We start from the raw sequence: 72,089 nt of genomic DNA, 5'->3' as shown, positions 1-72,089 counted from the left end.
TGCATCCAAATTCAACTTCATGGTAGAAGACTGTTTGTGTGACTGGAGACCAGTGTCCCCTGGTGTACTGCAGAGATCAGTGCTGTATCCCTTATTATTTGTGGTGTTCATAAGTGATGTGAATTTGAAGTGGGTAGGGGGAGTGTGATAAGCAAGTCTGTGTTGCAAAAAAAGATTAACGGGGTGGATGGAAATGAGGAGGAAGGCCTTTTATTACAGGAAGATGCTGGTGGATTTGTCAGACGAAAATGTTCAATAGCAGATGGAATGTAACCCTGATAATTATGAGGTGATGCACTTTGGAAGAAGGAACCAGATAGGGGACAATTCAATGAATGGCTGCACACTAGGAAGTTCAGAGGGTGCTTCTCCACACATCCTTGAAAGCGAATGGATATGATCATTGATGAGTTAAGCAGAACCGTAGATATAGCCTTTGTTCGTTGTCCCAAAGATCATAAAAGATGTATAGCACTTTGGTAAGGCCAAATTAAATACTGTGTGCAGTTCTCGTAGCCATATTACAGGAAGGATGTGATTGTATTGGATGAGGTGCAGAGGAGATTCACTGAGATGTTCCCTGGGATGGGACACATGAGCTGTGGAGAAGGGGCTGGATAAGCTCGAGTTGTTTCTCTTGGAGCAGAGAAAGTTGAGTGGGTATGTAATTCAGGTTGAAGAGTACAAGAGGCATGGGCAGGGTGAATAGACAGCAGCTGTTCTTTCCAGTAAAAGTGTCAGCTTCCTTACAGTCTGAAACCAGGGAATGGAGAATGCAGAACAGACAAACATGAATCAACTACTTCACTTTTGTCTTCACAAAAAAAGGCATACACAAACCCTTCCCCGCAATAGGAGAAAACCGGAGACTGAGGAGAAAAGTATATAGCATGAAATTAGTAAATAAACTAGTTTAGAGAAATTATTGGAACTGAAAATATGGGCATAGAAAAAAACTCAACGCACATTGGTGAAATGGGAAACATATATAGAAACTGACTGGAGAATTAATTACGGAAAAGCAATAGAGGAAATAAACTTGGATTTTCAGAAAGGTTTTCACTAGTGACCCTTTTGGCTAAGATCAAGTGTCTGTTCATATCAGGACGGGTGTCGAGTTGCGAGTCATCAGAGCTCGTCGAAATCATTGCTGGATCATGGTTGGACGGTGGAGGATCGTTTGGTTGTGCTGTCCTGCTCTTGGTGGATCTTCATGCTGGCTTCGGCCAAACGCCAATTCAGGGACAAGCCAAGCTAGGAGTTATGGCCTCAGCAGCAGCCCGCAGCCATGGCCAGGACATTCGCAACACAGTCAGGGTAACTGTGAAGAAGTTGGAGAATCATACACCTGTCAATCGGAGGCTGTTCATGGAGAAGATTTTGATCAAGTGCTGTGGGTTTGAAGCAGCTGATGTGTACTGCATGTAGCATTTTCCTGAGTCTGGCGATTTCAATGTGACCTTGAGGAGCATGAAGTAGTGCGAGCAGCTCCTGAAGGTCTTCAAGGAGAAGGAAAGGGCACCTCTCTTCTCCATCTTGTCAGCTGTTGTGTGTGCATCCTGCATAGAGCAGTCGTGTTGTTGTGATTCAAGTTTATAGCCCTCACATTCTCGCAGCTGATGTCCTCATCTTCCTGTGAAGATACATCCATGTTAAGGCAGAAACCAATGATGTGGTGCACACTTTCAGAATCTGGACCAGCAAGCGACAAATCAGGGTAACCATGGGATCATCCTCTACCCACCCTACAGCTTTGCAATCGGAGGGAGCAGAGAGTACCTGACATACGGAGTGCAGCCAAAAGTGTGCCAAACCTGCCAGAGGTCAGACCACATTGCAGCTGACTGTAAGGTCACCATCTGTTGGAACTGCAAGCAGGAAAGTCACCTGACCAAGGAATGCAAAGAGGCCAATAACTGTAATCTGTGTGGAGAGGCGGACCACGGGCACCCGGCCTGCCCAAGACGAGCGTCCGCCACCTATGCACAGACGGCCAGAGGTGGACGGCAAAAGATAAGCAAGACACCACAAACCAGCAAGGGAATGGTGTCTGGAGGCACCCAGAACGAAGGACAGGCTGGAGCGCAGCCCGAGGCAGCCAGCAGGTAGGGACAGCAGCCGATCCAAAATCCTACAGGACGGACGGAGGCAATGAAGGAGGAGGGAACAAAGGAGGCAGAGGAGTGGATTCCTATAAAAAAAGGAGGAATACGGACCAGGCCACCAAAAGCTCCTAGCAAAGGGGGAAACGGCAGCAGCACAGTGAGGATACAGGCAGCTCTTTGGATGGTAAAGATGGGCGGCACGATGGCACAATGGTTAGCGCTGTTGCCTCACAGCCCGGGTTCAATTCCCATCTCAGGTGAGTCCCTGTGTGGAGTTTGCACATTCTCCCCGTTTCTGCTGGGTTTCCTCAGGGTGCTCCGGTTTCCTCCCACAACCCAAAAATGTGCAGGTTAGATGAATTTGCCATGCTAGATTGCACATGGTGAAGGGGTAAAATGTCGGGGGATGGGTCTGGGTGGGTTGCGCTTTGGCGGGTCGTTGTGGACTTGTTGGGCTGAAGGGCCTGTTTCTACACTGTAACATATCTAAACTAATCATAGATGGGCTCAAGGAGGGTCATCACCCGAAGAAGAGACAGAGCTCTGCGGGAAGAAAGGATAGCAGAACCTCCCAAACAGGAAACGACGAACCGTCTGAGGTGACTGGTATAGGCCACCCTCCACCAGGTGAAAACCAGAAGATACCCACCACTCCACAGCTCCAGTTAACTGAGAGCAGCGACCCTCTTCTGATCTAAGCTGAGGATTAAAGAAACCATTGTCTTCTTATGTTAAAGACAGATTTGAGGGAGTTACTTTGGTACTCTCTTTGCAATAACCAGTTTTTGCTTGAATTAAAGTCTACTCCCTGCCTGTATCCTGTCTTCCTCCAGAGTATTTGTCCCTAGCTGGGGAATCTCGCTCCTACGATAAGCAAGGACATACAGATCATAGGGTAAACTAAAAACAGACTGAGGCATACAGGCTGCATCACAAATGGCATGCAAGAGGCAAGATCAACGTGATTGAGATCAGCACTATTTTAAGTCAGATATTCCATTCCTTAGTTTAATAATGGGTTGGGCAGATGCTGTTCATGAGTCGCTGGATTATGTGTTTAAGCTTCTGTAATGTCTGCCTGATGGAAGAGATTGTAGGTGATCCAGAGTGCGATAGGTCTTTGGTTTCCGTGTAAATGGAGTTAAAGGACGGGAGGTCGGCTTCCTTCATGGCATGGTATGTGCACCCAACCTTCTGTCATCTCTCTTACTGTCCTGGGCTGGGCTGTTGCCACACCAGGCCATTATGCACCCGGATGGTTTGCTCTCAGTGGTGCATTTGTAGAAACTGGTGAGGATTCTTGTGGGCCTGTCAAATGTCCTGAGCTGCCGGAAAACGATGGCATTGTTGTGCCATCTCGACTGTCACATCTACATGGGAAGGCCAGGACAGGATGTCAGTTATCTTCAGTCCGAGGATCTTAATGTTGTCCACCATTTCATCTTCAGTTCCATTGATGTAGATAGCGGCATGTTCTCCTCCTTTCTTCCTGAAGTCATTGATCAGTTGGCTAGTTGTGCCAATGTTGAAAGAGAGGTTGGTCTCAGTGAAGCAAATCGCAAAGTCCTGTATTTCCATTCTGTATTTTGACTTGCCATATTACAATTCTCTCCTACTATGACGGTGTCATCAGTGAACACGTAGATGGCATTCGTTCAAAATTTGGCAATGGGTGTACAGGGAGTGTAGTAGGGAGCTGAAGAGACATCCTTTGGTATTACAGTGTTGAATGTTATCATGGAAGAGACACACTACCTATTTTCACTGATTGCGCACTGTAGGTCAGAAAGCTGAGGATCCAATTTCAGAGGGCGGAGCCAAGACTAAGGTCAGGGAGTTTGGTGATCAGTCTGAACGGAATACTGGTGTTGAAGGTGAACCTATAGTCAATGAGCAGGAATCTGACGTGTGTGTCCTTGTTGTCCAGATGTTCCACCCGCTATGGACCCATTCCACGGGTAGGAGAATTGTCGGGGATCGAGGCAGGCTGAGAGACTGGAACTGATGTGGGCCATGTCTAGCCTCTCGAAGCACTTCGTGCATCCCCTGGCTGCTGCACTCTAAAGAGAAATGTCCCAGCTTATCCAACCTCTCCGTATGACTCTGACCCTTGAGTCCTGGCAACATCTTTGTAAAGTTCCAATTTGATACCATCATTCCCATAGCAAGGTGACCAAAACTGAACACAATGTTGAACTTGGAACTATTTGCAACTGTAAGTTTTACTCTGCTGCCAATTATTATACTGCTGTGATATTATTTTATTATTTGTGTTATTCTGACATCTTGTTATTAATTAAATCCCCTGACGGCAATCCTCTCGGGTGAACGTCCTCCTGACTGCTTGAATTTGAATCAATATATTTTGTTTGGACTGATATCTTGAGGCCTCTGTATATCAGAGAACAGGAAGAGATGATGGATGATTGTGCAGTGTGTGTCCTTCACTGGACCAGCTTGTCTCTCCAGGCACCTAAAGCTTTTATTGTGGGTCAGAGTACCTCAGAAATGTTACATCCCAGAAGGAAGCTATTCAGCCCATTGTAGGTCTGTGAACATAGAACATTACAGCTCAGTACCTGCAACATCCTTCAGCACTGCCCATAGCTCCACCGAACTTACTGCGAACCGTAAATTTACTGAATCGTCCTTCCATTCCCTCATTAAGGTCATTTTCAAAGAGACAAACAACAGTCACCCCAAAACAGAGTTTTACAGTATACCACTAGCGACTGAACTCGAGGATGAAAATTCCCCATCAACTACTACCCTCTGTCTTCTTTCAGCAAGCCAATTTCTGATCCGAACCACTAAATCACCCTCAATTCCACGTCTCCGTATTTTCTAAGTAAGGACTAAATATGTTTGAGATCAGAGTCGAAAGTGTGGTGCTAGAAAAGCACAGCACGTCAGGCAGCATCAAAGGAGCTAAAAGAAAGTGAAGACTGCAGATGCTGGAGACCAGAACATTGATTCCTGATGAAGGGCTTACAAATGAACCATCGACTCTCCTACTCCTTGGACACGGCCTCATCTGTTCTGCTTTTCCAAAACCATACTCTCCATATTTTCTTCCTAACATGGGGGACTTATCAAACGTTTTACTGAAATCCATATACCCCACTTTACCCACATCTACTTGTTTGCTCACCTTCTTAATGAACTCAGTAAATTTGTGAGGCATGACATACCCTTCACAAAACCTTGTTGACTATCCCTAATCATATGATTCCTTTCTCGATGATAATAAAACCTTTCTCTTATAATCCTTTCCAACACTTTACCCATAACCAAAGTAAGCCTGGTATTTAATTACTAGGCTTGTCTCTTCTCCATATCTTGAAAGAGGGGGCATTTGCTGTCCTCCAGTCTTCTGGCTCTATTCCTGTAGACAATGGCGATGTAAAATTCGAACCAAAGTTGTGTAACCTCCACCCTAACGTCTCTGAGAATCCTAGGATTAAATGCATCTGGCCAAGGGGACTTATCTATTTTCACACTCTCCAGAATTACTAACATCTCCACCTTACGAACCTCAATCCAATCTAGTCTAATAGCCTTTACTCCATATCGGCCTCGACAGCATTGTCTTTGCATTGTGAATACTGATTCAAATATTTGTTTAGTGCCTGTCCTATCTCCTTGGACTGCTCACACAATTTCACACTACTGTCCTTGATTGGCCTTAATCTTAGTTTGGTCATTCGTGATATACTGATAGAAAGCTTGATGGTTTTGCTGGAACCTACTTGCTAAAGACTTCTCATGCTCTCTTGGTTAATCTTATCTCTTTCTTTAAGTCCTTCCAGGGTAACTTGTAACTCTCAACCATCTTAACTGAGCCTTCACGTTTCATCTATACATAAGCCTCCTTCTTCCTCTTGACAAGAGATTCAATTTCTTCAGGAAACTACAGCAACCACACTCGACCACTTCCTTCTTTCCTGACATGTACTAACTTATCAAGGACACACAGTAGCTGTTGTATGAAAAAGCTCCACATTTGACTTGTGCCCATCCCCTGCAGTTTCCTTCCCCATCCTATGCATCCTAACAAATTTCCTGATCGCATCATATTTGCTTTTCCCCCAGCTATATCTCTTGCCCTGCGGTACACTCCTGTCCCTTTCCATCGCTAAGGTAAACATAACTGATTTCTGGTCACTATCAGCCAAGTGTTCATCTACCTCCAACTCTAATACCTGATCTGGTTCAATACCCAGTACCAAATCCAATGTCTCCTTGTCCCTTATTGGTCTATCTACACACTGTGTCAGGAAACCATTCTGCACACATTGGACAAAAACTGATCCATATAAAGTACTTAAACTTTAGCGTTTCAAGTCACTATTTGGAAAGTTAAATTCTTCCATAACAACTAGACTGTTATTTCCGCTCCTATCCAGTATCATCTTTGTAAACCTTTCCTTTACATCTCTGGAAATTTTCAGAGGGCTGTAGAGAACTGTCAACAGGGTTATCTCTCCGTTTTTGTTTCTAACCTCTTCCCACACTAACGCAGTAGACAAGTCCTTATCAAACATCCTTTCGGCCACCATAATACTGCCTTTGATTAACAATGCCACCACGCCCCACCACTTTTAGTATTTTCCTTGTTCTTAATTTTTCCAAAATGGGCACAACATCAAGCTGTACAACTGCACAATTTGGAAACAGGGAGTGATTTGGAGGGATGTAAAACGAAGGTGAGTTGGATATGTCAGAAGACAGCATGAGGGGAGATAGACAGGAACAGACAAAAAAAATGGAAGTTTTATTTAGAAATTCTCACGGACTGCAAGGCCTTTATCTATTGCCATGCCGTTCGAGAACTGTGCGGATACTGGCTGTGTCCCAGAGAATTTATCTTCAATAATATCACAGAGCTGAGTTGATGACAGTTAAACAGAGTCCAAAAGGCCAAATGCTTTTTTTACAGTGAGAAGATGGTTGAATTTAAATAGAATGCGTGAACAGCAGCAGGAACTGAAAATCCTGCTCGATATTGAGATAATGCGCCAGAGAATCTCAATGAGATGGATCACTGACAGAGGGGAAATCAGCATCTCAGCTGAGGGCTAAATAATGATTGAGAACGATTGCACACCACTTCCCTGGTTTTGTAATATACATTTCAATTTATGTAGCTCAATATCATGAGTGTATCTTATCTCTTTGTACTTTCCGTAGTTTAGTATGGACAGAAAATCATTTTGTTCCTGTATTTTGTGTTCAATAATCAGATTTTACTCCTCATTCCTCACTTTAAATGTATCCTTGAATCTGTTCTTCGTATCAGTTATAAAGAGTAACATTCCAATACTGATGACTGGGGAATATTATTGTCCCTCCCTCCAGTCTGAACTGTCATGTCCCCCAATTCTCTCTGTTTTCTGTCTCCTCCACAATACCCTAATCACACTGTAATTGAAGTCCAGTAAATGACACTTCATCACAGTTCACTAACATCGATAACATCAATAGCACAGGCCTCATCTGTCTCTCTCTGAAGCTGGAAGACCAATCTGGATTGCATTTGTCACGTACAATTCTCTGTTAACATATCCATGCCATTTGTCTGTTATAACACCACGTTTCTCAGACACACACTCCCCTCAGGTCATGAACTATAAAAGTTGTCTCAATGTTTTATTGAAATTATAATGCTTGGTCAGTAGTTACAGAATGTATGTTTCCATTTATAAACAGAGAAGTATGTTTACATTCTGATAAACTTGTAGCATTACTCCTGCATCCAAGGCAGATTAAATGGGAACACTCACTTCATCTACCAGCCTCAAGATTTTTTCCATAAGTCACCCTCACATATCCCATCCAGAATGCGAAAATTTGATTCATTGTTTTGGATTTTAATAAAATATTGAATTGACAGGCGTTGGCTAAAGCTATTTGTTCAGTGACTGTGACTGATGTCCGTCTCCGTGGATCGTAAATGTGTCACTGGAGGGTTTGCCTCTTCTACTAATTAAGGACTCGGTTCAATGTGTTATCCCAGTATGGGTGGGCACATTACCGACTGGACTAACAGAGATCAGCAGCTCGAGAGAAAGGGGAGAAGAGATTAGAATCTGAGGACATTAGATTGGAATATTCCAATAGTGGATCAGAATCTGAGAACCTGAGACTGGAATATTACAATACACAGGAGTTTATCCTTGGGTCTTTACTACCTTTCTCAGCCTTGGATATCATTAGCATCACAGATCAAAGGTATCCTGTGGATTATTCAAGGTGGTTACTATCCCATTCTCGCTACAGTTGGTGTTCCTGGTAGGTCATTCCATCTGACCATTAAACTGAGTGGAACTGAATTACTGTTCACATTCAAATTTTAGAATTTGGAAGTCATCATTTTCAGATACAGTCAAAAATGTTATTCCTTACAAATTATAACTAGCAAATTACTATTCACAACTTACTCAACAATACGCGAGGAGAAACCAGACTGTTCTTAATCTCCTTAATCTTTTTATTTCATTCATATTTACATTTCTACATATTCTCCTCACTCACCAATCCTGCCCAAGGCCACTATCAGGATATTTCAGTCTACTTCTCAGCCTCAGTGCAACTGCTGAATAATTCATCATTTGTGCCTTTGGTAAATCCAGATATAACCGTTTCAAGTCCCTTTTAACTGTGCTTACATCACAAAATATTTGCATTGGGATGGTTAATTTGTCCTCTCCACAGAATCTGTCAGATGGACAGACAGTGCATGGTGGTCAAATCATTGAGTCATAATCAAACGGCACAGAATAATAATCTTTTGGTGTTTCATGAAGGAAGTTGATGGAATGCAAATGAAATCATCACCACCTGTTTGCCTCATGTCCTGGAGAGAAATCAATGGGTCATCCTTCCCTGGTCAGTTCTCTGTGTGACTGCAAACCCACAGCAATGTGTTTTACTCTCTGCTGTCCTGTGGAACGCTGAACTAGGTACTCAGTTCAGGATCAGCATAACATACTGGTCTGACCAGGGCTGCACACATCCCGTGAGGGAAGAACAAAAGGAAAGATAGCTCCCTTCCTCTGCCTGATTTCCATGTTCCTGCAAGTCATTTCCATTCAGGTAAGTGACCATCCCCTGGTTCGAGTGAAGTCCTTCTGCTTGAGTCTCCCTCCGAGAGTAATATTCATCTCCATCGGCACCTCTGGTGATGACTTTATTGATGCTGATGCACAGATGTAAGGAACATCTAAATTCCACATCATTCATTGTGAGAGAGAACTAATGGCTTTTTACAGCACATGGAACTAGCTGAGACAGCTCAGTGAGTGATCAGAATTATTGTGATCAACCCTGAGAGTGTTGTTGAGATAGCATTTGCGGTATTGTGGACAGATTTTCTCTCCTTTATAAGGAATAATCCTCTTGGCAGAAAGAGTGTAAAGGAGTTTCAGCAGACTCATTGTTGGGATGGTTGTACCATCGGCAGTGCATGAGGATTAATCTGTAACACTTTGAGGGAATAAGGGGTGATTTCATTGAACCTTAAGGGAATGTACAGTCACTCATTATTATCCAAACAGACACTGATACCATGATAAATTCCATGGTTTGTTTATTACTTGGTTTACATGATTCTCGATAGTTCAAATGTCTTTGGGAACGTCCCACTCACCCCACGCCACTCCCCATTTCGATTGAGAAAGAGGGAGAGAGAGAGAGGACCAGTGTTTGACAAACCTCCCTCCACATTATGAACCTTGTGTTATGTACAATCCCGGCAGGAGCCACAATACCTTCATGCTAAAACAGTTAACTATTTCCATCAGCTTCTGACCTCCATGGAGAACATGGGTCTGCCTTCTTGGTGATGGAAGATGCCTCTTTGAGACTTGGCACAAAACATCTGGCTTTCTTCCTCTCTGCCGGCATACCACGTTAAAGTACCATGTGTTGCACAGGCAATGGAGCCACGAGGAACATCGTGAGCCGTCTATGACTGCATTCTCTTCTCAATTGGTTATTCAGGTTGGAACACCAATGCAACCCTCCTGTTCTTGTATAAGTGTCTTGAAGGACTGAATGGCCTCCTCCTGGTTCCAAAGGTTCAAGGGTCTGATTGGACTCTGCCTGTTCCTGTTTAACAGCTCAATGTAGTGACCAGTCCACTTCTCTTCCTGGGGAATAGGCAGCAGGATTGAATGGGCTGTCATTCTTCTTGTTCAATCATTTCGATGGGCTGACTGGCTTCTACATATCAGTGTAACCAGCTTGAGATGCTGAATGAGATCCTTTTTTAACTGTGGAAATGTGCAGTGTCTGGCCGTGCTGTTACATGAATGTTACCGACACTTTCACAGCACAAACCTGACTGCTGTCCAGGTCTTGCTGCACAGGGAGACAGAGACTGGTTCAGGAGATGAGGGGTGACAAAATGTTCTGAACATAGTGTGATCTTCAGTGATCACCCCGCCTCTGATCTCATGATGGATGGGTGACAAGGGTGCGGGTGCGTAGCTGTCGACAAAGTAGCTGAAGATGTTTGTACGGAGGACATTAACCTGAGGATCTCCTGAAGAGATGATCCAGGACTGAAAGGGTTGTCAGCCACCGCCCACAAACATCTTCCTTTGTGCTCTGAAAGACCCCAACCAGTGGGAGGTTACCCGTGATTCGCATTCAGCTCAAATAAATCGTTGGTCCTTATGAAATTCTCAGTCAAATACTGCCTTGATATCAAGGCCATTCACTATTTCCTGAGCCCCTGTGTTCACATCTTGTTCATTTCAATAGGTAATAGATATTTGCAGGGAATGTTGACCTCTCACAGAGGGTAATCACTGTCAGGAATTGTCAGGGCTGGAGAGTTACGGGAGCTACATCACTGAATCTATTTAAAGAGGCGGTAGCTGGATAGTTGACCTGTCAGAGAGCTGAGTGTTGTGAAGAATTGGGCATTAAAGAGCAGTTAATGTTTACAGTAGATCCGCCATTATTGTATACAATGGCTTGACTGTACGAATTACCTTATTGTGTTCCTTATGTTCTCATTTTCTTTCACTGCAAAGTAAACGGTTGTAATTTTCCTGGACGTTCTGTTATTGTATGCTGTAATCAGAGAGAGCAAAGCATTTTTGAGTCATCTCTGAGTTAGATATGGGTCATAATTCATCATGAATCTTGGTCTAGACCAAGACCAACAAATGAAGCACAAGTTGCAGAGAGGGGGCACTCTGTAAAGAGACCCGAGACGTCTTTCGAACCCAGCCTGCATTTCCAAATAACATTTTCCAATCCATACCAATCTGTGTGTGACAGTTGCGAGGGATTGAGTGAGATTCTGTATTGCAATGGACCAGGTATTTGGAGCAAGTGGCCCCCATCTGCTCCTTGCAGGAGCTGTGAGGGGCTGAACGGAACATAGGGACATAGGACTGAGGAGCAGGAGTTGGTCATGAGACACTTTGTCACTGCTCCACCAAGCACGAATTTCTGATTATCGTCTCAACAACAGTTTTCTGTCTGTGTGCCATTTTCCTACATTCATTTGTCTGTCAAACGTTTAACATACAGAATTTAGGATAAATGGAAATATCCAGGCATCACAAACTTCTGGGGAAGGGAATTCACACTTTAACAGGCCTTTGAGAATCTCTTATTCATGTTCTGAACAATGTTCGAGGGTTTCTAATGCCTTTTCTCACACCTCCGCGTGAAAGCAAATTTCAATGTCACCCGTTTAGTCATGTGGCCAATGATATAGGTCTCAGGCTGGATAATTTCCTAGAAAAATGTGAGACACACTAAGTTGAATTCTGATCAAATGGTAAAATGATAGAGTGTCTTAAATGTTTTTCTGCCATTGAAATTATTCTGCTCCCACAAATGTCTGGTAATGGGATTTTTCCCCAGAACAGTTGGATTTGGCTGAATTCCCTTTGCTTCGTGCAGTAGAGATATTCCTTTGAATCCTCATCAGGAATCCTCCACGAGAGGTAAAGATGACGCAGGGATTTCTGCTCTCACACCTTGATTTCAGGCAGAACAAAGTCAGAGACAGACAGAGCAATTGGCTGCTGCTTCTGAGGTAAGTAATATTTTTCTCCCTCCCTGTGTGGAAAAATACAATAATGTCAACTGAACACCAAACTGGGCTATGTGTACTCTCCATGAACATGCTATGGGTTGGATGATAATGTATGCTGTATGCAGCATCATTGCTGTTGTTATGCACAGTGCCTTTCATTAGCAAAACAAAGTGCCTGCTTTATAATTTGATGACAGGTTTATATGTATCTGCGTAATTTTTAAAAATGGGTTAATATCTTCATAATATTTGTGTTAATATCAATACAGCTCATTCATAAAAAAAATATTCTACAGCTTTAGCCTCCTTAACAAGAGAAAATATGTATCCAGTTGATACACTTTTCGGAAAATCGTGGTTCAATAAGATTTCTCATCTAAGACCTAAACAGATAATCCCCTATAACAAAAGGCCTTCATTTCAGGAATGAGTAAAGGGAAGCATCTTTGAAAATCTTCGAAAGGAATTATATCCGTTTTTTAGTTTAGAGGATCAAAACTGCACCCAGTGTATCTGATGTGGTCTCAGCAATGCCCTGTACAGATGCAGTAAAACATTACTGATTAAACCCAATACCCTTGGCCACAAACAGCATCATTTCACTTGCCGTCCAAGTCACTTGCAGCATCTGCAGACAGACTTCATATGATTCATTACCAGGAATATGAAAAATACCAGCATCACAGAGTTCTGTGATCTCTCTCCAATTAAATTGTTTCCTGCTGTTCATTCCTTCCTACCACAATAGAAAGCTCATGTTATATTATTTCTGCTGAAGGTTTGCTCACTAACTTTCCCTGTGTATATCACAATGCAGATTCACAACCTCCATTCGAAGATATATCGAATGATATCCATATCATGATAGATTATTGATCATTGATGACCCCACAGTGATCTTTGAGGCCAGACTAGTTATATGTTGGTAAAATATTCATTTATCTCTACTGTCTATTTCCTGTTAGGGACAGCATCCCTGTTCCTATGCAGCAGTTAAGGTGGGTTGAAGGCCCCCTCCTGGGCTGTGTAATGTATTCAGCGAGCTGAATTACTTCATTCTATTTTCCTGTGTAACTCCTTTGATGGGCAGAATGGTCTCCTCCCATCTCATTGTAACGACCTGTGTGGCTGAACGGGGTGGTCCGCTACCCTGTAACAGACTCTAGGGGTGGATTCAGGGAACAAGACATGGGGTAGGGGTGGCAGTTGACCATTCAGCTGTACCATTCTGAATGCTCATGGCAGATCCGATTGTGTCTAACCATCCCTCTCCTGTCTGTTCCCAATAAACATTGACTCTCCTGACCAGCAAAGATCAGTCGAGCTCAGCCGAGAACATCTTCAATAACCGAGTCTTCACTGCTCTCTGAGGATGAGGACACCACAGATAGCACAACATCTGATTTCACTGTGGGACCCATTATTTTAAGTCTGCCTTGACCTCACATCAAATGAATGCCCCTTTTCTGATATAAGGATGCAATAACTCGCAATAGACAGAAACCATTTTTGCTTCATTCATATTTACATTTCTACATATTCTCCCCACTCACCAATCCTGCCCAAGGCCACTATCAAGATATTTCAGTTTTCTTCTCAGCCTCAGTGCAACTGCTGAATAATTCATCGTTTGTGCCTTTGGTAAATCCAGATATAACCGTTTCAAGTCTCTTCTAACTATGCTTCCGTCACAAAATATTTGCACTTGAGATGGTTAATTTGTCCTCTCCACAGAATCTGTCAGATGGTCAGACAGTGCATGGTGGTCAAGTCATTGACTCATAATCAAGCAGCACAGAATAATAATCTTTTGGTGTCTCATGAAGAAAGTTGATGGAATGTAAATGAAATCATCACCTCTTGTTTTGAACAAAGTCTATCTGTTTGCCTCATGTCCTGGAGAGAGGTTCATGGGTCATCCATCCCTGGTCAGGTCTCTGTGTAACTGCAAATGCACTGCGATGCGTTTTACTTTGTACTAACCTGTGGAACAGCTCAAACAGCTACTCAGTTCAAGATCAGCATAACATACTGGTCTGACCAGGGCTGCACACATCCCGTGAGAGCAATACAAAAGAAAAGATCGCTTACTTCCTCTGCCTGATTTCCATGTCCCTGCAAGTCATTTCCATTCAGGTAGGTGACCATTCCCTGTTTCGAGTGAAGACTTTATCATGGAGTCTCCCTCCGAGAGTAATATTCATCTCCATCGGCACCTCTGGCGTTGACTTTATTGATGCTGACGTACAAATCTAAGGAATGTCTAACTTCCACATCGTTCAGAGTGAGAGAGAAGTAATGGCTTTTTACAGCACAGGAAACAAGCTGAGACAGCTAAATGAGGGAACAGAATTATTCTGATCAACCCTGAGAGTGTTGTTGAGACAGTATTTGGGGTATTGTGGACAGATTTTCTCTCGTTTATAAGGAATAATCCTCTTGGCAGAAAGAGAGTAAAGGAGTTTCACCAGACACATTGTTGGGAATGATTGTACCATCGGGAGTGCATGAGGATTAATGTGTAGCGCTTTGAGGGAATAAGAGATTATTGCATTGAACCATAAGGTTATATTCCAGACAAACAATGGTACGGTTATAAATTCCATGGCTTGTTTATTACTAGGTTTACATGATTGTCGATTCTTTAAAAGCCTCTGGGAACGTTTCTCTCACCCCACGCCACTCCCCCATTTTGATTGAGAGAGAGAGAGTCAGTCTTTGACTAACCTCTCTCCACATTATGAACGTCATGTAATCCACAATCCCGACAGGAGCCTCAATACTTTCATGGTAAAACAGTTAACTATTTCCATCAGCTTCTGACCCCCACGGAGAACATGGATCTGTCTTCTCGGAAATGGAAGATGCCTCTTTGAGACTTGGTACAAAACATTTGGTTTCCTTCCTCACTGCTGGCAAAACAGTTCATGTGTCCCACAGGCAAAAGAGCCACGAGGAAAACAGTGAGCCGTCTATGAGTGCAGTCTCTGCTTCATTGGTTTTTCAGGTTGGAGCATCAATGACACCCACATGTTCCCGTATAAATATGTTAAGGGGCTGAATGGCCTCTTCCTGCTCCCATGAAACAGTATCAAGTGTCTGATTGGGCTCTGCCTGTTCCTGTTTAACGGCTCAATGTACTGACCGGAGCCCTCCTCTTCCTGGGGAACAGGCAGCACGATTGAATGGGCTGTCCCTGCTTTTGTTCAGTCGTTTAGAGGGGCAGAATGGCTTCCACATATCATGTAACCGGCTTGTGGTGCTGAATGAGCTCATGTTTTAACTGTGGACATGTGCAGTGTCTGGCCGTGCTGTTACATGAATGTTACTGACACTTTAACAGCACAAACCTGACTGCTGTCCAGGTTTTGCTGCACATGGACATAGAGACTGGTTCAGGAGCTGAGGGGGGACAAAATGTTCTGAACATTGTATGATCTTCAGTGAACACCCCGCTTCTGATCTTATGATGGATCGGGGTGGGGGGGGGGGGAATGGAGTGGAGTGGTGCCAGGGATGTGGGCGCGTAGACGTTTACGAAGGAGCTGAAGATGTTTATAGTGAGGATGTTAACCTGAGGATCACCTAAACAGATGTCCTGGAACTGGGAGTATTGTCAGCCACCGCCCACATACATCTTCCTTTGTGCTCTGAAAGACCCCAACCAGTAGGGAGGGAACACCTGATTCCCATTAAACTCAAATAAGTCGGTGATCGCGATGACACCCTCAGTCAAATACTCTCTCTGTAATCAAGGCCATTTACTCTGTCCTGAGCCCCTGTGAACTCCTCTTGTGCCTTTCAATAGTTGACGGTTTCTGTGTGGGGAGTCTTTTATTCTCACAGAGGGAAATCAATGTCTGAAATTATCTGGGCTAGAGAGTTAAAGGAGCTTAATCACTGAAAGTATTTAAAGAGGAGGTAGATGTATTTTTGACCTGTCAGAGAGCTCACGGGTGTGATCTATTATGTATTAAAGAGGAGGTAATGCTAACAGTAGATCAACCATGATCGCATACAATGGCTTACCATCCGAATTACCTGATACTGTTCCTTATGTTCATATTTTCTGTAATTAGTGTTCATGGTTGTAATGTTCCTCGACTATCTGTTATTGAATGTTGCAATCAGAAAGGGCGTAGCACTTTGAGTCATCTCTGGGTGAGGTATGGGCATTTGTTCATAATGGATCTTGGTCTAGACCATGACCAACAAATGAAGCACAAGTTGCAGAGAGGAGGCACTTTGTAAAGAGACCAGAGGCATGTTTCGAAGCGAGACTGGATTTCCAAATAACATTTTACAACACTCACCAAACCGTGTGTTAACGTCTGGAGGGATTGAATGAGATTATGTGTTACTGTGGACCTGGTATTTGGTATCTGCCCCTGTGCAGGAGCTGTGAGGGGCTGAATGCAACATGGTCACATGGGACTGTGGAGCAAGAGTGGGTCATCAGACACGGTGTCACTGTTCCACCACGCACTATGAACTGATTATGGTCTCAGCAGCACTTTTCTGTCTGTGTACCATTTTCCTACTCTCACTTGTCTGTAAGATGTTTAACATGCACAATTTTGAAAAAAATGGAAATATCCAGTCATCACAAACTTTAAACGCCCTTCGAGAATCTCTTGATTGTGTACTGACCAATGTTCGAGGGTCACTGATGCATTTTCCCTCTCCTCTACTGGTGAAAGCAAATTTTAAATGCAACGAGTGCTGTGGCCAATGAAATAGGTATCAGACTGGGTAAGTTTCTAGAAAAAATGTGGGAAACAGGAAGTTGATCTCTGAACGAATGGTAAGATGATCGAATGTCCCAAATATCTTTCTGTGTTTGAAGTTATTCTGCTCACACACATGTCTGGGGATGCGGATTTCTTAACGGAGCAGTTGGATTTGGCTGAACTCCCTTTGCCTCGGGCTGTGGAGAGATTCCTATGATACCTCATCAGAGATCCTCCACGAGTGGGTAAAGATGACTCAGGGATGTTCTGCTTTTACACCTTGTTTTCAGGCAGAGCAAAGTAAGAGAGAGAGAGAGAACAATTGGCTGCTGCTTCTGAAGCTAGTAATATTTTTGTCCCTCTCTGTGTGGAAAAATACAATAAAGTCAACTGAACACCAAACGGGGCCATGTGTACTCTCCATGACTATTCTCTGGAATGAATGATAATAGGCTGTATGCTGTATGCAGGTGCATCATTGCTGTTGTTGTGCACAGTGTCTTTCATTAGCAAAAAAAGGGGACTGCTTTATAATTTGATGACATGTTTCTATGTGTCTGCGTAATTTTTATAATTGGGTTGATATCTTCATAATATTTGTGTTTATATCAATACATCGCATTCATAAATGATATTCTCTAACTTTAGTCTCCTTAACAAGAGAAAACAGGTATACCCCGAAACACGTTATCTGAAAATTGTAGTTCAATAAGATTTCTTATCTAAGACCTAAACTGAAAATCCTCGATAGCAAAAGGCCTTCATTTCAGGAATGAGTAAATGGAAGCATCTTTGAAAATCTTCGAAAGGAATTATATATTTTTTTAGTTTAGAGGATCAAAACTGCATGCTGTGTATCTGATGTCGTCTCAGCAATGTCCTGTACAGATGCGGTGAAACATTCCTGATTAAACCCAATACCCGTGCAATGTACTCAACGAACTGAATTACTTCATTCTATATTCCTGTGTAACTCCTTCGAGGGGCAGATGGTCTCCTTCCATCTCATTGTAACGATCCTGTGTGGCTGAATGGGGTGGTCCCCTACGCTATAACAGACGCGAGGGGTGGATTGAGGGAACAACACTTCGGGTAGGAGCAACAGTATATCTCTGCAACAGCATAGAGGGCTGGATTGAAGGAATAACACATTGGATAGGGGCGGCAGTTGACCATTCGGCTGCACCATTCAGACTGCTCATGGCTGATCTGAGTGTATCTGACCATCCGACTCTTGTCTGTTCCCAATAAACATTGACTATCCTGTCCAGCAAAGATCAGTTGAGCTCAGACTTGAATACCTTCAATAACCGAGTTTTCACTGCTCCCTGAGAATGAGGATACCACAGGTAGCACAACACTAAAGGTAAAGGGACTTCCATATTTTATTGTGGGAAACATTATTTTAGAAATAAGTTAACCTCACATCAAATCACTGCCCCTTTTCGGATATAAGGATACAATAACCAAGAATAGACAGAAACCATTCCGCCCTCCAACTCTGTCCCACGCTATCACTGACTCTTTACAATCAAATATGTATCAAACCCAGCCTCTGCTGCTGTCTCAGGAAAAGAATACCTGATAACAAAGGAAGATAATTAGGCCATTCGGCCGATCAAGTCTTATATGCCATTCTGTCATTTCTTATATGTTCCTCAACGTCATTCTCCTACCTTCTCCCAAGAATCCTTGATCTTCTGTGCTTGTCGTCTGTGTATTTTTGTGACTACGTCTGTCTGTCTGTGTATCAGCCTGTGTGGTTCTATCTGCATTTCTGCCTATTTGTCTGTGACTGTATATGTCTCTGTGTGCTTCTATGTGTGTGTATGCCTATCTGCATGTATGCAGTAGGCATGTTAGTATTTTGGGTGTTTAGCAATGCTTCTGTGTATTTCACTGCCTACATCGCTGTGCAATTGGTTTCTGTACTTTTGCGATTGAGAGAGAGGAGGTTGAAACTGACAGTGGGTTTAAATTGAGAATTGCTCTTTACTGAATATTGCTCCTTACTCGGTTGGTGAGACGTGGACGTTTCAGAATTTCCACACAAGGCCCTCTGGTCCTCTCCGGCTATTTCCAAGATCTTCCCCACATGTCGGGGTAGGGGGCTGAGGGAACGGATATCTGGAACTCCACCATCCGGCTTGGCGCTTGCTGTCCAATTCTAGGCTGTTTCTCCTGGAATGCTAAAGAGGTTCTGGTGTTTGAAGATGATTCCCAAGTTTGACAAGAAAGTTTAGAAAGATAGAGAATGAAAATCTTTTAGAATTAACAAATAGATTAGACTTGGGTTGCACCAGGGATAAAAGGAAAGCTGAAATTGTAATGGAATTAATCAAGCACTTTGGTGTATCAGAGAAACAGACAACTGCAGTCGAGTGAGAAAAACTTAAGTTGCAAATATGGCAACTAGAGTTAGTAGATAAGGAAAGAGACAGAAAGTGTGAGAGTGTAAAAAAGAGTAAGAGAAAGAGACGAAAATGAAAGAGAGAGAATTTGAAATTCAGAAGTTGGGAATTAGGTAAGAAAGTTAAATTAGCAGGATGAAGATGATGGAAGGACTTAGGGATGTCTGTTAATAAATTGCCATAGTTCAGTGAGAAAAAAGTCAAAACATTTTTTTTACATTGATAATATTGGCTCGGCAGATGATGTGTCCAGTGAACTTGTGGGTAATGCTAGTTCAGACTAAGCTGGTGGGCACAACTGGTGAGATATGTGCAGCGCTATCAGATGAGGGATCAAGAGTTTATGCAGATGTCAAACAGGCCATTTTGATTGTTTATGAATTAGTACTAGAAGCCTACAGACAGAGGTTCAGAAATATAGAGACCGAACGAGGTGAGAGTTATGTTGAGTTTGAAAGAATTAAACACAGTCATTTTGATAGATGGGTGTGGGCATTAACATGGGGCTCGAAGGGAGATTATTCTACTGGAGAAGTTTAAAGACTCACTTCCAGTGATGTTAAGAATTCATGTGAATGAATAGAAAGTTCAAGAAGTGAGAAGTGTGGCAGAAATGGCAGGTAAATACGCATTGGTGCATGAGATTAAATTTAGCTACTGGGAGGATTTTCATCCTGTGAAGGATAGAAATTGGGAGGAGGAGCGATCCTACACTACAAGACATAGACTAAATCACAGTGGCAAAAGTTTATCACAAGTTGAAAAAAGAAGCCCAAAGGGGTTGAAAGGTGGTGAAAGGTCTCAGGTGTTCTCACTATAACGGAGTGGAACACATAAAATTACAGCGCCAATAGTTTAAGAAGGGAAAAGCTGTTTTCACTGCAGTAAGCTGGGACACACCGGGCTGGGGTTGAAGGAAGACACTTTGGGGAAAGATGTGGTAGAAGAAGCTAAGCCCAGTGGCATTAGTGAAACTGGTAAAGGAGACCCCAAGTGGAACCGAGGAGCTGCAGGACATTGCAAATCCTAGGCAGGCGCTGGGTATGGAGTCAGTGCCTGATCTCTCTAAAGGATTCGCCTCTGTATATAAAGTTTACGCAGAAAGGTGGGGGGGGGGGGGGGAGGTGGGGAGGAAGGCATGGATGAGAAGTTATAATTTTGTGAGATACGGGATCTGTTCAGTCTTTAATAGTTGAGAAGTGAGGTGTCGGGAAAGTACAACAGATCAGGGAGCATCCGAAGAGAAGGACAATCAACATAATGGCATAAACCCATCGTCAGGAATTTGGTGGGTGGGGATAAGGGGGCTGATAGATAAATAGGACAGTGGGAGCTGGGCTGGTCGGAGGGTCACTGGGAAGGTGATCAGATGATGTAGTTGGGAGTGATAGTGATATGTCGGAAGGGAGGGTGGAGCCGATAGGTGGGAAGGAAGATGTAAAGTTGGGACAGTTCAAGAGGGCGGGGCTACGTTGAACGATTGGATCTGGGATGAGGATGAGGAGGGGAGATTTGGAAATTGGTGAAGTCAACGTTGATGCTGTATAGTTTGAGGGTTCCAGCTGTCCTGCCACCTATCCACTTCACCCTCCTCTCCGACCTATCACCACCACACTCCAACTGTATCTACCTATCGCCTTCCAAGCTACCTCCCACCCAGCTCCACCCCACCATCCTATTTACTTCACAGCCCCCTTCCCCCTCCCTTGCCCCCCACTTTCCTGATGAAGGATTTGTGCCTTAAACGTCAACTCTCTTGCCCCTCGGATGCTGCCTGAACTGCTGTGCATTTCCACCCACACAGTTTTCAACTCTGATCTCCAGCATCTGCAGTCCTGTCAGGTGCTCCATTAAATTGCTTGCCATCAGAGATGTCCCAAATAACTCTACTCAGTTTACTTCCTTTGAGTTAATGTCCATAAAGAAGTGAGAGGTCCTTGTAAATTAATGATATATTAATTGACAGGACCGAAGTCGGAGATCTCCGACTTGCATTATGTATGTGAGGTGAGGGCGAGATTAGATGTAGCAGGTGAGTTAGCTAAACAGCAGCCGCAGAGGGCGCAGCATAGAGTGATGCAGGTGGCAGATAAAAACTCTGAAACTTTGACGATTTCCCATGGGGATGACATATTATTATCACCACCAATGGTGGTAAATCCCTTCAAAGCCAGGTTTAGGGGCGCCTTTCAAATTAAAAAAACGTTGAGTCAGTTAAAATATCTGGTAAAGATAGCGGATATGACAAAAAACGTGATCGTGTCTGCCATGTGAATGAATACCGCTCGAGCCACATTTTAGACTCATGAACAGAGCTGCGGCCAAATGAACAAATTGTGCAGTTTATCTGTATGATGTAGTGATCTTTCGCAAGTGATTGAAAGCTCACATATTACAGTTGCCAGAGCATGTTGAACGATTACAAGAAGCAAACTTGGTAATAAACTTAAAGAAAACCGAATTCGCGAAGGCAGAGGTGACGTTCTTGGGACATTACCTTGGACATGGAAGGTTGACCCCATGGAACACAAAGATGAAGGGCTTTGAGGAATTTCCAAGACCACCCTCGAAGAAAGAGGTGCTTCGATTTTTGGAACTGAGTGGATTCTATCGGAAGTTTGTTACAAGCGTCAGCAGCATATTGGCATCACCGATGGATTATTAAAGAAGAATACAGAATTGTGGTGGACAGAGCAATGCCAGGAGGCATTTGAGAATATTAAAGCAGGATTAATCACCGCACCAGTTTTAGCTGCACCATATATTTTGAATCCCTTTGAAAATTGTGTTCGATGCTCGGGATATTGGGGTCGGACACACATTGATACAGAAAGAGGATGATGGAATTGAATAGCTAATTAGCTACTTGTCGAAAAAAACTCAACACCCACCAGATATAAATACAAAATCTCTATTAATGAAAAAGAATGATTGAGTTTGGTACTGGCCTGAGAACATTCTAATGTTGGATTAGAGGTGCTGGAAGAGCACAGCAGTTCAGGCAGCATCCAACGAGCAGCGAAATCAACGTTTCGGGCAAAAGCCCTTCATCAGGAATAAAGGCAGTGAGCCTGAAGCATGGAGAGATAAGCTAGAGGAGGGTGGGGGTGGGGAGAGAGTAGCATAGAGTCACAACATGGTTGAAGAGCTTCAGAGCAGAGGAAACATTTTAATGTTTATTTGACAAACACACTGTCAGAGACGGTTGTGCACAACAATGGCAATCCTCTCGCATTTTTTTGGAATACTTAAATATCAGAATATTAGACTATTTCCCTGGAGTTTTATGTTACCAACTTTAAACTTGCAAAATGTGTATGCTGTGGGTACTAAAGGAAACAATGTGGATAAGATTTGACTTATTCCAGTGTTGTATATGTGTGCAGAATTAATATGAATGGTATAATTGAGATTAATACTTTTATATGTCATAATGATGGGTTTAAGAATTAGTGGAAAAGAAATGAAACCATTTTTTCATTCTGATGGTTCATTTTCTTTTCTGAAGGGGGGAGGTGTTATGAAGCCAAAAGCATGTCTGGTCACTTTAAGACAGAACGGGTTTTGCTGAATGGAAAGTACAGCCACAGATGCCAGCTAAAGGTCACGCTGTTCCACATGTCACAAGTAGCTGGAAAACGGATACCTGAGTTTTGGTTGCTGTTTTGACAGCAATTCAAATGCAACGAAAGAGTTTAAATAATGCTTAGGAAACCAGAAGCCAACAGAATTTGAATATAATTGCTTGGACACCTGGAAAGCAATCATATTGTGAGAATTATTGTGTCATGGAGAGTATATAATCCGAGCATTTTGAACACTAGGGGGAAAACCACTGCCATCCAACAGCAGAGTAACTGTTGTCAAGCAGGAGTGCTAACTGGCCATCTCAAACACTCTCTATCAAAGATACATGTTCATGTAAAACCTACTTGCAGTAAAAAAAATACATGACCCAGGGAGATCAGCAGCTGGAAGAGTGAACACAGAGGGGAAAGATAGAGACTGTGTGGTTTTGAGATTGTAATGATAAATATTGGGTTTTTGGAACAGCATATTTTTACAGAGTTGGAGTCAGATAGTAAGTAGCTAAGAAAAGAGGGGCTTGTGTTTGTGAATAATTTTTGTTTAGTGTTCAACATTAAAGTTAAGAAACTAACTTGCTATTTTTTAAATAGTGGAATGTAGGAGATCTGTGTTACTCATATTTTAACAGATTATGAGGTGAGGCGAGCTTTTCTGGGGGTTTGGTTTTAATTAACAGAGGGGTTCGACTCCACCTTGTAAATGTCCATTCACACTAACCCTATTTCCCTGCATTTGTCCCATATCCTTCTAGTCCTTTCCTATCCACATATTTATCCAAATGCTTTTGAAATGTTGTTAATACACCCCCCTCAGCCACATCTTCTGGCAGTTCATCCACGTACCAGCCATTTATGTAAATAAGTGGTCCCTCAGTTTCCCTTTTATTCCTTCCCCTTTAAACTTAAACTGATCACCTCTAATCCTCAATTCTCTAAACCTTGGAAACAGACTGACAACATTAACCCTATCCATGCCCCTCGTGATCTTATATAGCTCTATAAGGACTCCTTCATCTCCGACACTGTAAAGAAAAGGTCCTAGCTTGTCCAATCTCTCCCTATAATTCAGATCATTTGGTCCTGGCAACGTCCTTGTAAATTTCTTCTGCACTCTTTCTAATTTAATAATATCCTCCCTAAAACAAGGTGAAAAACCCTAACTCAATACTTCAAGTGCGGCCTTACCAAAGTCCAGTGTAACTGCAGCATAAATTCCCAACTTCTATACTCAATATCCTGCCTGATGAAGGGCAATCTGCCAAAAGCCTTCTTCAATGCCCTGTCTACCTGTGACTCCATTCTTCGAGAACCGTGTGCAACTGAACACCAAAGTCTCTCTGCCCATTTCACCCCTTAAGGTCATCCCATTCACCATGAAACTCTTACCTTAATTTGAGTTTGCAAAATGCAAGACCTCACACTTATATATTAAATTCCATTTGCCATTTCTCGGCCTACTTCCGACCCGATTAAGGTCCTGCTACAATTTCTGATAAAATTCCTCACTGATCATGCTCCCACTTACTTTAGTGTCATCTGCGAACTTACTTGTACATTCTCAATAAATCATAGATAGGAAACAGCAATGGACCCAGCCTCCAGTCTGACAAGCATCTTCCTACTAAACCCTCAGCTTCATGCCATCAAGCCAACTGTGTATCCAATTGGCCAGTTCCCCAGCATTCCACGTGATGGAACCTTCCAGAGCAGGCTGCCATGTGGAACCTTATCAAAGGTCTTACTGAAATCCAGAGAGACTACATCTACCGCTCTGTCCTCATCAACCTTCCTGGTCACTTTACCAAAGAACTCTAACAATTTTGGGAAGCATGATATCAAGTCTATGCTGACTGCTCCAAATCAAACCCTGTGTAAGTAATGGGTGCAGTCAATGGTATGCTGTCCTTCATTGTAAGATGATTCGAGTACATAAGGAAAGCCATCTTCCGGCTGTTGTAGAGCCTTGCTGAGAGAGCATTATGGGCACTCTGTACAAATTTGATCACCTTTGTAAGGACTGACCACAGACACGGATGATGATAACATGAGGATAGAGTGAATAAGCTGAGTGTTTAATCTGTAGAGCTGTGAGAGATGAAGAAATGTTGATGCTGAACAAGAGGAGTGGCAGCGATCACTTATTTCTAAAAGAGACATTGATAGGGTGGGCAATGCCATACTTTACCCAGGATTAATCAGTTAGATTTATTGCCACGAGTACCTCAGTACAGGGAAACACTTTATTTATGAGCAGTTGAGGTAGATCATAGTAAGGATGGACAGGCAGATCATATGGTGGAAATAGACTTGGACAGAGTAAGTCGTACATGTTACACTGAACATGACATGAACTAGACAAGATCAACATGAACAAGATCAGCATTATTTGAACTTAGAGAGTCCATTCATCAGTCTAACGTGACTTTCCTAATAGTTTATATGCCTTAATTAACTCTCCGCACGTTATTGTGCAGTCGGCGTGTGAACGCGTACTGAATGACATGTTCCTCACAATCCCCAACAGCAACTACAATACCTTTCGTCTGAAACAGGTAGTCATTCCTAACAGCTTCCGACCTGCATAGAGAAAACCAGGCTGTCTTCTCGGAGATGGAAGGTGCCTTCTTGAGACTTCACACAACACATATGGCTTCTCTCTTCACCGCAAGAAAACCACGTTAAAATCCCACGTGTGTATCATAAGTGATGGAGCTACGAAGAACAAAATGGAGCAGTCTTTGTGTGCAGTCTCTGCTCCACTTGTTCATCATGTTAGAGCAACAATTAGGAGACAGCGAGGACTACCGATGCTGGAGAACAGAGTAGAGAATGGATTGCTCGAAAAACACAGCAGGGCAGTCAGCATCTGAGAAGCAAGAGAAATCATGTTTTGGTCATAAGCCGTTCATCAGGAATCAGCATCAATTATCTCACTCTGTCCCTGTGTAAGTGCGTTGAGCTGGGAATGGCCTCCGCCTGTTCCTGCATAAGTGACTCAAGGGGCTGAATGGCTTCTTCTTGTTCCTGTGTAATTGACTCAAGGGGCTGAATGGCCTCATCCTATTGCAGTGTCAGTGACTCAACGGACTGACTGGCTTATTCCTCGTCCAATTGGACAAGGCCAAGGGCCTGACTGGGTTACCCCTGATTCTCGTTTAACGGCTCGATGTACTGACAATTCTGATGATGCTGTTGCTTTAAAAAGTTATTTTGTCCTGGATCAATTTAAAAGAGAGATTGAACGATTGTTACCAAGCTGGCTAGTTAAGACCACTTAAGTAAACAGTTAGGGAGGCATTGTGTTTAGTTTAAAAAAGCCTGAATGGGTGTGGCCAGCTCTCACAGATTAGGATCTCTGTGCTTTGGTTTCTCAGCAACATCAGAAACTTTTGGGGTCTACACAGAGTTGGAAGCTTCAGTGGATGTCTCCTGGCTGCTACTCTGTCTGAATGCTCTGTTGATGCTGTTTTTTAATTCCTTGGTTGGAGAAATGTTTGTGACAATCTGTGTCTGAATTTTCCTTTTAGCCAGGGGCTGTGTTTATGGGATTTTCCTATATTGGAACAGTTCATAAGTAATAGTTCCTAGATCTATTATTCTGTTAACTTGGCCAATAGAATAAAGTTATTCTAAATTCCCCCTTCTTTGGTTTCATTTTATCTTCCGTGTTAAAATAAATGGTATTTTGCTTTACACCGAGTAGTTTGACCAGTCACATTGCATCTGGAACAGACAGTTACATCTCCTTTAAAATATAAAAACATTAGAGTCTAGGCTACCGCCTTCAAATATTTTCGAGGGGCTCTGGTGTGGTCCATCACACTCGACTCTTTCCCTTCCTGAGTAATAAGCTGGAGACACTGAATGGGCTATCCCTATTCTTCTCCAATAGTGTCAATGGGCTGAATGACTTCCTCATATTGCTGTGAAACCAGCGTGAGGTGCTGAATGAACTCTTGATTTACTGTGGCAATGTGCATTGTCAGGCAGTGCTGTTACATGAATGTTACAGACCATTTCACAGCACAAGTCTCAATGGATTCTGGGTCTTGCTGCACATGGACACAGACCAGTTCAGCAGCTGATGGGGGACAAAATGTTCTGAACATTGTGGAATCATCAGTGACCAACCCCACTTCTATTCTTATGGTGGGGAGGATGAGAGTGGGGAGACATTGATGAAGCAGCAAAAGATATTTGTGAAGAGGAAGCTACCCTGAGGATCTCCCACAGAGTTAACCCAGGACTGAGATGATGAACATCTTCCTTTGTGCCATGATTGACTCCAAACACTGGAGAGTTTACTCTGATTCCTATTATTCCAGTTTTGTTGAGCTCCTTGATGTCAATAAAAGTCAACCACTGCTTTGATATCAGGTCCAGTCATTTTTACCTGATCCCTTGTGCCATCCTTTTTTGTTCATATCAAGAGGCCCTGGTATAGGAGCAGCAAGTGTTTTCTTCAAACGGTTTTTATTGAATGTCAGAATTTCTCTTTTCAAGGGTGTTCGGGAAGCTAGATGACTGAAACCATTTGAAGAGGAGGTCGATGGATATTGACCTGTCAGAGAGTTGAGAGCGATGAAGAATTCGCTATGAAAGAGGATTTGAGACCAAGAGCGGATCATTCATGATCTTAGTGAAGGGCAAGGCAGGCTTGGAAATTGAACGACCTGCCCCTGTTTCTGATGTTCTCACATTCTGTTATCGGTAATTTAGTGGGTGTTATTTTCATGAATGTGCAATTACTGAATATTGCAGCCAGGAGACCAGAGGATTTTGTGAACCATCTCTGGGTGAGGTATATGGTCTCCATTCACAGTGAATCTGGGTCTGTACATGATCAAAAAATGAAACACAAGTTTCAGAGATGGGAATCTCTGTCAAGAGAGATGAGGGGCCTCTTTTATACCCAGCCTGGGTTTTTCAATTACATTTCCCAAATCACTTCAAAGCATGTGACAGCCTTGAAGGGCTGAATGGTCTCCTCTATTTCTGTGCATCAGGTTATAGATGTAAGTAGCCTCCAACTGTTGCTGTCTCGCAGGTTTAACGGGCTGAAAGGAACACAGGAACATGGGAGTGAGGAGCAGGAGTGGGTCATTAGATGCTTTGACCCTTCTCCACCAGGTACTAAGATTGTGCCTGATCAGGTTGTGGTCTGAGCCCCACTTTCCTGTTTGTGTCCAATTATCTGTGACTCACTTCCCTGTCAATTAATTAACTAACAGCTTTGAGTCCATGCGATCATAGATGCACAATAAAATTTCCAGTGAAGAGAATTCCGACTTGAAAGGTCCTTTAAACATTTTTCGTCATCCCTCTTATAGAATCAGAGAGTCATGCAGAACTGAAACCTACCCGTTAGTCCAATCTGTTCACTCCGATCAGATATCAAATCTAATTTAGTCCACTTTGCCAGCATTTGGCCAATATTCCTCTTGTGATTGTACCCGCCTTGACCACTTCTTCTGACAGCATTTTCGGTACACACAACACTCTCTGTGTGAAACATTTACCCTCAAGTCCCTTCTAAATCATTCGCCCTCTAGCCTTCAACCTATGCCCTCTTGTTCTGGACTCCCCTATCCTGAGGAGCAGACGTGGCTGTTCAGAATATCCATGCCCCTGATGGTTTTATAAACCTCTGTAATGTCACCCCTCAGTCTCTGACACTCCAGGAGAAAGCACCTCAACCTAATCAACCTCTCCCCGAAGCTCAAAGGTCCAGTCCCGGATCTCTGGATGAGCAGAGGGATCTTGATGTCCATGTACACAGATCTCTGAAAGTTGCCACCCAGGTAAATAGTGCGGTGAAGAAGGTATATGGCGTACTGGCTTTTATTGGTAGAGGAATTGATTTCCTGAGTCCTGAGTTCATGTTGCAGTTGTATAAGATTCTGGTGCGACCCCATCTGGAGTATTGTGTGCAGTTTTGGTCGCCATACCATAGGAAGGATGTGGAAGCACTGGAACGGGTGCAGAGGAGGTTTACCAGGATGTTGCCTGGTATGGCAGGAAGATCGTATGAGGAAAGGCTGAGGCACTTGGGGTTGTTTTCATTGGAGAAAAGAAGGTTAAGGGGTGACTTGATAGAGGTGTACAAGATGATAAGGGGTTTAGATAGGGTTCACCGTGAGAACCTTTTTCCACATATGGAGTCAGCTATTACAAGGCTGCATAGCTTTAAATTAAGGGGTGGTAGGTATAGGACAGATGTTAAGGGTATGTTCTTTACTCAGCGAGTCGTGAGGTCATGTAATGCGCTGCCAGTAGCAGTGGTGGACTCTCCCTCTTTATGGGCATTTAAGCGGGCATTGGATAGGCATATGGAGGATAGTGGGCTAGTGTAGGTTAGGTGGGCTTGGATCGGCGCAATATCGAGGGCCAAAGGGTCTGTACTGCGCTGTATTATTATATGTTCTATGTTCTATGTTCTATCTATGTAAATCTTTTCTGCAGACAACCGAGTTGTACGCAGTATTCTTAAAGTGGCCTCACCAACATCCTGGGAGAGTTTGGATTTGGCTGAATTCCCTTTGCTTTAGGCAGTGATTAGGTTCCAATGAATTCTGGTTAGGGATCATCCAAAGGGTAGTACGGTGGATAGCACTGCTGCCTCACAGCACCACGGACTTGGGGTCGATTCCAGCCTTGGGTGACTGTCTGTGTGGAGTTTGCACATTCTCCCCTTGTCTGTGTGAGCTTCTAATGAGTGATCCAGTTTCCTACCACAAATTGTGTAGTTTCGGTGGATTGGTCATGCTAAATTGTCTGTAGTGCTCAGGGATTTCTAGGTTATGTGCAATAGTCAGGGGTAAATATAGGAAAATGGTTGGGAAGGTTGGTATGGACTTGTTGTGCTGAAGGGCCCGTTTCAACACTGCAGGGATTCTATAAAAATAAGAATGGTAACGATGACTGTAGTTTTTTTTTTAGCTCGCACACGTTGCTGTGATGAGGAACAATGAAGGAGAGAGAGTGCAATAGGCCGTTTCTTCTCGGGCAGATTATATTATCTCCCTCTCTGATTTGAATCACACAGTAATGTCATCCTCTCCCAAACTGGACCATGTGAGGTCTCCTTGTACATTGTCCAAACTATGTCTCCATCACATTCCCTGTTCCATGTCGGTGCATCATTGCTGCTGTCGTACACAGAGATGTACCTTGAGCAGAAAATGGTCTCGCTCAATTTGAAATATGTTTACATGGCCCTGTGTCATTAAAAATAAAATGTTTAATGTACTCAGAATACCTGAGGTAAAATGACTGCATTTTTAAAAAATACAGAAATTGCTGGAAAAACTCGGCAAGACTGTCAGTACCCAGATGCCTTTCACATGCTGTAGTTGTACCAGCCTCCACCACTTCCTCTGGCAGCTCATTCCATACACACACCACCCTCTGCATGAAAAGGTGCCCTTTAGGCCTCTTCAACGCCTTTCCCATCTCACATTCAACCAATGCCCTCTAGTTTTGGACGCCCCTAACCTGGGGAAAAACCCTGACTACTCACCATAACCATGACCATTCTGATTTTATAAACGTTTGCTGCTGCGAAATGTGACTCCAATCAAGACGAATAGCTGTACTTTCAGTCATCCTGGGCCTAAATTCTGAAATTCAATACTGACACCACTTCCTTATCTATCAAGTCACAACTCTAAATCCATTTTAATCAGTTTGTTCAGATGTATAACGAGACACATCTGTGGGATTTACACCCAGACCTTTGTGCCGGGAGGTAGGGACACTAGCATCACTCAGCAATACCCATAAAGCTGTCAAAGTATTCTCCTGTGTGTTTGCTCATTAGCCTGTTATGAAATGCTGTGACATACCTCTGCAACAGGCAGGACTTGAATCCAGTCCTACTAGACCAGAGCGAAGAACACTATCACACAAGTTCAGGAATTGGAACCAAATCCAGAGTTCTGGCTCAGAGGCAGGGACACTACCCACTAGACTACCATACCTAGACTTGGGTCATATTTTAATGGCCAGCTTTCTGCTCAGTTGGATTTATTATAATCAGCTTACCAAAACTGAGCTACACAAAACACTTTGTATTGTTAAACAAATGCAAGACATTTGTCTCAAATTTAGGATGTTGAGTCCACGTGCTGTGCTACCGAAATTAACTCTGACCATCTTTAATCGCTATTAACTGTCATCTGCAATATTAGGGAAAAGTATCCTGCAGACACACTCAGCCCAATGAAGGGCCTCGAATAGATTTTATTCAGTGAACACCACAGATGAAGAAAAAGCATATTTTCTGGTCCCAAAAACACCGATCACACTTACCCACCTCTAACGTGTGTCTGCCCGCTTCCTAAAACCATGAAATGACACCAGGCCGCTGATTACAGTCCAGCCTCTCCTCCCCATGGACTGTATCTTCAATCTGTCCCTCCTCCCCCTACCACACAAGGCAACCCAAGCTCAGGGTCTTTGGGAAACTCCAGGCCGAAGTGTGCACGCCTTCTGGAGACGGGGAGGATATTTTAACGAGGGAGAGTGAGGAGGTGGTAATATCACACACTGGGCTGAGGGTTAGCAGATGGAGTTTACATTGGTTTAATGCGAGGTCTAGGATTTGGTAAATCAAACAATAGCAGGAACTATACAATTAAAAGCAAGGCCTTTGGCAGTGTTGCAGAACAGAGACCTATGCCGTCAGGTATAATTCTTTAAAATTTGCATCTCAGATAGATAGTATGGTTAAGGAGGTGTTTAACACACTTGTCTTCATTGGTCAGACTTTTGAGTATTGGAATTGGGACGTTATGTTGAGGTCGTATGCGACATTGGTGAGACCTCTACTGGAATACTGTGTCCAGTCTGGTCATCCTGCCCGCTCATTCCATAGGCACACCACCCTCTGGGTGAAAACGCTGTCCTGTAGATCACTTTTAAATGATTCCGTTCTCTCCTTAAGGCTATGTCCTCTAGTTTTGGTCTGATCTATACTTAAAAAATACCTTGAAAATTCACGTTGATATTACTGACCTTGAAATTATTAGGTTGGAGAGGGTTCAGAAGGGATTAACCTGGATGTAGCAGGGAGAGGAGGGATTGAGTGATAACAGAGGCTGGGTAGACTGGGACCTTTTTCACTGGAGAGTATTAGGTTAAGGGATAACTTTACAGAGGTTTATAAAATAATGGGGGGTACAGATAAGCTGATGTCTTTTCCCTCGAGGTGGGGTTTCAAAACTGAGGGATATTTTAAGCTGCGAGGAAAAAGATTTACAAAAGTAATGAGAGGAAATTATTTTAGACAGAAGCTGGCATGTGTGTGGAGTGAACTTTCAGACTAACTGGTGCAAGCAGGGACAGTTACAATGTTTGAAGGACATTCAGATCAGTACATGGATAAGACATCAGTTTGGATAGTGCTGTGAGCAGCTGCCCTCTCCCTTCCGCTCTCTGAATGAATCCCTGTTGGTTTTCACCCTCTGCCAATGCCTGTGCAGTGGCGTGTGGAGGCCAGCAGAGGGTGGCATTACATCACTTTAAGCACCACAGAGACTGCCAGATCTCAATATCGATAAGTGGGACCTATCCGTATTTGTTTTGCTCTGTGGTTTGTCAATATTTCATCTACTCTGTCTCGTATGTGTCAGGATTTTTGTTGCTCCATTGAGAGCATACCATTATTCGACCACGTCCATAGGAACATATTAGTATTTAACTTGCTCACACTAGTGACTATGGCAGGATTTCAGTTGTTTCATGGGGACTGTGACACTATGACAATTTCAGTGTTTGTAGATGGCGCCAAAACTGGAAGAATTGTGAAGTCTATGGAGGAGAGTGTGGAACTCTAACAGCACAGTGACACGTTGGCGTTGTGTTCAGTTGTATCGCAGTTGGGGATCAGTGCAGAGCTGTGTGAGGTGATGCACTTTGGTCGGAAAGACAATGAACGACAAGAAAAACAGGCTGTACCATTATAAAGCGGCTGCAGGACCAGCGGGCGCTGTTTGTATATGAGCACAGATTGTTGAAGATATCAGGACAAGTGAGGAGAGCAGTGACTATCACAGATTAGTTTCAGTATCTGAGCTGTTTACAGGGGCGGGGTGTAGGAGGGAGTCTCCGTGCTCCCTTCCTGGGAGGTGGTGGTGACGATGTGTTGTGAGCCCACCCTCTTGCCCACCGAGACCATGGGTATTCCATTTGTACCAGCTCGACACAAAAGGGAGATGGCATCAGGGCCATGGCTTCTCAGTTGTGCCGGGGGGAAACGGAGCTGCCAGTGAGTTTAAATTGAGAATTACCCTTCATGGAACATTGCTCCTTACTCGGTCGGTGGTACGTGGATGTTTCAGGATCTCCACACGATGTGTCCCGGTCCTCTCCGGCTCCTACCAGGGTCCTCCCCACATGGCAGGGGGAGGGGGGGGGGGGGGAGGGAACGGATATCGGACACTCCACCACCCGGCATGGCCCTTTCTGTCCTATTCCAGGCTGTTTCTCCTGGAATGAGAGAAAGGGAGGGACGGAGGGTGAGAGGGTGGGAGTGGGTGTCCCTGTTGTTAGTACTGGTGCAGGAGGGGATAATGGCAAATGGTGAGGTTTTCAGTGGGAGTCTATCGAGAGTGTTGTATCCATGCAGTGTTATTGATGTGGGGGGGGGGGGGTAGAGTGGACGGGGTGACAGAGAGAGAGAGAGAGAGAGAGAGAGAGAAGGTGCTGTATGGATTACAGATCAATGCACTGGGTTGGGGTACACAGTCATACATGCTGGGAGGGTAACTGCTCCTGGTTTATAGATCAATGCCCTGGAGCGGGGTACACAGTCCTACAGCTGGGAGAGTAACTGCTCCTGGTTTACAGATAAATGCAGTGGGGTGGTGTACACAATCCTCCATGCTGGGAGGGTAACTGCTCCTGGTTTACAGATAAATGCAGTGGGGTGTGGTACACAGTCCTACATGCTGGGGGGGGGGAGGGTAACTGCTCCTGGTTTGCAGATTAATTCACGGTTGATCACTGCACAGTTCACTGTGCTGGTCCGACTATCTGGTTGATGTTTATAGATAATGCCCTCCTATTGTCTGCACAGCTCCTGGTGCTGGACAGATATCTAATCCGGGGTTATAGATCAATGCACTGCTGTGATCTGCACCGTTTTCCACTCTGGCCGGATTGTATTGACCAGTGCAATGGATGAATCTGGACAGATTGCTGCGTCGTACTGAGCAGTACACTGGCCTGGTCTGCACAGTGAACCACGGTGAACAGATATCTCCTCTGGGTTGATGGTGTCGGGGCTGGTTCTGTGCGGTCGATTGAGAATGTGGTATATCGAACGATTTCAGCTGATCTGGCAATGCCTTTAGTTCCCATTCCTGTGATTGGACCCTCCGTCTCAAACCCCATTAATGTTTCAGTGCGCCCAGGGACAGTAAATCATCTTGGTGGGGTGGGTATGGGGGAAAGGTGATGGGCAGGTCATGGAGTTCCCCGGAATGCTCTGTCCCCGACATTCTATAACTGGCCTTCCCCGGAGCATTCTGTCCCCGACATTCTATAACTGACATTCCCCAGAATGTTCTGTCCCTGACATTCTATAACTGACATTACCCAGAACTTTCTGTCCCCGACGTTGTTTATGAACGGGCGGACGTCAGTGAATTTGCAAACGATAAGATCCCGAGGGAAGAGATACCGTTCCTGGGCGAAGGAGACACTGTTCCGAAGGCCCCTCAAGCAGTTAATGGGGTGAATTCGTTTTCCCTGCGTTGACGTTTCTCCACGACACAGGATCGACCACAATTTAGACCAAAATACAGAAATTCCCAAACTCCGTTTGTCTTCAGGAAACTGGGAGAGAATCCTTCAGGACAGCAACGTTTCCACCCTCCGTATTAGGAACTGGGAAGGAGTGACCTGTGTCTGCTCTCGAGTGATTGAGTGTGTGGGAATATTCTAGAAACCATCTGTCCTTATGTATGTGTCTCTGTGTGTTTGGGGAGCGAGGGTTTCTTGTGGTTTATGTCATTTTTTGTCATTAATCCAACCTTCCCATTTGTTATTCCAGCTCCAATTATTTTAATAAATCCCTGAATACAGGGACACATTTGAAAATCTCACTGGGTCCCCAATCAAACGGGTCCCTTTGCCTCCAAGCTGTTGGATAATGGGTTTGTTTTCCTTCCTCACAGTTAACGTAGTGACCATCTACGTCCTGCTTTATAAAGATTGTGGTTTGTCTCCATGTGTCAGACGTTATCTGGGGGCCATGGCAGCGGCGGATCTCCTGGTCATTTTCCTCGACCTGATCCTGAGACACATTCCCATTGTTTATAAGGAACAGTTTTATTTCCTGGTGGACTCCGTCTCCGTGTGTAATATTCACGCCGTCCTGCTTTATGCAGCCACTGACTGCTCTGTCTGGTTCACCGTCACTTTCACCTTTGATCGGTTTGTGGCCATTTGTTGCCAAAAGCTGAAAAGTAAATATTGCAATGAGAAAACGGCGGCTGTGGTTCTGGGAGCAGTGACTGTGCTGAGCTGTTTAAAGAACATTTCCTGGTATTTTATGCTCAAGCCTTGGTATTGGCTGTGGAACACCCCCTGGTTTTGTGATGTAACAGAGGCTGTTCGAGTCTCCCGTGTCTGGGGCACAATCGAGATCCTCCACCACATTCTAACGACGTGTGTCCTGTTTCTCCTGATTCTGCTGCTCAATGTTCTCACCGTCAGACACATTTTAGTGACCAGCAGAGCCCGCAGGAGACTCCGCGCTCACACCAATGGGGATACTCAGTCGGACACAGAAATGAGAAACCGAAAGAAATCCATCATTTTACTGTTTGTGATCTCGGCCAATTTCATCCTGTTATGGTCAACATTTATGCTATATTCTATATGGTACCGGATGTGGTATATTGGGTATGAGTCTATGTCTCTCCATAGCTTTGTGAGGGAATTGGGCTTCATGCTACAGCTTCTCAGTTGCTGCACAAACACCGCGATTTATGCCGTGACCCAGACTAAGTTCAGGCAGCAGCTGAAGAATGTGTTGAAATATCCCTTCACCCAAATCCATCCATCCATCAAATTCGCTCATTAATCAATCCATCTGGGATTTTCTCATTTCTGTTCATTGTTTCAGCGATGGAGCAGCCTGTCGCTATGGTAACAGACTAAGGGTCGTGCTGGCTTGTCCATCCTTATCCCACGGGGGGGGGGGGGGGGGGGGGGGGTGTTACAGGGAAACATTTCAATGTTTCTCACAACTCAGTAGCCAGTGAGAAAAGGCACCATCCCAACTGTCTGTATCTATCACTTCCATTTGTAAACAATAAAAATGTTGATTAAAGCGTGCCGAGCAGCAGAGTGACAGATGTTGTTGTGTGTCTTTGTGTTGTACAAGCTGAGCTGGAGAGAGACAGACTCAGCCCCAAGTCCTGGACCTCAGGGAAGGGGAGGGCACCGGGCCCTGAGCTGAGGAGCTGGGTTTAACTCCCTCTGTCCCCCCACTCCAACCTAACCTCCCATTTCCTCTCCCCTACTCTTTCTCATCACGTCTCCCCCTCTCCCTCTCTTTCTGCACAGTCTCTTTCTCAACACCTCTAGCTTTCACTCTCTCATCCCCTCTCAGACGCCCCTCAACCCCGATTTCTCCACCTGCGTCCACTATTGTTTCTCCATCCCCCTCCCCCTCTCCCTCTCACACCCCCAACACGAGATTCTCCACCTGCCTCCACTCTTCCCTCTCCCCCTCACCCTTACTCACTCTCTCCTGCCGTCTCTGTTTCCCTCCCACAATTCCGTCTCTACCCCATTTTCTTCTCCACCCACTTCCCACATCTCTCTATCATCTCAACCCACCCACCCCCCCCCCCCCCCCCCCCCCCACACGCAGACTCACTACCAACCCGCAGTGTCTGGGTTAGAGGGAGAAGGAAGGACCAGGGAGACAGAGTGTGTCAGAGAGAGAGGGACGGACAGAAGGAAGAGACATTCAGTCAGAGAGAAACGGAGGGAGGTGGGGAGAAACAGAGCGACACCGAGGGAGGGGGATCGAGAGTGAGAGAACGGGGAGAGAGAGTGAAGGAGCAGAGAGAGAGCGAGCAGGGGCAAGAGAGAGATAGGGTGAAGTAGGGAGAGAGAGAGACGGGGAGAAGATAATGAGAGACAGCTCCGAGAGAGAGAGAGACAGAGACAGAGAGTTGCGAGGGAGGGAACGAGAGAGAAAGGGGGCAAGTCTTAGAGAGAGAGGGAAAAGGAGAGACAAAGTGGAAGAGAGAGATGGGGAGGCGAGAGAGAGAGAGAAGAGGACAGAGGGAAGAGAGAGAGAGAATGAGGGTTGAGAGAATGAGAGAGAGGCAGTGGTGAGAGTTAGAAGGAGGGGCAAAAAAGCAGGAGGTCGAGAGAGATAGAGGCGGCATGAGAAAGAGGGTCGAGAGAGAGGGGTCGAGAGAGAGAGGGGTGATCGAGAGAGAGAGGGCAAGGAAGCAGGCGGGAGAGTGAGTGAGAGGGCTTGTGAGGGCGAGAGAGACTGGGCAAGAGAGAGTTAGAGTGGGTGAGAGACTGATGAGGTGAGTGAGAGAGAGAAAAACGGGATGAGACAGACATAGAGGTGAGAGAGAGGGAGGGAGGGGAGGGCTAGACAGAGAGAAGGAGGGGCAAGGAGAGAGGGGATGAGAGAAAGAAGAAGCGAGAGAGGGAGGCGTTAAGAGAGCAAGAAAGAGAGATGGGTAAGAGAGATTGAGGGGCGAGAGAGGGAGAGGGAGCAAGCGAGACAGAAGGAGCAAGAGAGAGAGAATCGGGGCTCGACAGAGATGGAGCCAAAAGAGAGATAGAGGGTGTGAGAGAGGGCGCGAGGGAGAGAGAAAGGGTTCGAGAGAGAAAGCACGAGGGCAAGAAAGAGAGCGAGGGCAAGAAAGCGAGTGAGGGCGAGAGAGAGAGAGAGTGAGAGTGAAGAAGGTCAAGAAGGAGAGAGGGCTCCGTGAGAGGGGGTTTGACAGAGAGGGAGTGGGAGAGAGAAAGGGTGACAGCGAGAGCGCAGGGGCGAGACAGAAAGAGAGACAGAGAGAGAGAGAGAGAGAGAGAGAGAGAGAGAGAGAGAGAGAGAGATGGAGAAAATAAACCGGAGAGAGAGAATAAGGGGACCGAAGAGAGTCAGCGAGAGGAAGGTAGAGAGAGAGAGATATGGGAGATATAAAGAGACAGGGCGAGTGAGAGAGCGATGGAACGATGGTGAGAGAGGAAATAGAGAGGATGGGTGAGAATGAGAGAAGGTTGCGAGAGGGTTGTCGAGAGTGAGAGAGAAGGGACGAGGTGCACAGCAGAAGAGAGAGCATGAGAGCGAGGGAGCGAAAGAGTGGGGCGAGAGAGAGGTGGTGAGAGAGTGAGATAGCGAGAGAGAGACATACGAGGAAAGAGAGAAAGGACAGACAGAGGGCGAGCAGTAGAAAGAGAGAGGGTGAGAGAGTGGATGAGAGGGAGAGATTGAGAGAGAGGCTGAGTGAGAGAAAGAGAGGAGCTGATCAATACAGAGAGATAGGGGGCAAGAGAGGGAGGGGATGGTGGAAAGTGAAAGCGAGACAGTGGGCGATAATTTGAGAGAGAGAGAGCGCGATGCGGCGATAGTGAATTGAGAGAGAGAGAGCAAGGGGGGAGATGGGTCCAGACAGAGAGACAAAGTGAGGGAGAAAGAGAGAGAGAGTGACAGAGAGAGAAAGAAAGAGAGAGAGGGACAGACAGACAGAGGGAGGAGATGGTGGGTACAGAGCGACAGAGCAAGAGTGGGCGACAGAGAGAGAATGTGCAGGGAGAGTGAATGAGCAGAGAGAGTTAGGGTGAGGGGGAGAGAGAGGGGCGCAAGAGAGAGGCGGGGCAGAGAAAGAGGTAGGCGATATAGATGGGGACGAGAGAGAGAGAGTGGGCGAAAGAGAGCGGGGGCAAGGAATGGCGAAAGAGATGGGGAGAAAGAGACGGGCAAAAGACGGGATGGGAAAAGAGAGGGGCGTGAAAGAGGGAGGCAAAAGAGAGGGGGAGTGAAAGAGAGAGTAGGTGAAAGGAGGGGCGAAATAGGTGGTTTAAAGAGGGGGGGAAAGGGGGGTGAAATGGGGGGCGAGTAAGAGATAGAGTGAGCGCGAGAAAGAGGGAGTTGAGAGAGAGGGAGAGAGGGGGTGGAGAGAGAGAGGGGGGTTGAGAGAAAGGGGAACGAGGGGGATGAGAGAGAGGGCGGAAGTGGGGGCGAGAGAGGTGAGTGAGAGAGAGGGGGCGAGAGAATGAGAGAGGAGAGTGAGGGGGAGAGAGGGGGTGGAGAGAGGGGAGAGGGAGTGTGAGAGAGAGGGGGTTGAGGAAGGGGGCGGTGTTGGATGGGGTTGAGGCAGGGGTGGTGTTGGAAGGGGTTGGAGGAAGGGGCAGTGTTGCATTGGGTTGGGGAGATTCCGGTGAAATACGGGGTTGGAGAAGGGGGCGGTGTTGGATTGGGTTGGGGAAGTGGATGGTGTTGGACGGTTTTGGGGAGGGGGTGGTGCTGGACGGGTTGGACGAAGCGTGCGGTGTTGGACGGGGTTGTGGGAGGGTGCAGTGTTGGACGGGGTTGTGGGAGGGTGCGGTGTTGGATGGGATTGGGGAGGGGCGGGGTTGGACAGGGTTGTGGGAGGGGGAGGTGTTGGATGGGGTTGGGGGAGGGGCAGTGCTGGACGGAGTAGGGGTGGTGGCAGTGTTGGACGGGGTTGGGGAGGGGAGTTGGTGGACGGGGTTGGGAGAGGGGAGGTGTTGGAAGGGGTTGGGGAGTGGATTTGTGGCGGGGTCGCAGTGTTGGATGGGAGCAGTGGGCATGGGTTTGGGTGTGGGGTGTGGTGCTAAGTGCGGGAGGCAGGGCTCAGGTTGGACGGCGGTGAGGGTCTGGCTGTGGTGTGTGTGGACGGCGGTGAGTCTCAGGCTGGGGGTGGTGTGTGGATGGCGGTGAGATTTTTTCTGGGGGCGGTGTGTGGATGGCGGTGAGGGTCAGGCTGGGGGCAGTGTGTGGACACTGATGGGTTTCATGCTGGTGGTGGTGTGTGGACGGAAGTGAGTTTCAGGCTTGGGGCGGTGTTTGTGGTGGTGGGGGTCAGGCTGGGGGGCGTTGTTGGAAGGCAGTGAGGGTCAGGCTTGGAGCGGAGTTGGATGGCGGTGAGGGTCAGGCTGGGAGCGGAGTTGGACGGCGGTGAGGGTCAGGCTGGGAGCAGTGTGTGGACAGTGGTGTGGGTCAGGCTGGGGGCGGTATGTGAGTGGTAGTGAGGGTCAGGCTGGGGATGATGTTGAACAGCGGTGAGGGTCAGGTTGGGGGCGGTGTGTGGACGGCGGTGAAAGACAGACTGTGGACAGTGTCCGGATGGTGGTGAAGATCATTCTGGGGGTGGTGTCTGGGCGGCGGTAAGGGTCAGGCTGGGGGCGGTATGTAGACGGCTGGGGGTGGTGTTGGTTGGTGGTGGGTGTCAGGCTGGGGCGGTGTTGGGTGGCATTGGTGTGTGTTCGGAAGGGTGCATCAGGCTGGTGTCGGCGTGTGCACGACAGTGCGGGTCAGGCTGGGGGCATTATGTGGACAGTGGTGATGTTCAGGCTGGGGGTGGTGTATGGATGGTGGTGAAGGTCAGGCTGTGGGCAGTGTGTGGACGGCGTTGAGGGTCAGGCTGGGGGCGGTGTGGTTGATGCTGGGGGCAATGTTGTATGGCGGTGAGGGTTAGGCAAGGGGCAGTGTGGGTCAGGCTGGGGCAGTGTTGGATGGAGTTTGGGTCAGGCTGCGGCATTATGTGGACAGCGGTGAGGGTCAGGCTAGGGTCAGTGTATGGGTGGTGGTGAGGATCAGGGTGGAGATGGTGTTGAACAGTGGTGAAGGTCATGTTTGGGGCGTTGAGGGCCAAGCTGGGGTGGTGTATGGACGGCGGTGAGTGTAAGGCTGGGTGCTGTGTGTGGGCGGTTGTGATGGTCAGGTTGGGGACGGTGTGTGGGCGGTGATGAGGGTCAGGCTGGGGATGGTGTTGAACGGTGGCGAAGGTCAGGTTTGGGGTGGTGAGGGACCGGCTGGGGGTGTTGTATGGATGGTGGTGAGGATCAGGCTGGGTGCTGTGTATGAGCGGTGGTGGTGGTCAGGCTGGGGACGGTGTGTGGGCGGTTGTGAGGGTCAGGCTTGGGATGGTGTTGAATGGTGGTGAGGGTCAGGCTATGGGCGGTGTTGTGCAGTGGTGGGGTCAGTCGGGAGGCGGTGAGTGGATGGCAGTAAGGGTCAGGCTGGGGGAGAAGGGTGGGCGGCAGTGAGGTTTAGGGTTGGGGCGGTGTTGGCCGGCAGTCAGGGTCAGGCCCGGGTCGGTGTGTGGACGGGGGTGAGGGTCAGGCTGGGGGAGGTGTGTGAACAGCAGTGAGGGCAAGGCTGTGGGCGGTGTGTGCATGGCGATGAGGGCAAGGCTGGGGGCAGTGTGTGGACAGCGCTGGAGGTCAGAGTGTGGGCGGTGTTGGACAGTGGCGATAGTCAGGCTGGGGCAGTTTTGTGCGGTGGTGGGGGTCAGGCTGGGGGCAGTGTTGGACGGCGGTGAGGGTCAGGGTGGGGACAGTGTGAGATGGTGGTGTGGTTCATGCTGGGGCCGGTGTTGAATGGTGGTGAGGGTCTGGCTGAGGGCGGTGTTGTGCGGTGATGGGAGTCAGGTTTGGGGACTGTGTGTGGGTGGTGGTGAGGGGCAGGCTGGCCACGGTGCTGAACAGGTGGTGAGGGTCAGGCTGCGGTCGTGTCTGGAGAGGCATTGAGATTCATTCTGTGGTCGGTGTTGGACAGCGATTAGTGTCAGAGTGTGGATGGTGTGTGGATGGCGGTGAGGGTCAGGGAAGGTGTAGTGTTGTGCGGTAATGGGGGTCAGGCTGGGGGCGGTGAGTGGGCGTTGGTGAGGGTTAGGCTAGGGACGGTGTGTGGACAGCGGTGAGATTCGGGCTGGTGAGGTGTGTGTACAGCAATGAGGGTCAGGCTGTGGTGGTGTGTGTGCATCAGTGAGGGTTAGGTTTAGGGCGGTGTTGGATGACAGTGAGGTTCATGCTGGAGGACGTGTGCGGACGGCAGTGAGGGTCAGCCTGGAGGCGGTGTTGGACCGTGGTGAGGGTCAGTCTGGGGCAGCTCCTGGCCAGCAGTGTGGGTCAGGCTGGGGCGGTGTGAATGGCGTTGAGTATCAGGCTGGAGTGGTGTGTGGACGGTGGTGAGGGTCAGGCTGGGGGCAGTGTGTGGACGGTGGTGAGGGTCAGGCTGGGAGCAGTGTGTGGGTGGTAGTGAGTATCAGGCTTGGGTAGTGTGTGGGCGGTGGTGAGGGTCAGGCTGGGGGCGGTTTGTGGGTGGTGGTGAGGGTCTATCTGGGGTGGAGTGTGGACGGCAATGAGGGTCAGACTGAGGGCGGTGGGTGGATGGCTGTGAGGGCAAGGCTGGGGGCATTGTTTGGACAGGGTGAGGGTCAGATTATGGGTGGTGTTGGACGTTGGTGGGCGTCAGGCTGGGGGCAGTGAGTGGGCGTCGGTGAGGGACAGGCAGGGAGCGGTGTTGGACGGCAGTGAGGGTCAAGATGGGGGCGTTGTGTGGGTGGTGGTGAGGGTCAGGGTGTGGGAGGCTTTTGGACTGCAGTGTGGTTCATGCAGGGGGCGGTGTAGTACGGCAGTGAGGGTCAGGCTGGGGGTAGTGTGCGAATGGTGGTGAGGGTCAGACTGGGGCAGTGTGTGGGTGGTGGTGAGGGTCAAGCTGTGGACGGTGTTGAATGGTGTTGAGAGTCAGGTTGGGGGCAGTGAGGGTCAGGCTGGGGCGGTCTGTGGGCGATGGTGAGGGTCAGGCTGTGGTAGGTTTGTGAGCGGCAGTCTGGGTCATGCTGGGGACGGTGATTAGCTGAGAGTAGATTACGTACAGTGTTGAAACAGGCCCTTCGGCCCAACAAGTCCACAACGCCCCGCCGAAGCGCAACCCACCCTTACCCCTACATTTATCCCTTACCTAACACTATGAGCAATTTAGCATGGCCAATTCACCTGACCTGCACATCTTTGGACTGTGGGAGAAAACCAGAGCACCCGGAGGAAACCCACGCAGACACGGGGAGAACGTGCAAACTCCACACAGTCAGTCGCCTGAGAGGTAATGAACCCAGGTCTCTGGCGCTGTGAGGCATAACTGGGGGTTGTGTAGGATGGCGGTGAGGGTCAGGCTGGTGGTGGTGTTGGGCGGAGGGGTGGGTCAGCTTGCGGGCAGTGTGTGTGGATGGCAGAGGGAAGGGTCAGGTTGGGGCAGTGTGTGGACAGCGGTGAGGGCCAGGCTAGGGGTGGTATTAAATGGTGGTGATGGTCAGGCTGGGGGTGCAGTGATGGACGGCGGTGGGGGGCTGGCTGGGAGTGGTGTGTGGAGGGCCTGTGAGGTTCATGCTGGGGGCGGGGTTGGAGGGCAATGAGAGTCAGTTCGGGGGCGGTACATGAACTGCGGTGAGGGCCAGGCTGGAAGAGGTGCGTGGAAGGCGGTGAGGGCAAGGCTGGTGGAGGTGTGTGGAAGGCGGTGAGGGCAAGGCTTGGGGAGGTGTGTTGATGGTGGTGAGGGCAAAGTTGGGGGCAGTGTGTGGCAGCTGTGAGGGTCAGACTGAGGGCAGTTTTGACAGTGGTGAGGATCAGGCTGGGGCGGTGTTGTGCGGTGGTAGGGGTCAGGCTGGTGCAGTGAGTGGGCATCGGTGAGGGTCAGGTTGGGGTTGGTGTGTAGATGGCGGTGAGGGTAAGGCTGTGGGCGGTGTGTGGATGACAGTGAGGGTCAGGCTGGGGGCGGTGTGTGGACAGCAGTGAGTATCAGACTGGGGATGGTGTGTGGGCAGCAGTGAGGGTCAGGCTGGGTGCGGTGGTGAGAGTCAGGCTGGGGTAGTGTTGGACATGGTGAGGGTCAGGCGATGTGGGAGAGGGTCTGGTTGAGTGCAGTGAGAGACAGGATGGGGCGCTGAAGGTCAGGCTGGGTGCAGCGTGTGGACGGCGGTGGCATTCAGGGTATGGGCCTTGTGTGGACGGCGGTGAGGGCCAGGCTGAGGGCGATGTGTGGATTGTGTTTGGAGTCAAGCTGGTGGCATTTTGTGTGTGGTGGTGAGGGTCAGGCTGGGGTCAATGAGGGTCAGGCTGGGGGCGGTGTTGGATGCTGGTGAGGGTCAAGCAGGGGGTGGGGTTGGGCGGAGGGTTGGGTCAGGTTGGGGGAAGTGTGTGGACGGCAGTGAGGGTCAGGCGGGGGGAATTTCTGGACAGCGGTTCGGGCCAGGCTGGGGGCGGTGTGTGGATGGCAGTGAGGGTCCGGCTGGGGGCAGTGTGTGGATAGCGGTGGGCGTCAGGCTGGTGGTGGTGTTGAATGGAGTTGAAGGTCAGGCTGCTGGCGGTGTTGGATGGTGGTGAGGGTCAGGCTGGGGTGTGTGGGTGGATGGCAGTGAGGGTCAGTTTGTGAGCGGTATGTGGATGGCAGTGATGGTCAAGCTGGGGGTGGAGTGTGGTTGGCGGTGAGGGTCAGGCGAGGGACGAGGTGTAGATGAGAGTGAGGGACAGGCTGGGCGTGGCGTGTGGACGACTGTAGGGGTCCGACCTGGTGCAGTGTGTGAACGGCAGTGAGGGTCAGGTTTGTGGCAGTGTTCTACGGTGGTGGGGGTCAGGCTGAGGGAGGTTGGTGAACGGAAGTGGATGTCAGGCTGGGGGTGGTGTGTGGATGGCGGTCAGGGTCAGGCTGTGGACGGTATGTTCGGCGTCGGTGAGGGTCAGGCTGGGGGTGGTGTGTGTGCGGTGGTGAGGGTCAGGCTGGGGCAGTAGGTGGACGGCAGTGAGAGTTAGGCTGGAGGCGGTGCGTGGGCAGTGGTGACGTTCAGGTTGGGGGCGGTGTTGCCCAGCGGTGGGGCTCATGCTGGGGGTGGTGTGTGTTCGGATGGGACGGTCAGGCTGGGTTCTGTGTGTGAATGACGGTGGTGGTCAGGCTCTGGGGGGTGTATGAACGTCAGACTGGGTGCGGTGTTGGATGGCAGTGAGCGTCAATTTAAGGACGGTGTGTGGGTGACGGTGAAGGTCAGGCTGGCAGCTGTGTTTGTTTGGCAGAGAGAGTCAGGCTGGGGGTGAGGGTCAGGCTTGGGTTAGTGTTGGACGGTGGTGAGCTTCAGGATGAGGTGGTGTTTGGGCAGAAGTAAAGGTCAGTCAAGGGGCGGAGTGTGTCCGGTGGTGAGGGTGAGGCTGGAGGTGGTGTGTATGTGGTGGTGTGATTCAGGTTAGGGGTGGTTGGTGGTCATCAGTGAGGGTCAGGCTGGGGGCTGTGTGCTCAATGTCAATATGTCAGGCTGGGTGTGGTGTGTGGACAGCGGTGATGGTCAGGCTGGGGTTGTGCTGGACAGCGGTGAGAGTCAGGTAAGGGACTGTATGTGGATGGCAGTGAGGGGCAGACTGGGGCCGGTGTGTGGATGGCAGTGAGGGTCAGGCTGGGGGCGATGTGTGGATGGCAATGAGGGTCAGGCTGAGGCCGCGTGTCGACGGTGATGAGCGTCAGGCTGGGGGCAGTGTTGGACGGCGGTGAGCTTCAGGCTGAGGCGGTGTTTGGGCAGAAGCAAAGGTTAGTCAAGGGTCGGTATGTGGTCGGTGGTGAGGGTCAGGTGGGAGTGGTGTGAGGGCGGCAGTCAGGGTCAGGAAGGGGCGGTATTGGACGGCGGTGGTGTCAGGCTGGGGGCGGTTGGACGATGGTGGTGAGGGTCAGGCTGGGGGCCATGTGTTTAACGTCAATTAGGTTCAGGCTGGGGGTAGTTTGTGGACGCCGGTGAGTCAGGCTAGGAGCAGTATGTGGACGGCGGAGGGGGTCAGGCTGGGAGCAGCGTATGGATGGCGGTGAGCGTCAGGCTGGGTGCGGTGCGTGGACAGCGGTGAGGGTCAGGCTGGGGATGGTGGGTGGACAGCAGTGAGGGTCAGTCTTTGGTCAGTTTTCGATGGTGGTGTGTGTAACGTTTCGGTTTTTGTTGAATGACATTGAGCGTCAGACTGGGGGCCGGTGTTTAGACGGTGGTGGGGGTCAGGCTGGGAGCGGTGTGTGGGCGGTGGTGATGGTCAGGCTGGCTGCAGTCAGTGAACTGCAGTGAGGGTCAGGCTGGAGGAACTGTGTTCAACGTCAATGAGGTTCAGGCTGGGGTGGTGTGTGGACGGCAGTGAGGGTCAGGCTGGCTGCAGTCGGTGGACTGCACTGAGGGTCAGGCTGGAGGCGCTGGTTTCAAAGTCAATGAGGGTCAGGCTGGGGGTGGTGTGTGAACGGCGGTGAGAGTCAGGTTTTGGGTGGTGTGTGGGCGGTGGTGATGGTCAGGTTGGGGACGGTGTGTGGGCGGTGGAGAGGGTCACGCTGTGGGCAGCGTGTGGACGGTGGTTCAGGTCAGGCTGCGGTGGTGTGTGGACGGTGGTGAGGGTCAGGCTGGGTGCGATACGTGGATGGTGGTGACGTTCAGGTAGGCGGCTGTGTTGGGCAGCGGTGGGGGTCAGGCTGGGGGTGGTGTGTGTTCGGAAGGGCCGGTCAGACTGGTGTCCGTGTGTGAATGACGGTGGGGGTCAGGCTCTGAGTGGTGTGGGGACAGTGGTGTGGGTCACGCTGGGGGCGGTGTGTGGGCGGTAATGAGGGTCAGGCTGGGGCGTTGTGTGGACGGTGGTGAGGGTCAGGCTGGGGACGGTGTTGGACCCTGGTGAGGGTAAGACTGCGGGTCGTGTGTGGACGGTGGTGAGGGTCAGGCTGGGGGCGGTGTGTTGACAATGGTAAGGGTCAGGCTGGGGGTGGTGTGTCGATGGAGGTGAGAGTCAGGCTGGGGCGGTGTGTAGATGGTGCTAAGAGTCAGGCTGGGGGTGGTGTGTTCGACTTCGATGAGGGTCACGCAGGGGATGGTGCGTGGACGTCACTGAGTGTCAGGCTGGGAGTGGTCTGTGGATGGTGGTGAGGATCATGCTGGGGCGGCGTGTGGTCGACAGTGAGGGTCAGGCTGGGGGCAGTTGGTGGACAGAGGTAGTTGTCAGGATGGGGGCGGTGGTGGACGGCGGTGAGGGTCACGCTGTGGACGGTGCGATTGACGTCAATGAGGGTCAGGCTGGGGTGGTGTGAGGGCGGTTGTAAGAGTCAGGCTGGGGGCAGTTGCTGGGGGTATGTGGACGGCGGATGGGTTCATGCTGGGGGCAGCGTGTGGAACGCGGTGAGGGTCAGGCAGGGTGCAGTTTGTGGACACAGTGAGGATCAGGATGAGTCAGTGTTAGATGGCGTTGAGGGTCAGGCTGCGTGCGGTGTGTGGATGGTGGTGCACATCAGGCTGGGAGTGGTGTGTGGATGATGGTGAGGGTCAGGTGGGGTTTGTGTGTGCTCGGCAGTGAGGGTCAGGCTGGGCGCAGTGTGTGGAGAGCGATGAGTTTCAGGGTATGGGTGGTGTGTGGTCGACGGTGAGGGTCAGGCTATGGGTGGTGTGTGGTCGGCAGTGAGGGTCAAGCTGGGGGTGGTGTGTCAGCGGCGGTGAGGGTCAAACTGGGTGTGGTGTGTAGATAGCGATGAGTTTCAGGGTTGGGTCAGTGTTGGAGGGCGGTGACTGTCAAGCTGGGGGCGATGTGTGGGCAGCAGTGAGGGTCAGGATAGGGGTGGTGTGTGGTTGGCAGTGAGGGTCAAGCTGAGGGTGGTATGTGGGCGGCCGTGAGGGTCAGACATTTGACAGTGTAGGACGGCGGTGGTGTTCAGGATGGGTTTGGTTGGTGGACGGCGGAGGGAGTCGGGCAGTTTGCAGTTGGTGGTCAGCGGTGAGGGTCAGGCTGTGGGCGGTGTGTTTGATGTTGATGAGGGTCAGGCTGGAGGTGGTGTGTGGATGTTGGTGAGGGTTAGTCTGGGGCAGCGTGTGGTCAGTGGCGAGGTTCAGGCTAGGAGTGGTGTGTAGACAGTGGTGAGGGTCAGGCAGCGTGCGGTGTGTGGATGACAGTGAGGGTCAGGCTTGGGTCAGTGTTGGATGGTGGTAAGCGTCAGGCTTGGGTCAGTGTTGGATGGCGTTGAGTGTCAGGCTGAGGGTGGTGTGTGGACGATGGTGGGGGTCAGACTGGGAGTGGTGTGTGGACGGCGTTGAGGGTCAGTCTGGGGGCGGTGTGTGGATGACGGTGAATGTCAGGCTGTGGGCGGTGTGTGGACGGTGGTGAGCATCAGGCTGGGTGCGGTGTGTGGGTGGTGGTGAGGGTCTTTCTGAGGGTGGTGTGTGGACAGCAGTGAGGGTCAGCCTATGGGTGGTGTGTGGGTGGCGGTGAGGGTCAGGCTGTGGGCAGCATGTGGATGGATGTGAGATTAAGGCTGGGTGCAGTGTGTGGACGGCAGTGAGGGTCAGGCTGGGGGCAGTGTGAATACGAAGATGTGGTTCAGGCTTGGGTCAGCGTTGGAGGGCGGTGAGCGTCAGGCTGGGGGCGGTGTGTGTGCAGCGGTGAGGCTCAGGTTGGGGGTGGTGTGTGCACCGCGTTGAGGGTAAGACTGGGACGGTATTGGATGGTGGTGAGGGTCAGGCTTGTGGCAGGGTTGGGTGGTGATGGGGGTCAGGCTGGGGGCGGTTGGTGGACGGCGGTAGGGATCATGCTGGGGGTGGTGTATGGATGGTGGTGAGGGTCAGGCTTGTGGTGGTATGTTGTTGACGGTCAGGGAGAGGGTAGGTATGGTGTGTGGTGGCAGTGCGGGTCAGGCTGAGGCGGTATTGGACAGTGGTGAGGTTCAGGCTTGTGGCAGTGTTGGACGGGGTGGAGGTCAGGCTGTGGGCGGTTGGTGGACGACGGTGAGGGTCAGACTGTGGGGAATGTGTTCGACGTCAATGAGGATCAGGCTGGAGGTGGTGGGTGGATTTTGGTAAGGGTCCAGGTGGGAGGGCGTGTGGTCAGAATTGAGTGTCAGGCTGGGGGCGATTGGTGAACGGAGGTGGGTGTCAGGCTGGGAGCAGTTGATGGACGGAGGTGAGTGTCAAGCTGGGGGCGGTGTGTTCGACATCAGTGAGGGTCAAGATGGCGTTGGTGTGTGGACGACGGAGGGGGTCAGGCTGGGAGCGTTGTGTGAACAGCGGTGAGGGTCAGTCTTGGGACTGTGCGTGGGCAATGATGAGGGTCAGGCTGGAGATGGTGTGAGGCAGGTGGTGAGGGTCACGCTGTTGGTGGTGTGTGGGTGGAGGTCAGGGTCAAGCTGGGTGTGGTGTGTGGACGGCGGTGAGGGCCTGGCTGGGGATGGTGTTGGACGGCAGTGTTAGACATTCTGGTGATGGTGTTTGGACGCCGGTGAGGGTCAGACAGAGACGGTGTTGGAGGGCGTGTGAGATAGCAGCGAGGGAAAGGCTGGTGAGGCTTGTGGACGGCGGTAGGGGTCAGGCTTGGTACAGTGTGTGGATGGAAGTGAGGGACAGGCTCGGGGCGGTGTTGGATTGCGGTAGAGGTCAGGCTGGGGGCGGCGTGTGGACAGCGGTGAGGGTCAGGCTGGGGCGGAATTGGACAGTGGTGAGGGTCAGGTTTGTTTCAGTTTTGGTCGGCGGTGGGGGTCAGGCTGTGGGCGGTGTGTGTATGGTGGTGAGGGTCAGGCTGTGAGCGGTGTGTTCGATGTTGATGAGAGTCAGGCTGGGGGTGGTGTGTGGACGGTGGTGAGGGTCATTCTGGGGGCAGTGTGTGGACGGTGGTGAGGGTCAGGCTGGGTGCGGTGTGTGGGCGGTGGTGAGGGTCAGCTAGGAACAGTGTGTGGTCAGCGGTGAGGGGCAGATTGGGGGTGGTGTGTGGATGGCGGTGAGGATAAGGCAAGGGGCGGTGTGTGGGCAATGGTGAGGGTCAGGCTGGGATGGTGAGTGGGTGATGGTATGGGTCAGGCTGGGGGGGCTGTGTGGGCGATGGTGAGGGTCAGGCTTTGGGCGGTGTGTGGACGATGGTGAGGGTCAGGCTCGGGGCAGTGTGTTGGAAGTGGTGAGGGTCAGGCTGATGGCATTATGTAGACGGCGGTGAGATCAGGCTGGGGGGGTGTGTGAACAGTGATGAGGGTCAGGCTTGGATCAGTGTTGGATGGCGGTGAGCGTCAGGATTGGGGCGGTGTGTGTGTGACGGTGAGTGTCAGGCTGGGGGTGGTGTGTTCACGGCAGTGAGGGACAGTTTGGGATTGGGGAGTGGGTGGCGGCGAGAGTTCGGCTGGCGGGCTTGTGTGGGCAGTGGTGAGGGTCAGGCTGGGGGCGGTGTGTAGACGGCGGTGAGGGCCAGGATGGAGGTGGTGTGCGGTGGATGGTGAGGGTCAGGCTGGGTGCGGAGTTTGGACGGGCGTGGGAGTCAGGCTGGGGGCAGAGTGTGGACAGCGATGGGGGTCAGGCTGGGTGTGTTATGCGGATGAAGAGGAGGGTCAGGTTGGGGGCGGTGTGTGGCCAGTGGTGTGGGACAGGCTGGGGGTGGTGTGTGGACGGCGGTGACGGTCAGTCTCGGGATGGTGTGTGGGCCAATGTGAGGGTCAGGCTGGGTGTGGTGGTGAGGGTCAGGCTGGGGGCGGTGAGTGTCAGGCTATGCATTTATGGACTACGGTGAGGGTCGGGTTAGTGGCAGTGTTGTATGGTGGTGTGGGTCAGGCCGGGGGAGTTTCATGGACGACAGTGGGGGTCAAGCTGCAGGCAGTTGGTGGATGGCGGACAGGGTCAGGCTTGGGGCGGTTGTTGGACGGTGGTGATTGTCAGGCTGGGTGCGGTGTGTGGGCGGTGGTGAGGGACAGGCTTGAGCGGTATTGGACGGCGGTGAGGGTCAGGATTGTGGCAGTGTTGGACAGCAGTGGACGTCAGGCTGGGGGCAGTTGGTGGACGGTGGTGAGGGTCAGGCTGTGAGTGGTGTGTTCGATGTCGATGAGTGTCAGTCTGGTGATGGTGCATTGGCGATGGCGGGGGTGAGGCTGTGGGAGATGTGAGGTCGGCGGTGAGTGTCAGGCTGGGGGCAGTGCGTGGATGGCGGTGAGGGTCAGGCTGCGGTGGTGCTCGATGGCGGTGAGAGTCAGTCTGGGGACGGCGCGTGGACAGCATTGAGGGTCAGGCTGGGCGCGGTGTGTGGATGGCAGTGAGGGACAGTATGTGGGTGGCGTGTGGGCGGCAGTGAGGCTCAGGTTGGGGGTGGTGTGTGGGCGGAGAGTACGGTCAGGCTGGGGCCTGTGTGTGAACGACAGTGGGGGTCAGGCTGGGGGTGGTGTGTGGATGGTGGTGACGATCAGGCTGGTGTCGGTGTGTGAATGATGGTGAGGGTAAGGCTGGGGGCTTTGTGTGGACAGTGGTGAGTGTCAGGCTGAGGGTGGTGTGTGGACGGCTGTGAGGGGCAGGCTGGGGGCGGTGTTGGATGGTGGTGAGGGTCAATTTGGGGTTGGTGTGTGGGCAGCGGTGAAGGTCAAGCTGGCGGCAGTGAGGGTCAGGCTGGGGATGGTGTTGGACGGCGGCGTGGGACTGGCTGGTAGCGATGTGTGGACAGCAGAGAGGGTCAGACTGGGGTGGTGCTGGAGGGCGTGAGAGTCAGGCTGGGAACAGCGTGTGGATAGCTGTGAGGGTCAGGCTGCGGGTGGCGTGTGGACGTTGGTGACGGTCAGGCTTGGTTTAGTGTGTGGTCGGTGGTGAGGGTGAGGCTAGAGGCGATGTGTGGGCGGCAGTGAGGGTCAGTCTGGTGCGGTATTGCATGGCAGTGAGGGTCAGGTTTGTGGAAGTTTTGGATGGCAGTGGGCGTCAGACTGGGTGCATTTGGTGGACGGCGGTGAGGGACAGGCTGTGAGTGGTGTGTTCGAAGTCGATGAGGGTCAGGCTGGGGATGGTGAGTGGGCGATGGCATTGGTCATGCTGGGGGGCTGTGTGGGCGGTGGCGAGGGTCAGGCTGGGGGTGGTGTGTAGACTGCGGTGACGGTCACGCTGGGGGTGGTGTGTGGATGGCAGTGAGGGACAGGCTGGAGGTAGTGTGTAGATTGCAGTGAGGGTCAGGCTATGGACAGTGTGCGGACGATGGTAAGGTTCAGGCTGGGTGCGGTGTGTGAACTGTGGTGAAGGTCAGCTAGGAACGGTGTGTGGTCGGCATGAGTGGCAGGTTGGGGGTGGTGTGTGGATGGTGGTGAGGATAAGGCTAGGGCCGGTGTGTGGGCAATGGTGAGGGTCATTCTGGGGGTGGTGTGTGGATGGCGGTGAAGATCAGTCTGAGGGCATTGTGTTCATGGCGATGAGGGTCAGGCTGCAGGTGGTGTGTGGATGGAAGTGAGGAACAGGCTGGGGGTGGTGTGTGGTTGGCAGTGAAGGTCAGGCTGTGGGCAGTGTGTGAACGGTGGTGAGGGTCAGGCTGGCTGTGGTGTGTGGGTGGTGATGAGTGTCAGCTAGGAATGGTGTGTGGTCAGTGGTGAGGTGCAGATTGGGTGTGGTGTGTGGATGGCAGTGAGGATAAGGCTAGGGGCTTTGTGTGGGCAATGGCGAGGGTCAGGCTGGGGGTGGTGTGTGGGCGATTGTGAGGGTCAGGCTGGTGGCAGTGTGTGGATGATGGTGGGCGTCAGGCTGGGGCAGTGCAAAACGGCAGTGACTGTCAGTCTGGGGATGGTGTGTGGATGGCAGTGAGGGTCAGGCTGGGGGTGGTGTGTGGACGGTGGTGAGGGTCAGGCTGTGGACAGCCTGTTTGACGTCATGACGGCCAGGCTGTGCGTGGTGTGTGGATGGTGGAGAGGGTCAGGCTGTGGTCATTGTTGGACAGCGGTGAGGGTCAGGCTGGGGGCGGTGTGTTTGATGTCAATGAGGGTCAGGCTCGGGGCGGTGTATTGGAGGTGGTGAGGTTCAGGCTTGGGGCAGTGTGTTGGAGGTGGTGAGGGTAAGGCTGGTGGCATTGTGTGGACGGCGGTGAGATCAGGCTGGGGGCAGTGTGTGAACAGTGATGAGGGTCAGGCTTGGGTCAGTGTTGGACGGCGGTGAGTGTAAGGATTGGGGCGGTGTGTGGGTGATGGTGAGTTTCAGGCTGGGGGGAATGAGTTCACGGCAGTGAGGGACATTTTGGGATTGGTGAGTGGGTGGTGTTGAGAGTTCGTTTGGCGGGCTTGTGTGGGCGGTGGTGAGGGTCAGGCTGGGGGCGGTGTGTAGACGGCAGTGAGGGTCAGGCTGGAGGTGGTGTGTGGTGACGGTGAGGGTCAGGCTGGGTGCGGAGTGCGGACGGGAGTGGGAGTCAAGTGTGGGGCAGAGTGTGGACGGCAGTGGGGATCAGGCTGGGTGCGGTATGCAGATGAAGAGGAGCGTCAGGTTGGGGGCGGTGTGTGGCCGGTGGTGAGGGACAGGCGGGGGGTGGTGTGAGGACCACGGTTGGGGTCAGTCTGGGGACGGTGTATGGACGGTGGTGACGGTCAGTCTGGGGACGTTGTGTGGGCAATGGTGAAGGTCAGGCTGGGGGTGGTGAGTGTCAGGCTGTGCCGTTATGGACTGTGGTGAAGGTCGGGTTTGTGGCAGTGTTGGACGGTGGTGCGGGTGAGGCCAGGGGAGGTTCGTGGACGACAGTGGGGGTCAAGCTGCGGGCAGTTAGTGGATGGCGGTGATTGTCAGGCTGGGGGTGGTGTGTTCGAATTCGATGAGGGTTAGGCTGGGATGGTGTGTGGACGGTGGTGAGGGTCTGGCTTGAGGTGGTGTGTAGATGGCACTGAGGTTCAGGCTGGGGTTGGTGTGTGGATGGCGATGAGGGTCAGGCTGGGGGCGATGTGTGGACTGTGATGAGGGTCAGGCTTGGGTCAGTGTTGGACAGCGGTGAGCGTCAGGCCAGGGGCGGTGTGTGAGTGGTGATAAGACTCAGGCTTGTGGCGGTGTGTGGACGGTGGTAAGCGTCAGGATGGTAGTGGTGTGTGGATGGTGGTGAGGGTCAGTCTGGGGATGGTGTGTGGACGAGGGTGACAGTCAGGCTGGAGGCAGTGGTGAGGATCAGGATGGGGGTGGTTTGTGGGCGGTGGTGAGGGACAGGATAGGGCGGAATGCACAGCGGTTTTTGTCAGGCTTGTTGCAGTGTTGGACGGAGGTGCGGGCCAGGATGGGGGAGGTTGGTGGATGGCAGTGGGGGTCAAGCTGGGGGCGGTTGGTGGATGGCGGTGAGGGTCATGCTGGGGGTGGTGTGTTTGAAGTCTATGAGGGACAGGCTGGCGGTGGTATGTTGATGGTGGTGAGGGTCATGCTGGAGGTGGTGTGTTGACAGTGGTGAGGTTCAGGATGGAGGCGATGTGTTGAAGGCTGTGAGGGTCAGCTGAGGGCAGGTTCTGGACGGCAGTGAGGGTCATTCGGGGGCAGTGAATGGGCGGCGGTGAGGGTCAGGCTGGCAGCATTGAGTGGTAGGTGGTGAGGGTCAGGCTGGGCGTGGTGTATGGACGGTGTAGAGCGACAGGATGGGGGCGGTGTGTGGGTGGAGGGGAGGGTGAGGCCTGGGGCGGTGTGTGGGCGGCGGTGAGGTTCATGCTGAGGGTGATGTTGGATGGCGGTGTGGGTCAGGCTGGTGGCGGAGTGTGTTCAGAGTGGAGTGTCAGGTTATGGTTGGTGTGAGAACGATGGTGGGGGTCAGGCTGGCGGCGGTGTAGGTGGATAGTGGTGAGGGTCAGTTTGGGGTGTGGTGTGTCGACAGTGGCGACGGTCATGCAGGGGGCGGTTTTGGATGGCAGCGATGGACAATTTGTTGTTGGTGTGTGGGCAGCGGTGAGGGTCAGGCTGGGGGCGGTTTGTGGGCGGTGGTGAGGGTCAGACTGGGGACTACATTTGGACGTCAGTCAGAGTCAGGTTGGGGGCGGTATGTTCGACATCATTGAGGGTCAGTCTGGGGATGGTGTGTGGGTGGTGGTGAGGGTCAGGCTGGGGGCGGTGTGTGGGCGGTGGTGAGGGTCAGGCTAGGGTCGATGTGTAGATGGCAGTGAGGGTCAGGTGGGGGCGGTGTGTTGGCGGCAGTGACGGTCAGGCTGGGTGTGGTGTGTGGACGGCAGTGAGGTCAGGCTTGGGTCGGAGTGTGGAAGGCAATGAGGGTCAAGCTTGTGTCAGTGTTGGACGGCAGTGCTCGTCAAGCTGGGGGCGGTGTGTTGTCAGCAGTGATGCTCAGGCTGGGTGCTCTGTGTGAGGGGTGGTGAGGTTCAGGCTGGGGGCTTTGCTGGGTGGTGTTGGGTGTCAGGCAGGGCGTGGTGTGTGTTCAGAGGGGACGGTCAGGGTGAGGTCGATGTGTGAATGACGGCGAGGGTCAGGCTGGGGGCGGTGTGTGTACGGCGGTGAGGGGCAGGCTGGTGATGGCATTGGACGGCGGTGAGGGACAGGCTGGTGGCAGTGTGTGGAGGTCAGTGAGGGTCAGGCTGGGGGTGGTGTGCGGATGGCAGTGAGGGTCAGGCATGAGTGAGTGTTAGACAGTGGTGAGCGTGAGGCTGAGGGTGGTGTGCAGGCAGTGGTGAGGGTCAGGATCGAGGCTTTTTGTGGTCTCGGTGATAGTCATGCTATGGATGGTGTGTGGATAAGGCTAGGGGCGGTGTGTGGGCGGCAGTGAGGGTCAGGCTTGTGGCAGTGTTGGACGGTGGTGGGGGTTAGGCTAGGTGCAGTTGGTGGACAGCATGGGTTCAGGCTGTGGGTGGTTGATGGACGGTGGTGAGGGTCAGGCTGGGGCCGGTGTGTAGATGGCGGTGAGAGTCAGGCTGGGGGCAGTGTTTGGACATCGGTGAGGGACAGGCTCGTGGCGGTGTGTGTCCGGTGATGAGGGTCAGACTCGGGACAGTGTTGGACAGCAGGGGTGGCCAGGTTGGTGGCAGAGTGTGCACGGTGGTGAGGGTCAGGCTGGGGCATAGCCGAATGGTGGTGAGAGTCAGGCTGGGGACGGTGTGTGGACGGCAGTGAGGGTCAGGCTGGGTCGGTGTGTTGATGGAAGTGAGGGACCGGTTGGGTTTGTGTGTGGACGGCGGTGAGGGTAAGGCTGGTAGTAGTGTGTGAACGTCTGTGAGGATAAGGCTAGGGTCGGTGTGTGGGCGGCAGTGAGGGTCAGGCTTGTGGCATTGTTGGACAGTGGTGGGGGTCAGGCCGTGGGCGGTTGATGGATGGTGGTGGAGATCAGGCTGGGACGGTTGGGTGATGGCAGTGAGGGTCATGTTGGAGATGGTGTGTGGGTGGCGGTGAGGGTCAGGCTGGGGGCAGTCTGTGGGTGGTGGTGAGTGTCAGAATCGGAGCTTTGTGTGGTCTCTGTGAGGGTCATGCTGGGGTTGATGTATGGACGGCTGTGAGGAAAAGGCTGGGTTGGTGTGTGAGCGGAGGTGAGTCAGGCTTGTGGCAGTGGTGTACGGCGGAGGCAGTCAGGCTGGAGGTGGTTGGTGGACAGCTGTGGGGACAGGATGAGGGCGGTTGGTGGACGGTGGTGAGGGTCATGCTGGAGGCGGTGTGTAGATGGTGGTGAGGGTCATGCTGGAGGCGGTGTGTCGATCGCAGTGAAAGTCAGGATGGGGCGGTGTGTGGAGAGCTGTGAGGGACAGGCTGCAGGCGGTGTGTGGATGGCGGTGAGGGAGTGGCTGGGGGTAGCGTGTGGACGGCAGTGAGTGTCAAGTAGGGGCGGTATGTGGCCGGCGGTGAGGGACAGGCTCGGGAGAGTCTTGACGGCAATGGCCAGGTTTGTGGTGGAGTGTGGACAGCGGTGAGGGTCAGGCTTGGGCGTAGCTGGATGGCGGTGAGAGTCAGGCTGGGAATGGTGTGTGTGGACGGAAGTGAGGGTCAGGCTGGGTCAGTGTGTGGACAGCAGTGAGGGACAGGCTGGGGGCTGAGTCTGGACGGTGGTGAGGTTCAGGCTGGGGTTAGTGTGTGAATGGCTGTGACGATAAGGCTATGGTCTGTGTGTGGGCGGCAGTGAGGGACAGGCTGGGGCGGTATTGGACGACTGTGAGGGTGAAGCTTGTGACAGTGTTGGACGGTGGTGGGGGTCAGGCTGTGGATGGTTGGTGGATGGCGGTGGAGGTCAAGCTGGGGCGGTTGGTTGACGATGGTAAGGGTCAGGCTGGGGGTGGTGTATGTATGGTTGTGAGGGTCAGGCTAGGGTCATTGTTGGATGGCAGTGAGGGTTAGGCTGGAGACAGTCTGTGGGTGGTGGCGATGTTCAGGCTGGGGGTGTTGTATAGGCAGTGGTGAGGGTCAGCCTTCGGGTGGTGTGTGGACGGCGGTGAGGGTCAGTCTGGTGGCGGTGTGTGGATGGTGGACAATGTCAGGCTGGGGGCGATGTGTAGACAGCAGTGATTGTCAGGCTGGGTGCGGCCTGTGGACGGCAGTGGGGTTCAGGCTGCGTCGGTGTGTGGGTGGCGGTGAGGGTCAGGCTGTGGGCAGTGTGTGGGCAGTGGTGAGGGTCAGCCTTGGGGTGGAGTGTGGATGGCGGTCAGGGTCAGAATGGTGGTGGTGTGTGGATGGTAGTGAGGGGCAGGCTAGGGGCGGTGAGTGGGCAGCAGTGAGGGTCAGGCTTTGGTAGTGTTGGACGGCGGTGGGGGTCTGGCTGGGGGTGGTTGGTGGACAGCAGAGGGGTCAGGCTGGGAGTGGTTGTTGGATGGTGCTGTGGGTCAGGTTGGGGCGGTGCGGGATGGCGGTGAGAGTCAGGTTGGGGACATTTGTTGGTGGCAGTGAGTGTCAGGCTGGGTGCGTTGTGTGGATGGCAGTGAGGGTCAGACTGTGGGCTGCGGGTGACCGGTGGTGAGGGACAGGCTTGGGATGGTGTTGGATGATGTTGAGGTCAGGCTGGGTCAGTGTGTGGATAGAAGTGAGGGACAGGCTGTGGTCTCTGTCTGGGCGGTGGTGAGTTTCAGGATGGGGATGGAGTGTGAACAGCTGTGATGATAAGACTAAGACTGGTGTGAGGGCAGCAGTGAGGGTCAGACTGGGGCGTTTTTGAAACGCAGTGAGGTTCAGGCTGGGGCGTTTTTGAATGGAGGCGAGGGTCAGGCTGGTGACGGTGTGTTGGTGGCAGTGAGTTTCAGGCTGGGGACGGTGTGTGGGCAGTGCTGAGGGTCAGCCTTGGGGTTGTGTGTGGACAGCGGTGAGGGTCATGCTGGTGGTGGTGTGTGGACGGTACTGAGTTTCATTCTGGGGGCTTTGTGTGTGTGGCGGTGAGGGTCAGTCTGGGTGCAGTGAGTGGATGCAGGTGGGATTCAGGCTGGGGCTGGTGTGTGGGCGGCGGTGATATTCAGGCTGGGGGCGGTGTTGGGTGGCGTTAGGTGTCCGGCAGGGGGTGGTGTGTTTTCGGAGGGGACAGTCAGGCTGAGGTCAATGCGTGAATGACGGTGGGGGTCAGGCTGCTGATGGTGTGTGGATGTCGGTGAGGGTCAGGCTGGTGGGGCGGTGTGTTTGGCATTAGTGAGGATCATTCTGGGGTGGTTGTATGGGTGGCGGTGAGGGTCAGGCTGGTGGTGGTGTGTGGACGGTGGAGAGTGTCAGGCTGGGGGCTGTGTATAGACAGCGGTGAGGGTCAGTCTGAGTGCGGTGTGTGGATGGCGGTGAGGTTCAGGCTGAGGGCGGTGTTGGGTGGCGTTGGATGTCAGGCTGGGGGTGGTGTGTGTTCAGAGGGGAGGTCAGGCTGAGGTCGATGTGTGAATGATTGTGCGCGTCAAGCTGGGGTCGGTTGTGGACGGCGGTGAGGGACAGGCTGGTGATGGTGTGTGGATGGAGGTGAGAGTCAGGCTGAGGGTGGTGTGTGGATGGATGTGAGGGACAGGCTTGTGCCGGTGTGTGGACGGCGGTGAGGGTCAGGCTGGGGGCGATGTGCAGATAGTAGTGAGGGTCAGTCTGGGAGCGGCGTGTGGACGGCAGTGAGGGTCAGGCTGGGTGCGATGAGTGGACGGTGGTGAGGGTGAGGCTGGGGGCAGTATGAGACAGCGGTAAGGGCTAGTCTGGGGTGGTGTGGAGATGATGGTGAGCAGTAGGCTGGGGGCGGTGTGTGCATGGCAGTGAGGTTGAGGCTGGGGGCGATATGTAGAGAGCAGTGAGGGTCAGGCTAGTGGCGGTTGTTGGGCGTTGGTGAGGGTGACACTTGGGGCGGTATGAGAACAGCAGTGGTGGTCAGGCTGGGTGTGGTGTGTAGATGGCGGTGAGTGTTCGGCTGGGGGCGGTGTGAGGACGGCAGTGATGGTCAGGCTACATGCGGTGTGTGGACATTGGTGGGGATCAGGTTGGGTGCAGAGAGTGGACGGCAGTGGTGGTCAGGCTGGTGGCAGTGTGTGGATGGTGATGAGGTTCAGGCTGGGGGTAGTGTGAGGATGGTGGTGAGGGTCAGACTGGGAGCGGTGTTGGATGATGGTGAGTGTCAGTTTGGGGTCAGTGTGTGGGCGGTGGTGAGGTTCAGGCTGGGGCGGCGTTGGGACGACAGTGAAGGTCAGGCTGGCGCCATTTTGTTCGAAATGAATGAGGGTCAGCCTGGGGATGGTGTGTGGGCAATGTTGAGGGTCAGGCTGGGGGCGCTGTGTGGATGTCAGTGAGGAAAAGGCTGGTTACGGTGTGTGCACTGCAGTGAGATAAGGCTGGGTTGGTGTGTGGGCAGCAGTGAGCAGCAGTATTGCACGGCGGTGGGGGTCAGGCTGGGGGTGGTTGGTGGATGGCGGTGGGGTTCAGGCTGGGGTGGTTGGTTGACGACGGTGAGGGTCAGGCTGGGGGTGGTGTGTGGACGGTAGTGAGGGTCAGGCTTGTGTCATTGTTGGATGGCAATGAGGGTCTGGTTGGAGACAAGTGTGTGGGTGGTGGTGAGGGGCAGGCTGTGGGCAGTGTATGGGCAGTGGTGAGGGTCAGCCTTGGAGTGGTGTGTGGACGGCAGTGAGGGTCAGGCTGGTGGCGGTGTGTGGATGGCAGAGGGAAAGTCTGCTTACGGTGTGTGCACTGCAGTGATGGTCAGGCTGGGTCGGTGTGTGGGGGGCAGTGAGGGTCAGGCTGGGGCGGCATTGGACGGCGGTGAGGGTCAGGCTTGTGACAGTGTTGGACTGTGGTGGGAGTCAGGCAGGGGGCGGTTGGTGGATGGCAGTGGGGGTCAGACTGGGGCGGTTGGTTGACGACGCTGAGGGTCAGGCTGGGGGTGGTGTGTGGACGGTGGTGAGGGTCAGGCTTGGTTCATTGTTGGACGGCAGTGATTGTCAGGCTGGAGACGGTGTGTGGCAGGTGTGTGTGGCAGTACTCTGCAATGTCAATTCTAGCAATGCACTCTAAATCCCTAACAACGGCCGATGCCAGACTATACTGTCCTATGATTTCCTGTATTTTGCCTTTCTTCCTTCTTACACAGAGATTTTAAATTGTCCATTTTCCAGTTCTCTGGGACTCTGTCTGATGATAGTTATTCCTGAACAGTCACGACCAGTGGTTTCACAATCTCCTCTGCTAATTCCTTCAGAACATTGGTTGTTATCCTTGCAGTCTGTGTGATTTATCCATTTTCAAATATTGCAGCTTCCTCAGTACCTTCTCCTCAGCGCTGATCACTACATCCATTCCTCACCCTTGACTCGCTTTAAGTTCTGGAATGTTCATAGTATCTACCATTGTGAGGATTGACGGAAAGTACCTATTCAGGTCATTCTCCAATTCTTTGTTTTCCATTTCTCTGCAGTCAGCCTCAATTTCTGGTTGTCCAATGTTCACTCTCCCCTTTTACATATCTTAACAAAACTCCTGCAATCTCCTTTTCTAAAGCAAGCTAGCTTACATGTGTCGTGTTCATCACTTTATTGCTTCTTGAATTGTCCTCTGCTGCTGTATAAAGGCTTCCCAATCTTAGATAGGCTGCGTGAGAGCATTCCTGTTAACTAACTGTCGAAAATATACTAATGTAACTGTCCTAATCCTGTTGTCCATCATTGGATAGCGTGGTGACACAACACTGCTGCTGCACAGTGCCAGGGACTCGGGTTCAATTCCAATCTCTGGACCCTGTCTTTCTGGAGATTTTGCAATCTCTGCATTGGGAGAATTGCCTCTTTTCTCTCTCCACAGTATGTTTCTGTCTTTGTTTCAGGTTTCTGCCATCTACAGTATATTTGCTTGTGTTTGATGCAGAATTGCTGCAAATATAACGGGTTTATTGTAAAAGTGGCTCTGGTCCTCAGGTTTCCTGAGTGCTTGGGAATCTTGCCCAGCTAACTATGTGAGTGCATGTCCCTGATTACCTACTCTGTCTCTCTCAGTCCCTGAGTCCATCCATCACTGCATGCAGCCTTTCATTGAGCCACCCCAGAATTCCCCATACCCCATTGCCTGGCACTGGATGCTCCCTACGCAGTGAGCGCACTTTCTAACGCACTAGGGATCCGGGGTAAAGACCCAGCCATTAAAAGGAACAGAATAGCTAAAATCCAATTGAACAGCTAAGCAGAGTAAACAGGCTGACTGGCACCCATCTGTTATGACATTTTCAGGTCTTTTGGACTAATTTCTGTTTATTCTCGTCCATGTACAAATAGATGCTCCATAAGTATATCTTGTCACACAGGTTTGGTGGAGGTGACAGATATCAGATCTTATGATCATTACGACGATTCGTTGGGCGCCACGTTCCTGGTTAATGAGATCACACTTAAGTTTTTATTGTCATGTCTATCCATTTTAAAGTAAACGTCTTACTGGAGTTGTGCTGAAAGCATATTTGAATGTTGGGGAGACGAGATTATGCCACGTGCCAGTGAGGTTAGGAATAGGAAGGCAGTAAAGTTAAAAACATGGCAAAGAGCTGTTAGGGTAGGCAGCACATCCAATATGTGGATCATTGAGATTCCCGGGTCGGTAGGATAGACACAAGAAGGACGGGATGCAGCTGAACTGCAGCAATCTCAGATATGTGGGTCATTGGGAATCCTGGGTCAGTATGAAATACACAAGAAGGACGGGATGGATGTGAACTGGCAGCAATCTCCTGGCAGGCAGGTTTGCTATTGTCACTCAGGAGGGTTTAAACTAGTGTGGAGGTGGGGTAGGGAGGTTGGAGCCAGAGCAGTACATCCACAAGCACAGTGACTAAAGAGCAGTTGGAGACTAATCCCAGTGCAACTAAGACCAGCAACAAACTGGGAGAGGGGAGTGAACACAATGGGACTGGAAGTCTGAAGTATGCTGATTTTAATGTGAGCAGTGTGACAGGCAAGACAGATGAATATATATAACCATGATAAAAATATTACAGAGATTTGGTTGAGAGAGGGATCAGAAAACTATCAATCCAATGGGTCCAGAGCGAGTAGAAGAATGTGCAGTGAGAGGCTGGAGACGGTTGTTTGAAGCAAAATAATCATTCAGCAGTTTATTGGAATTGGACAGTGTGGGATGCAATGTACAGATTGAAGGGACAAGGGAGGAAACTGAAATTGTCTGTTTACAATATTTTCCGCTTTACTGACAGTCCTTTGTAATCTCCTGTTACCAGAGAATAGACGAGGAGGAATTTACATCAGGGAAACTCAAACCAAATATCAGGTCAGGATCTGATGTAGTTTGGCTGAAGTGTATTTATTTCAATGCAAGAATTGTTATGGGTAAGGACGATGAACTGGGACCCTGAATCCATACATGGGACTATGATGTTGCGGCTTTACAGAGACTTGGTTGAGAGAGGGAAAGGACTGGCCGTTCAAAGTATCCAGGGTTTCATTGGTTTAGGCGAGATAGAGAAGAAGCTAAAAGAGGTGGACGAGTTGTTTTACTGATCAGGGAGAATGCTACATCTGCACGTGAACAGGACATACAAGAGGGAACATCCACTGCAGCAATATGGGTCAAGCTCAAAAATAAGATGGATACAAGCACTGCATTACTATAATCTCTCCAACAGCCAAGGAGGGATTGAGGAACAGATATGTATGTCAATTAAAGAAAAATGTATTAAAAACAGAATGGTCATAGTGAGTGACTTTAATATCCCGAATAATGACTGGAAGTCCATTAGAGCAAGGGGTTTAGACTGGGCAGAATTTGTTAACTGCAGCAATATGTGGATAGACCAACGAAAGGAAGAACCATACTGGACCTCGTATTGGCTAATGAGCCTGGCCAGGTGACTGACCATTCAGTGGGACATAATTTTAGAAACAGTGGTCACAGTTCCTTCAGATTTAAGATAGCCAAGAACACAGATATGTCAGGACCTTGTGGGAATCTACTGAATTGGCGGAAGGCAAATTACGTCAGCATCAGGCAGAGCTAAGACGTGTCAATTGGGAGGATCTGCTATCAGGCAAATCCAATTTTGTAAGAGGGAACTACTTGTTAAATCCTGACAGCAAAATCATCTCGTGAACGTTCTCTCAACTGCTCGAATTTCTATCTTTTTTTTGAACTCATATTTCAAGGCCGCTGCATATCAGACAACAAGAAGAGATAAGGGATGATTCTGCACTGTGTCCTTCTCAGTATCAGCTTGTCTCTCCAGGCACCTGAAGTCTTTATTGTGGGTCAGAGAACTTCAGAATTGATAGAGCACTGAAGGAGGCCATTTAGCTCATTGTACACCGACGAGCTCTCCAACAGCACAATTTGTTAACAGAGAGAACAGAATGTGTGTGTCTGTGTGTGTGTGCGTGAGACAGAGAAAAAATAAAAGAGAAAAAAGGAAGTGAAGAGAGATAAAAGGAATGGAGAGAAAATGGAGCGACAGAGTGAGTGAGAACAAGGGGTGTCAGACGAGTGTGAAGTTATATCGGAAGACAGCATGAGGAGAAATACACAGAAATTTCATTTAGAAACTCCCACAGATTGCAAGCCCTTTGTCTGGTCCGTACCCTGTGAACACTATGCTGTCATCCCAGATCATTTATCACCAATAATATCACAGGACCGGGTTGCTGACGCTGAACAGGATCCAAAAGAACAATAGATTAGTTACAGGGAGAAGGTGAATTGATTTAAATATTCTGGGCCAACAGGAATTTGTAGTCCCTCTAGACACGGTGTGAGAGACAGGGGGAGAGATTCTCAATGAGGGGGATCACTGACAGGGGGGAGATCAGCATCTCAGCTGTGGGTCAAATAATGACTGATAAAGGTTAAAAACCTCGTCCGTGGTTTTTAAATTCACATTTCAATTTATATAACTCCACATTGTAAGTGTGTTTTAACAATCTTGCATCTTTGTAGTTTTCATGTTTTGGTATGTACAGAAAAGCTTGGTTTTTGTCCCTTTATTTTGTGTTGGGACTAGAGTCCGATTGAATCCTAACTATGGCTGTGGACAGAGGTCTAAACTGATTAGGAGAGTGTTTGTGTTGGCAAGGTGGGAGAGTGGGTGTCCGTTATAGGGTTTAATTAGAAAAGAGGAGGTAAATGCACAGAGCTCAAGAGAGGTTATTAAAATCTCCAGCACAGACGCAAATAAGACAGGGTGTATGGAAAGTGTAAGCAATCAGACTTCAAGCACACCGGACAAACAAATAACAATGAGAAGAGGAACCGTTAATACAAGATTGAAGGGGTTATATCTGAATGCACACAGTATAAGAAATAGAGTAAATGAGCTTGTGGCATAGACTGAAATTGGTAGGTATGACGTGATGTTATCACAGAGAAGTGGTTGCAAGGGGATCAGGATATTCAAGGACATACATCCTATCAAAAAGTTAGGTAGCAGAGGGAGTGGGTTTAGAACATAGAACATAGAACAATACAGCACAGAACAGGCCCTTCGGCCCACGATGTTGTGCCGAACTTCTATCCTAGATTAAGCACGCATCCATGTACCTATCCAAATGCCGCTTAAAGGTCGCCAATGAATCTGACTCTACCACTCCCACGGGCAGCGCATTCCATGCCCCCACCACTCTCTGGGTAAAGAACCCACCCCTGACATCTCCCCTACACCTTCCACCCTTCACCTTAAATTTATGTCCCCTTGTAACACTCTGTTGTACCCGGGGAAAAAGTTTCTGACTGTCTACTCTATCTATTCCTCTGATCATCTTATAAACCTCTATCAAGTCACCCCTCATCCTTCGCCGTTCTAACGAGAAAAGGCCGAGAACTCTCAACCTATCCTCGTACGACCTTCTCTCCATTCCAGGCAACATCCTGGTAAATCTTCTCTGCACCCTCTCCAAAGCTTCCACATCTTTCCTAAAGTGAGGCGACCAGAACTGCACACAGTACTCCAAATGTGGCCTAACCAAAGTCCTGTACAGCTGCACCATCACCTCACGACTCTTGAATTCAATCCCTCTGCTAATGAACGATAATACTCCATAGGCCTTCTTACAAACTCTATCCACCTGAGTGGCAACCTTCAAAGATCTATGTACATAGACCCCAAGATCCCTCTGTTCCTCCACCTGACCAAGAACCCTACCATTAACCCTGTATTCCGCATTCTTATTTGTCCTTCCAAAATGGACAACCTCACACTTGGCAGGGTTGAACTCCATCTGCCACTCCTCAGCCCAGCTCTGCATCATATCCACGTCCCTCTGCAGCCGATAACAGCCCTCCTCACTGTCCACAACTCCACCTATCTTTGTATCATCTGCAAATTTACTGACCCACCCTTCGACTCCCTCATCTAAGTCATTAATAAAAATTACAAACAGCAGAGGACCCAGAACTGATCCCTGCGGAACTCCACTTGTAACTGGACTCCATGCTGAATATTTACCATCTACCACCACTCTCTGATTTCGGCCGGTTAGCCAGTTTTCTATCCAATTGGCCAAATTTCCCTCTATCCCATGCCTCCTGACTTTCCGCATAAGCCTACCATGGGGAACCTTATCAAATGCCTTACTAAAGGTTTACTAATGGTTTACATTATTACTAAGAAATAAAACTAAATCAATAGTAAGAAAGGAAGTAAAGTCAGGTGGGGTAAAATCTGCGTGGGTAGAATTGAGGAATCACAAAAGATAAGGCAACCACAGTTGGAGACTTGCACAGGCCTCCAAAGAGTAGTCAGAAGCTGGGGTACAAGATGCACCAGGAGATAGAAAAGATCTGTGGGAAAGACAAAGTTACAGTGATCATTGGGGGATCTCAATATGCAAGTGGAATGCGAAACCAGGTTGGGAGTGGATCGCAAGAAAAGGAATTTGAGGAATGTCTATGGGATGGCTTTTTGGAGCATCATGTGGTGGAGCCCACTCTGGAACAGATGACACTAGGTTTAATGACGCAGGCTAGATAAGGGAGCTTAAAGTGAAAGAAAACTTCAGAAGCGGTGATGAGAACATGGTTGAATTTATTCTGCAATTTGAGAGAGAGAAATTAGAATCAGAGTTAACAGTATTTCAGTTCAATAAAGGCAACTGGAGAGGCACAAGGGAGAAACTGGGTGGAATTGACCGGAACAGGGGTCTAGCAGGAAAGACAGCGGAACAGTAATGGCAGAAAATTCCAAGATTAATTCAGGAGACACTGCAGAGATCCATGCTGAGCAATAAAGGCATGGTACAGGGAGGATGAGGCAACCAGTGCTGACGAGAGAAGTCAGGGATTTCGTATAAGTAAAAGCGCAAGCAATGTGAAGGGCAAAAGGGAAACTGGAGAATGGGGCCAATAGAAGGCAAGGAAAAATAAATAAGGAGGGAGAAGATTAATTATGGGGATAAGCTAACTAATAATATAAAGGAAACTTTAAGAGATTCTTTAGATATGTAAAGTGCAAAAGAGAGGTAAAAGTGAACATGGACCACTGAAAAATGATGCTGGAGTGACGGTAGTGGGAAACAAAGAAATGGCTGAGGAACTTTGCATCAGTCTTCACGGTGGAAGACACAAGTAATTTCTCAAGAATTGACGAGAGTGAGTGGGCAGTCCTGAATATGGTGGTCATCACCAAGAAGAGCATGCTAGAAAACGGAATGGCCTGAATATGGATAGCTCACCTGGACCAGTTGGACTACACCCCAGCCTGGTAATGGAGATAGATGAAGAGTTAGTGCAAGCGTAAGTGGTAATCTTTCAGGAATGACTAAAATCAGGAAACGGCAAAGTGGCTGTATAATTGCTAACATGACACCCCGTTTAATAAGGGAGTTAGGTAGAAGCTGGAAAACTGCAGACTGATTTGCTGAATGTTGGTTGTGGGTAACATCCTGGAATCCATCGTGAAGGTTGGGATTTCTGATACTTGTAGATGTTTGGTAAAATAGGACAGAGTCAGCATGGTTTCTTCAAGAGGAGATCAGTCCTGCCAAACTGGCTAGAAAACAGTGAGGGAGTAATGAGCAGATTAGATCAAGTAGAACCAATAGATGTTATCCGTCTGCACTAAAGAATCCTTTGACAAAGTGCCATGCATGAGGCTATGGAGAAAGGTATGGTCCCATGGTATTAGAGGCAAGGTGATAGCATGGATAGAAGTTTGGCTGCCTAAGAGAAAGCATAGAGTGGGGATAAAAGTGTTCTTCACAGGATGGCAAACAGTGACATGTGGTGTTCCACAAAACTCAATGTTGGGACCACAACTTTTTACTTTGTGCATTCATTATCTATATGAAGGAACTGAGGGCATTCTGGCTAAGCTTTCAAAAAGTGCAAAGATAGACAGAGGGACAGGTAGCATTGAAGAGGTGGTTCGGCTGCAGGAGGGTGCTCTCCTGCATCTCCTCAACTTCCCACACCTCCGCCCTTGCACTCCACCTTTCCAACGACAACAAGTTGGAACCTCTCTGGTGCTCGCCTTCGATCACACCAAACTCAGGATACAACACATCATCCTCCACCATTTCTGCCACCAACAGTCAGACCTCAATACCAGAGATATACTTCGCTCAAGACCCCTATCATCATACTGCTGAGACCATTCCCTCAACTCCCTCGTTCGGTCCACACGCCCCCATCAAGCCACATTCCACTCCCAACACCATCCCTTGACACAGCAAGAGATATGAAACCTGTGCCAACACCTCCCTCCTCACCTCCACCCAAGGCCCAAAAGGATCCTACCACATCAGGCAGAAAATATCCTGTGCATCCAAACACCTCTTCTAGTCAGTACATTGCTCCTGTCTCCTATACATTAGCGAGACAGGATGTCAATTTACAGAACGGTTCAGGGAACACTCTTGGACACAGAAACCCAACAACCCCACTTCCCTGTGGCCGAATACTTCAACTCCCCCTCCCACTCCGCCAAAGCCCTGCAAGCTTTTGGCCTCTTCCACTGCCAAATTCTAGCCACCTGGCTTCTGGAGGAAGAACGCATTATCTTCTGCCTTGGGACCCTCCACGGTATCAAGGACAATTTCACCAGTTTCCTTATCTCCCCTCCCTCCACCTTATCCTAGATCTAACCCTCCAACTCAGCACCGCCCTCTTGAACTGTCCTACCTATCCATCTACCTTCCCAAGTATCAAATCCACCTTCCTCTCTGACCTATCACTATCATCACCCACCTTCATCTAGCTGTCACCTTTCAAGCTACCTTCCTCCCAGCGCCAGCTCCCCCCCGCCCCCCATTTATCTCTCTGCCCTCTTCCACCCACCCCACATTCCTGATGAAGGCTTTATGCCTGAAACGTCGACTCCCCTGCTCCTCGGATGCTGCCTGACAGGCTGTGCTTTTCTATGACCCCACTTTTTCACTCTGATCTCCAGCATCTGCGGTCCTCACTTTCACCTGCTGAAGGACTTTCACAGGTTTGGAGAGTGAGCAAAGAAGTGGTAGATGGAGTACAATCTGGGAAAGTGTAGGAAAGCATTTTGCCAGGATGAATAGAGGCATGGACTATTTTCGAAATCGCGAGCAAATTCAGAAGTCTGAAGGGCAAAAAGACGAGGGACTTTAGTCCAGGAGTCTTGAAAGGTAAACTTGCAGTTTGTCAGTAGTTAGGCAGGCAAATACAATGATGGTATTTATTTCAAGAAGGCTTAAATATAAAAGCAGGGATGTACTTCTAAGGCTCTACAAGGCTTTGGTCATGTCACATTTGGATTATTGTGCGCAGTTTTGCGTCCCATATCTCAGGAAGGATGCACTGGTCCTGGTGCGTTTTCCAAAGAGATTCACGAGAATGGTGCCAGGAAATAAAAGCTTATCATATTAAAAATATTTGAGTGCTCTGGGTCTGTATTTGGTAGAATTCAGAAGGATGTTAGGAGGTCTAATTGAAACTTACAGAATACTAAATGACCTGGGAGAGAGGGGATTTTGGGAAGATGTATCCAACGTAGGAGAGACTAGCACCTGAGGGGACAGTGGAAAGAGAAGATCTTTTCGAACAAAGACAAGGAGAAACCTCTTCAGCCAGACAGCGGTGAATCTATAGAATTCACTTCTACAGAGGGCTGTCGAGTCCAGGTCAGTGAGTATATTCAGGAGTGAGACAGATAGGTTCTTGACTGTAAAGGGGATCAAGGGTTACAGGTAGAAAGTATGAGAATTGGGTTGAGAAGCTTAACAGCCATCATGGAATGGCGGAGCAGGCTCAAATGGCCTAATGGCCAAATTTCTGCTCCAATGTCTTCTGGTTGTATGGTTAATATTGGCTCTCCTCATTCATCATTGGCAATGTACCCTTGAGTTTGATCTTCATATGATTTATGAAGAATAAAATTCCAATACTGATGGCTGGGAAATATCATGTTCCTTCCTTCCACTCTCAGCAGCCATGCCCCGATATCATAACCACACTGCAATTGAAATCCAGTGAAATTTACTTCAATACAGTTGATTGACATGGATTACATTAACAGCAGGACCCTTATCTGCCCTCTCTGATCCTTGAATAACCATCTGAATTGTGTGTCACATCATATTCTCTGTTATCACTCATGTTGTCATAAGAAATTTTCTGTCAGATTATGGATTAAAAAAGTTCTCTACCTGTTTTACTGACATTATAATCACTGATCAGTAGTTACAGACAGTATATTTCGATTTATAAGCCGAGAAACTTGTTTAAGTGCTGACAATCCTTTGACATTACTGTCATATCTAAGGCAGATTGAATGATTACATACATTCAATCTACCATCTCAAATATTTCTTCCTGTTCACCCCCCACACATATCCCATGCCAAATGTGTACACTTTAAAAGTTCTTTTGAATTTTAATGAAATCATTATTGAATTCAAAGGGGTTAACTGGAGCTATTTGTTCAGTGACTGAGATTAATATCAATCTCAGTGGATCCTAATTATGGCAGTGGAGAGTTTCCATAGTTGAAATATAAATGGGCTCTGTCCAATGTGCTATCACATCGTGTGAGTAGGAGCATCACTGACTGCACTAACAGGGATCAGCTGCTTGAGAGAGAGAACGGGAGGAGAGATCTGAATCCGAGAACATTAGACAGGAACGTTACAATAATGATTCATAATCTGAGGACCATGGATTGGAATGTTCCAACAATGGATCAGAATCTGAGAACATTAGACTGGAATGGTGCAGCAATGTATCAGAATCTGAGAACATTAGACTGGAATATTCCAACAATGGATCAGAATCTGAGAACATTACACTGGAATGTTCCAACAATGGACAGAAGTTTATCCTCGGGTCCTTACTGGCTTTCTCGGCCTTGGATATCATTAGCATCACGGATCCTGGATATCCTTTGGATTATTCAAGGTGGTTACTATCCCATCCTTGCGATAGTTGGTGTTCCTGGTAAGTCATTATATTTGTCTACTAAACCAGGTTGAACTTAATTTCTACTCATGATATACAAATTTTGGAAAGTGCAAGTCAATGTCTTCAGTTCCAAACAAAAGATCCTTTCCTTATAAATTATAACTATCAAACTACTATTTATAAATTACTCACTGACATGTGAGAAGGACACGGAATGTTCTCAAACTCCATAATCAATTTTGTCCTTCACGGATTTACATCTCCATGTCCTCCCCACTCACCAATCTTGTCCAAAACCACCATCATGATATCTCAGTCTCGTCTGCAGGCTCAGTGCAACTTCTGAATGAACCATGATTTTTGCCTTCGTTCAATCTGGATGCAACAGTTTCAAGTGCCTTTTAATCACATGTCCATCACTAAATAATTGCTCTTGAGGATGTTTGATGTGTTCTCTGCACGTACAGGAAGACAGTTTATGGTAGTCAAGTCATTGACTCATAATCTAGAGCCACAGAATAATAGTCTGTTGATATCTCGTGAAGGAAAGTGGTGGAATTTAAAAACAACCATTATCATTTGTTATAAAAGCCCATCTGCTTGCCTGAAGTCCTTTCGGTAAGTCAATGTGACAACCTTCCCTAATCAGGTTTCCGTGTGACTTCAGTGATGAACATGTGGGTGTACTGCACCTTTAAACTACCTGACAGCACCAAGTCTTCTGAAAAATAGATATAATTTAACATTTGGCCGAACATCTCAATTAGCTCATTGTCTTGAGACAAAAACAAATTCAGCCAAACAGTTTAAATTATACCCCAAATGACCCACTTCCAATCAAGTTTGAATGTAATAGATTGATAATCTTAAAAGCCAATGACACAATTCAATACTTTGGAGGTACAAGACCGTGAAAAATTGAACAGTTGAGAGCAGAGCTGCCAAGCTACCGGCATGCAAAGACTGCCTGAAAAATAGTTCCCTGAAAACTATATTCATTGATTAGTAACTAGTGAAGCAGAATCCCCCAGAAGAAAAGAAGACAGGACTATGGAGAAGAACCGAAAGCTTCCTGGTTTTGAGATAAGAAGTTTTATTTTGTAAATCTTAATTAGTAGTCTTATCTGACTCGTATTGTGGAAGGGGAAGGTCAAAGACAGGTTAGAGGAAGAAGTTGTAAATATTCATTCGATTATTATTCTCTGTAAAACTTTAAGAAATAAAGTTGTTATTTTTTACTTTAAATAGTTCTTAGACTCTAGAATTATCACACATTACTGCATTGGATAAATCTTTTCTGTGTTGCTGGTTTTAATTAAGCAGGAGAATTTATCCTGAATTGTAACACTACAAACCTCCTGTGGAACAACTGAACCAGCCACTCAGTTTAAGGTTGGTGTAACATGCTGCCCTGACCAGGGCTGCATACATCCTGTGAGAGAAGAACAATAGTAAAGATAGCTCCCACCCTCTCCCTGTTCCCCGTATTTGTACAACTCATTTCTATTCAGGTCGGTGATCATTCCATCTTTTAGGTGGATTCGATCTCATTGAAATGCTCCCCGAGTGTGATACACATCTCCATCGGCAACTCTGGTGCTGGCTTTATTGATGCTGATGTACAGATATAAGGAACTTATTAATTCCAAGTCAGTCGTAGTGCAAAGAGAAATAATGGCGTTTCATAACACAGGAAGGAAACGGCGA

This window comes from Chiloscyllium punctatum, chromosome 17 (genome assembly GCF_047496795.1).
Source record: "Chiloscyllium punctatum isolate Juve2018m chromosome 17, sChiPun1.3, whole genome shotgun sequence".
NCBI lineage: Eukaryota > Metazoa > Chordata > Chondrichthyes > Orectolobiformes > Hemiscylliidae > Chiloscyllium > Chiloscyllium punctatum.
Note: the sequence above shows the minus strand (reverse complement) of the source record.